Here is a 72,089-nt window from a genome sequence, read left to right as displayed (position 1 = left end):
CAGGTCTGACAAGCGTGGGTAGCTTTTCAGAAAGCGCTGAACCACCAAATTAAAGACGTGGGCCAGGCATGGCACGTGCGTGAGGCTGCCGAGCTGCAGAGCCGCCACCAGGTTACGGCCGTTGTCACACACGACCATGCCCGGTTGGAGGCTCAGCGGCGCAAGCCAGCGGTCGGTCTGCTCTGTCAGACCCTGCAGCAGTTCGTGGGCCGTGTGCCTCTTATCGCCTAAGCTGAGTAGTTTCAGCACGGCCTGCTGACGCTTGCCCACCGCTGTGCTGCCACACCGCGCGACACCGACTGCTGGCGACATGCTGCTGCTAACACATCTTGATTGCGAGACAGAGGAGGAGGAGGAGGAGGAGGAGGGTGCTTTAGTGGAGGAAGCATACACCTCCGCAGATACCACCACCGAGCTGGGGCCCGCAATTCTGGAGGTGGGTAGGACGTGAGCGGTCCCGGGCTCTGACTCTGTCCCAGCCTCCACTAAATTCACCCAATGTGCCGTCAGGGAGATGTAGTGGCCCTGCCCGCCTGTGCTTGTCCACGTGTCCGTAGTTAAGTGGACCGTGGCAGTAACCGCGTTGGTGAGGGCGCGTACAATGTTGAGGGAGACGTGGTCGTGCAGGGCTGGGACGGCACATCGGGAAAAGTAGTGGCGACTGGGAACTGAGTAGCGCGGGGCCGCCGCCTCCATGATACTTTTGAAGGACTCCGTTTCCACAACCCTATACGGCAGCATCTCAAGGCTGATGAATTTTGCTATGCGGACGGTTAACGTTTGAGCGTGCGGGTGCGTGGCGGCGTACTTGCGCTTGCGCTCCAACAGTTGCGCAAGCGACGGCTGGACGGTGCGCTGAACTACACTGCTGGATGGGGCCGAGGACAGCGGAGGTGTGTCCTCAGAGGGGGGTTGCATCTCAGTGGCAGGTTGGGGCACAGGGGGAGAGGCAGGGGTGCAAACCGGAGGCGCTGAACGGCCTTCGTCCCACCTTGTGGGGTGCTTGGCCATCATATGTCTGCGCATGGTGGTGGTGGTGAGGCTGTTGGTGTTGGCTCCCCGGCTGAGCTTTGCGCGACAAAGGTTGCACACCACTGTTCGTCGGTCGTCAGGCGTCTCTGTGAAAAACTGCCAGACCTTAGAGCACCTCGGCCTCTGCAGGGTGGCATGGCGCGAGGGGGCGCTTTGGGAAACAGTTGGTGGATTATTCGGTCTGGCCCTGCCTCTACCCCTGGCCACCGCACTGCCTCTTGCAACCTGCCCTGCTGATGCCCTTGACTCCCCCTCTGAAGACCTGTCCTCCTGAGTAAGCGTTGCACACCAGGTGGGGTCAGTCACCTCATCGTCCTGCTGCTCTTCCTCCGAATCCTCTGTGCGCTGCTCCCTCGGACTTACTGCCCTTACTACTACCTCACTGCAAGACAACTGTGTCTGATCGCCATCGTCCTCCTCACCCACAGAAAGTTGTTGAGACAGTTGGCGGAAGTCCCCAGCCTCTTCCCCCGGACCCCGGGAACTTTCGAATGGTTGGGCATCAGTGACGATAAACTCCTCTGGTGGGAGAGGAACCGCTGCTGCCCAATCTAAGCAGGGGCCCGAGAACAGTTCCTGGGAGTGTTCCCGCTCCTGAGCAGGTGTCATTGTAGTGGAGTGAGGAGGCTGGGAGGAAGGAGGAGCAGCAGACAGAGGATTCGGATTTGCAGCAGTGGACGGCGCAGAACTGCGGGTTGACGATAGGTTGCTCGAAGCACTTTCTGCCATCCAGGACAGGACCTGCTCACACTGCTCATTTTCTAATAACCGTCTCCCGCGTGGACCCATTAATTGGGCGATGAATGTGGGGACGCCAGAAACGTGCCTCTCTCCTTATCGCGCAGCAGTCGGCTGCGACACACCTGGATCAGGAGCTCGGCCTGTGCCCACACCCTGACTTGGCCCTCCGCGTCCTCGGCCGCGTCCACGTCCTCTAGGCCTACCCCTCAGCATGCTGTATTACCAGTGATTTGATTTCACAGGCAGCTAATAAATTGGCGCAAGACTGCAGGCCAAATATAATTTTTTCCCTTTTTTGAAAACGAAAGGCCCCACTGCCTCTAGTGAATGTATAATCTAAGTTTAATAACTGTGCTGTTTTCCTGCTAATGTGTCACAGAACGTGAGGGTAGCAGAGTTATTAACTCTGGCAGAGCAGGTTTTTTTTTTCCCAATTAAGGAAAGCAAATGGCGAAGCCAGCAGTAAACCGTAGCTGGGTGCGTCTGATTTTTTAACGTTGTACACGCAGCTCACACGTGTCCACCGCCCTTAGGACGGACAGAGGCAGGACAAATAGAATTATTTTCCGTTTTTTTGCACCAAAAGGCAGCACTGCGTATATTCAATGAACATGAGAAGTTTAATAACTGTGCTGTGTCCCTGCTAATGTGTCACAGAACGTGAGGGTAGCAGAGTTATTAACTGTGGCAGAGCAGGTTTTTTTTTTCCCAATTAAGGAAAGCAAATGGCGAAGCCAGCAGTAAACCGTAGCTGGGTGCGTCTGATTTTTAAAGGTTGCACACGCAGCCGACACGTGTCCACCGCCCTTAGGACGGACAGAGGCAGGACAAATAGAAATATTTTCCGTTTTTTTGCACCAAAAGGCAGCACTGCGTATATTCAATGAACATGAGAAGTTTAATAACTGTGCTGTGTCCCTGCTAATGTGTCACAGAACGTGAGGGTAGCAGAGTTATTAACTGTGGCAGAGCAGGTATTTTTTTTCCCAATTAAGGAAAGCAAATGGCGAAGCCAGGAGTAAAACGTAGCTGGGTGCGTCTGATTTTTAAAGGTTGCACACGCAGCCGACACGTGTCCACCGCCCTTAGGACGGACAGAGGCAGGACAAATAGAAATATTTTCCGTTTTTTTCCACCAAAAGGCAGCACTGCGTATATTCAATGAATAATAACTGTGTTGTGGCCCTGCCTACACAATTCTTTCCCTGCAGTATCAATGGAGGGTGCAATGCTCTGCAGAGGCGATTTTGAGAAGTAAAAAAAAATGCAGCACAGCTAACAGCAGCCTGGACAGTACTGCAGACGGTTAAATATGGCCCTAGAAAGGACCGTTGAGGTTCTTGAAGGCTACACTCACTCCTAACACTCTCCCTGCCTATGCAGCACTTCTGTCCCTAATGCCGGGTGCAACGCTCTGCAGAGGCGATTTTGAGAAAAAAAAAATTGCCACTGCTAACAGCAGCCAACACACAGCTATCAGTGGCCCTAATAAGGACCTTTGGGGGGTCTTGAAGCCTACACTAACTACCAATTCTTTCCCTACAGCAGCTCCGGTACAAACAGCACTGTCCCTCATCTAACTCACACGGCATCTGAGGCGAGCCGCGGGAGGGGCCGACTTTTATATTCGGCGGACACCTGATCTCCCCAGCCACTCACTGCAGGGGGGTGGTATAGGGCTTGAACGTCACAGGGGGAAGTTGTAATACCTTCCCTGTCTTTCAATTGGCCAGAAAAGCGCGCTAACGTCTCTGGGAAGGAAGTGAAAGTAACCCGAACACCGCATGGTGTTCGTTACGAATAACGAACATCACGAACACCCTAATATTCGCACGAATATCAAGCTCGGAAGAACACGTTCGCTCATCTCTAGTTATTACCCCATAAAGTAACAGATCTTAGATTTTAAAAATAAGGATTGGTCCTTAAGGCCACAATAGATCATGTTCTTAAGGAAATAAAGGTCCTGTAAACAGAATGAAAGGCACCAAAGGGAATACTAAAATTAAAATATAACTTTTAATAAATATATTTTAAAAATAGGGCCGTTGTTAAGTGTTTTTATTTTATTAAATGACCACACATCAGTCATCAAATATATTTCTGTGCCAATCAGATAAAAAGGCATTAAAGGGGTTCTGACATCAAAAAAAAAAAATTGTACTCACCTTGCCTGGCCTGGCCCGATCGCCAGGCATGACCCCTCCAGCCGGCATCTTCTTCTGTGCCTTTAAAGCAGTGCAGGAGCGGTCAAAAAGACCGCTTCCTGCTCTGGTCCGTCCGTCAGGCACTTCCGAGGTGAACGGACGGACCGCCCACAGCAAGCACGTCACAAGCAGTGCTTGCTGTGGGCGGCCCGTCCGTCCTGCTGAACTCTGGAGTGCTGCGCATGCGCAGTGGAGACGCAGCCCGTCCTGACTCCTGTCAGAGGGCACCTCTCCACTGCGCATGCGCGCGATCCCGGAGCGGCGCGGCTCGTGCAGACAGAAGAGGAGGAACAGCGCCTGCCGGGAGATGACCCCCCGATGTCAACAACAACAGAAGAACAGGTAAGTATTATCTTTTTATGCTTTAGCAGCCATTAAACCATGGGTTCCCTGGGTCCATTAGGCAGACCAGGGAACAATGGCTGCTAAAGCATAAAAACATTATTTGTGTCAGAACCCCTTTAAAGAGTCTCAAACTATCAATGGAATTTTTATATGTATTGGTCCCTCAATTATCATTTTCATATGTCATATATATATATATATATATATATATATATATATATATATATACACGGGTGGATAGATAATACTCCTATTGAGGGTCCGTATTTCACTGTGGCAGAGGAATTATTGGCTTAAACACTATCACTGCAGAATTCCTATAAAACTTAACTTCCTGAGAGCTTTCTGTGTTCTCTCTTTCCCACTTGGTGAGAAACTCAGGGGTACGACGTCGGGCTGGTGGGAGTAAAGAGGACCAAAGGCCCTTCGGGACAATCTTATATTTCAGGTATTTTTGAAGTCCCTGGGTCTCCCACCAGCACCGAGTGTACTCCCTCTAGATTGTAGTGAGGCATTTAAAAAAGGCTTTGATCAATATATATTGTGATTGTGAATTAAATTCTTTATCAGAAAATACCAAACCTGCCTCGGCTAGCCAGCCACAAGTTTGTGTCAATTTGTGAGGATAGAAAACCTGCCATTTATAACAACTGTATTTCACTGTGGCAGAGGAATTATTGGCCTAAACACTATCACTGCAGAATTCCTATAAAACTTAACTTTTATTTAACTCAATAAAACTCTCTAGGATAGGAGACAAGCACACATGAAAGAAATTTTCTAGCGAAATCCTAAATTGATGCACATTCATGAAGGAGTTGTATAGTTCCGTACTCCATTTAATGTTGACCTCAAATGAAAGAAATGTGTTCTTCAAATATGAGTGGGTAGAGGATATCTGGGGGTTTGAACCCACCAAAGAGGTTCAATTAAGTTTAGAGGTCTTTGATAGTGTCAAAAAAATGGTTGGCACTACATCAACTTAGGAATATAAATCACTTAAATATAGCTCATAGTTCCCTCATAGTTCAGACTCATAAATCACTTAGATATAGCTTATAATTCGCTCATAGCTCAAGCTCAACGCATTTCTGCCGTACACACACGGCTCATCAGGATCACAGATGAGCCAAAATAATAGTATGCCCTTCACAGTTTAGACTCAATAAAATATAATGCTTAATAGTAAATCCTTAAAAACATAAACCACCATAGGGCAACCTAATATACCACACATGGAACGAATAGTCGACGTATAAATAATCTAATGAAAGCTAGCCTCTGAATAGCAACCCTGTACGGTGATGTCAGTTGGAGTGCTTCTCTATCAGACAAGCCATTTAAATTATCCTGGTGACACAGTAGGAATAAACAGTAGAGATGAGCGAACGTACTCATCCGAGCTTGATACTCGTTCGAGTATTAGCGTGTTCGAGATGCTCGTTACTAAAGGCGAGCACCACACGATGTTCGAGTTACTTTCACTTTCATCTCTGAGACGTTAGCGCGCTTTTCTGGCCAATAGAAAGACAGGGAAGGCATTACAACTTCCCCCTGCGACGTTCAAGCCCTATACCACCCCCCTGCAGTGAGTGGCTGGCGAGATCCGGTGTCACCCGAGTATATAAATCGGCCCCTCCAGCGGCTCGCCACAGATGCATTCTGACATAATTCAGGGAAAGTGCTGTCTTGCTGGAGTTGCTATAGGGAGAGTGTTAGGAGTTATTTTAGGCTTCAAGAACCCCAACGGTCCTTCTTAGGGCCACATCTGACTGTGAGCAGTACTGTTGAGGCTGCTTTTTGCAGTGTTGCACATTTTTTTTTTTTTTTGTATATCGGCCGTGCAGAGCATTGCGTCCTCAGTCTGCAGTAATTCTACATAGTATAGGGCCAGTAGTGCTGAGGCAGGGATAGTGAAAAAGGTGAAAGACATACTGTCTATATAGGCAGTGGACTTTTCCAAAAAAATTTGGGAAAAAACATTCTATTTTGGCTGCCTGTGACGTTCCTGAGTGTACTGCGTCTCTGCTGGGGGTAGTAGTCCTAATTAATACGCAGCCAGCTAAGTGTTACAGCAGGCTTGCACAAAATTCTTTCCTGGCTCTGCGTTGGCCGTTACATCACCGCTGTCATCCTGTCCAGAGGGAAACAGTCTGCAGTAATTTTACATAGTATAGGGCCAGTAGTGCTGAGGCAGGGACAGTGAAAAAGGTGAAAGACTTATACTGTCTATATAGGCAGTGGGCTTTTCCAAAAGAATTTGGGAAAAACATTCTATTTGGGCGGCCTGTGACCGTCCTGAGTGTACTGTGTCTCTGCTGGGGGTAGTAGTCCTAATTAATACGCAGCCAGCTAAGTGTTACAGCAGGCTTGCGCAAAATTCTTTCCTGGCTCTGCGTTGGCTGTTACATCACCGCTGTCATCCTGTCCAGAGGGAAACAGTCTGCAGTAATTTTACATAGTCCAGGGCCAGTAATGGTGAGGCAGGGACAGTGAAAGAGATATACTGTCTATATAGGCAGTGGGCTTTTCCCAAAAAATTTGGGAAAAAAGTTTCTATTTGGGCTGCCTGTGACCGTCCTCAGTGTACTGCGTCTGTGCTGGGGGTAGTAGTCTTAATTAATACTCAGCCAGCTAAGTGTTACAGCAGGCTTGCACAAAATTCTTTCCTGTCTCTGCTGTGCGTTCCGTAAGCAAAGTCAGCCTCCAACCACAGGCCAATAAGCGGCACATTTAATTACAGCGTTCTGTTTCTGCACTACTGGTAATGCACCATGCTGAGGGGTAGGGGTAGGCCTAGAGGACGTGGACGTGGACGCGGGCGGGGATGCGGAGGCCCAAGTCAGGGTGTGGGCACAGGCCGAGCTCCTGATCCAGGTGTATTGCAGCCGACTGCTGCGGGATTAGGAGCGAGGCACGTTTCTGGCGTCCCCCATTCATCTCACAATTAATGGGTCCACGCGGTAGACCTTTATTAGAAAATGAGCAGCGTGAGCAGGTCCTGTCATGGATGGCAGAAAGTGCATCCAGCAATCTATCGACCACCCAGAGTTCTGCACCGTCCACTGCTGCAACTCTGAATCCTCTGGCTGCTGCTCCTCCTTCCTCCCAGCCTCCTCACTCCATTACAATGACACATTCTGAGGAGCAGGCAGACTCCCAGGAACTGTTCTCGGGCCCCTGCCCAGAATGGGCAGCAATGGTTCCGAATCCTCTCCCACGGGAGGAGTTTGTCGTGACCGATGCCCAACCTTTGGAAAATTCCCGGGGTCCGGGGGATGAGGCTGGGGACTTCCGGCAATTGTCTCAAGAGCTTTCAGTGGGTGAGGAGGACGATGACGATGAGAGACAGTTGTCTATCACTCAGGTAGTAGTAATTGGAGTAAGTCCGAGGGAGGAGCGCACAGAGGATTCGGAGGAAGAGCAGCAGGACGATGAGGTGACTGACCCCACCTGGTTTGCTACGCCTACTGAGGACAGGTCTTCAGAGGGAGAGGCAAGTGCAGCAGCAGGGCAGGTTGGAAGAGGCAGTGCAGTGGCCAGGGGTAGAGGCAGGGCCAGACCGAATAATCCACCAACTGTTTCCCAAAGCGCCCCCTTGCGCCATGCCACCCTGCAGAGGCCGAGGTGCTCAAAGGTCTGGCAGTTTTTCACTGAGAGTGCAGACGACCGACGAACAGTAGTGTGCAACCTTTGTCGCGCCAAGATCAGCCGGGGAGCCACCATCACCAGCATGCGCAGGCATATGATGGCCAAGCACCCCACAAGGTGGGACGAAGGCCGTTCACCGCCTCCGGTTTGCACCACTGCCTCTCCCCCTGTGCCCCAACCTGCCACGGAGATCCAACCCCCCTCTCAGGACACAGGCACTACCGTCTCCTGGCCTGCACCCACACCCTAACCTCCGCTGTGCTCGGCCCCATCCACCAATGTCTCTCAGCGCACCGTCCAGCCGTCGCTAGCGCAAGTGTTGGAGCGCAAGCGCAAATACGCCGCCACGCACCCGCACGCTCAAGCGTTAAACGAGCACATAGCCAAATTTATCAGCCTGGAGATGCTGCCGTATAGGGTTGTGGAAACGGAGGCTTTCAAAGGTATGATGGCGGCGGCGGCCCCGCGCTACTTAGTTCCCAGTCGCCACTACTTTTCCCGATGTGCCATCCCAGCCCTGCACGACCACGTCTCCCGCAACATTGTACGCACCCTCACCAACGCGGTTACTGCCAAGGTCCACTTAACAACAGACACGTGGACAAGCACAGGCGGGCAGGGCCACTATATCTCCCTGACGGCACATTGGGTGAATTTAGTGGAGGCTGGGATAGAGTCAGAGCCTGGGACCGCTCACGTCCTACCCACCCCCAGAATTGCGGGCCCCAGCTCGGTGGTGGTATCTGCGGCGGTGTATGCTTGCTCCACTAAACCACCCTCCTCCTCTTCCTCCTACGCAACCTCTGTCTCGCAATCAAGATGTGTCAGCAGCAGCACGTCATCAGCAGTCGGTGTCGCGCGGCACGTCAGCACAGCGCTGGACAAGCGTCAGCAGGCTGTGCTGAAACTACTCAGCTTAGGAGAGAAGAGGCACACGGCCCACGAACTGCTGCAGGGTCTGACAGAGCAGACCGACCGCTGGCTTGCGCCGCTGAGCCTCCAACTGGGCATGGTCGTGTGTGACAACGGCCGTAACCTGGTGGCGGCTCTGCAGCTCGGCAGCCTCACGCACGTGCCATGCCTGGCCCACGTCTTTAATTTGGTGGTTCAGCGCTTTCTGAAAAGCTACCCACGCTTGTCAGACCTGCTCGGAAAGGTGCGCCGGCTCTGCGCACATTTCCGCAAGTCCCACATGGACGCTGCCACCCTGCGCACCCTGCAACATCGGTTTCATCGACCAGTGCACTGACTGCTGTGCGACGTGCCCACACGGTGGAACTCTACGCTCCACATGTTGGCCAGACTCTATGAGCAGCGTAGAGCTATAGTGGAATACCAACTCCAACATGGGCGGCGCAGTGGGAGTCAGCCTCCTCAATTCTTTACAGAAGAGTGGGCCTGGTTGGCAGACATCTGCCAGGTCCTTGGAAACTTTGAGGAGTCTACCCAGATGGTGAGCGGCGATGCTGCAATCATTAGCGTCACCATTCCTCTGCTATGCCTGTTGAGAAGTTCCCTGCAAAGCATAAAGGCAGACGCTTTGCGCTCGGAAACGGAGGCGGGGGAAGACAGTATGTCGCTGGATAGTCAGAGCACCCTCCTGTCTATATCTCAGCGCGTTGAGGAGGAGGAAGAGGAGCATGAGGAGGATGAGGAGGAGGGGGAAGAGACAGCTTGGCCCACTGCTGAGGGTACCCATGCTGCTTGCCTGTCATCCTTTCAGCGTGTATGGCCTGAGGAGGAGGAGGAGGATCCTGAAAGTGATCTTCCTAGTGAGGACAGCCATGTGTTGCGTACAGGTACCCTGGCACACATGGCTGACTTCATGTTAGGATGCCTTTCTCGTACCCCTCGCGTTACACGCATTCTGGCCACTACGGATTACTGGGTGTACACACTGCTCGATCCACGGTATAAGGAGAACCTTTCCACTCTCATACCCGAAGAGGAAAGGGGTTCGAGAGTGATGCTATACCACCGGACCCTGGCGGACAAACTGATGGTAAACTTCCCATCCGACAGCGCTAGTGGCCGAAGGCGCAATTCCAAGGGCCAGGTAGCAGGGGAGGCGCGGAGATCAGGCAGCATGTACAGCACAGGCAGGGGAACACTCTCTAAGGCCTTTGACAGCTTTCTGGCTCCCCAGCAAGACTGTGTCACCGCTCCCCAGTCAAGGCTGAGTCGGCGGGAGCACTGTAAAAGGATGGTGAGGGAGTACGTAGCCGATCGCACGACCATCCTCCGTGACGCCTCTGCCCCCTACAACTACTGGGTGTCGAAGCTGGACACGTGGCCTGAACTCGCGCTGTATGCCCTGGAGGTGCTTGCTTGACCTGCGGCTAGCGTCTTGTCAGAGAGGGTGTTTAGTGCGGCTGGGGGAATCATCACGGATAAGCGTACCCGCCTGTCAACCGACAGTGCCGACAGGCTTACACTCATCAAGATGAACAAAGCCTGGATTTCCCCAGACTTCTCTTCTCCACCAGCGGACAGCAGCGATACCTAAACAATATGTAGGCTGCACCCACGGATGGAAGCATCGTTCTCTATCACCATAAAAAACGGGAACCTTTTAGCTTCATCAATCTGTGTATTCTATTCATCCTCCTCCTCCTGCTCCTCTTCCTGAAACCTCAGGTAATCACGCCGAACGGGCAATTTTTCTTAGGCCCACAAGGCTCAGTCATATAATTTTTGTAAACAATTTTTATACGTTTCAATGCTCATTAAAGCGTTGAAACTTGCACCTGAACCAATTTTTATTTTAACTGGGCTGCCTCCAGGCCTAGTTACAAATTAAGCCACATTAACCAAAGTAATTAATGGGTTTCACCTGCCCTCTTGGTTGGGCATGGGCAATTTTTCTGAGGTACATTAGTACTGTTGGTACACCAATTTTTTTGGGCCCTCGCCTATAGTGTAATCCAATTAATTTTTTGCCCACCTTCATTAAAGCTGATGTTACATCAGCTGTGCTGGGCACTGCAATGGGATATATTTATGTACCGCCGGTGGCTTCCTGGGACCCACCCATGCGGAGTTGTAACTGCATGTGTCCACTTCTAAAGAACCCCAGTCTGACTGGGGCATGCAGTGTGGGCCGAAGCCCACCTGCATTTAACATGACATTACCTCAGCTGTGATGGGCAATGCAATGGGATATATTTATGTACCGCCGGTGGCTTCCTGGCACCCACCCATGCTGTCGGTCCACACGGAGTTGTAACTGCATGTGTCCACTTCTAAAGAACCCCAGTCTGACTGGGGCATGCAGTGTGGACCGAAGCCCACCTGCATTTAACATGACATTACCTCAGCTGTGATGGGCACTGCAATGGGATATATTTATGTACCGCCGGTGGGTTCCAGGGAGCCACCCATGGGTGCACACGGAATTCCCATTGCGGAGTTGTACCTGCCTGTGACTATTTATAAAAAACCGCGGTCTGACTGGGGCATGCAGACACCTTGACAGAATGAATAGTGTGTGGCACATAGGTTCCCCATTGCTATGCCCACGTGTGCAGCTCCTGATGGCGGTGGTACAGGATTGGATTTCTCATTGCTTCTGTACAGCATTGTGGGCTATCGCCCCGCCCCTTCTAAAGAGGGTCGCTGCCTAGCCGTGCCAACCCTCTGCAGTGTGTGCCTGCGGTTCCTCCTCATGGCAGACGCACTTATAAATAGACATGAGGGTGGTGTGGCGTGAGGGCAGCTGAAGGCTGCGCAGGTACACTTTGGTGTGTGCTGTGGACACAGGGTCGTGCGGGGGGGGGGGGGGGGGGGGTTGGGCAGCATGTAACCCAGGAGAAGTGGCAGCAGAGTGTCATGCAGGTAGTGATTGTGCTTTGTTGGAGGTAGTGTGGTGCTTAGCTAAGGTATGCATTGCTATTGAAGGCTTTTGAGAAGTAAAAATTGTTGGGAGGGGGGGGGCCTCTCTTGCCGCTATTGTGGCTTAATAGTGGGACCTGGGAACTTGAGATGCAGCCCAACATGTAGCCCCTCGCCTGCCCTATCCGTTGCTGTGTCGTTCCCATCACTTTCTTGAATTGCCCAGATTTTCACAAATGGAAACCTTAGCGAGCATCAGCGATATACAAAAATGCTCGGGTCGCCCATTGACTTCAATGGGGTCCGTTACTCGAAACGAACCCTCGAGCATCGCGAAAATTTCATCCCGAGTAACGAGCACCCGAGCATTTTGGTGCTCGCTCATCTCTAATGAACACCCCCAATATCGGATGCCTGATCGGATTATGCGCACAGCAGAATAGTGTGCTGGCGTGAAAAAGGCGGCATAGATTATTCCTAGGTTGTGGGTGCTTAATAGCATCCAGATGGGAATCTGTGTAGGTTTATGCAGCTTGCTGAACGGTGTAGAGAGGTCTCGACTAAATCTACTGGTTGTAGAGGAAAGTCAAACCTAACTTGTAGTAACGATATTCTCTACTAATCAATAACTATGATAATGATCTTTGACGCGTTTCCCCGTAAGATCAATGGTACATCAGGAAGATTTGTATCAATTAGAGAATGAATAATAAATAAAACGTCGATGAGGCAGTGGGAGGTAAGTAATAATAATAATAATAATCTTTATTTGTATAGCGCCAACTTATTCCGCAGCGCTTTCAGGCATGGATAAATGCAAAACAATACAACAATTGCAACAATTACACTGTGAGGTACATTTGGTTAGACACAAATGGGTTGAGGGTGGTACAGGAGGTACAGGGGTTGGGGAACCCAGGCAATAGGAAATTTTATGTACAGATCATTTATTAGAAGGCAAACAGGGTGGGGCACCATAGGGAGGGGCGAGGGACTAGGTCAGGAGATGTGGTATGCTTCCCTGAAGAGGTGCGTTTTTAAGGCACATCTGAAATTTCGTGCATCTGGAATTGTCCGGATGCCTTGGGGTAGAGCATTCCAGAGGAAGGGTGCCGCTCTGGTGAAGTCCTGTAGGCGAGCATGTGAGGTTCGTATTGCACGGGTGTTTAGTCTGAGTGTGTTAGCCGATCGGAGTGAGCAAGCTGGGTGGTGTACTGACAGTAGGGAGGCGATGTATGGTGGCGCAGCGCCATGCAGAGCTTTGTGAGTGAGGTAGAGGAGTTTAAATTTAATTCTGCAGTGGGTGGGCAGCCAATGCAGCGACTGGCATAATGCAGAGGCGTCTGAATAACGACTGGATAGAAAAATGAGTCTAGCTGCTGCAATTAGTATGGATTGGAGTGGAGCGAGTCTAGTGCAGGGGAGGCCGATGAGTAGCGAGTTGCAGTAGTCAAGCCGGGAGTGGATGAGGGCAACCACGAGCATCTTTAGCGTGTTCGTGGTTAGGAACGGACATATTTTAGCAATATTTCTGAGGTGCATGTGGCATGTTTGGGCCAGAGATTGGATATGGGGGGCAAAGGAGAGGTCAGAGTCCAGTGTGTGTATTGAGGGGGATTAACCCCTTAGAGTGTGCTCTTGGATACAGGAGTAAAAGGTGTGTGGTGAGGAGTCTATTTCTCCTAGAATTTGCCCGATCAGGGTCTGTATAATGACAGGACCCTGTCATTAGCCATACTCTGAGCAGTAAAGTGCACCAAGGAGGGAGAGTCTAACTAGCCGGAGAGACTGCGCCTTGGCTCAATCACTCCATTAGGTACTAATTTGTCATTCACTCCTGATATTCTGGAGAGACAGCAAACCTCCTGGCAGCTAGTAATTAAAGCACTCAGTAGTATGTTACCACACAAAAAGTATCCAAGTGCTCTTGGATACAATACTAGAAGGTGTGTGGTGAGGAGTCTATTTCTCCTAAAATTTGCACGATCAGGGTCTGTGTGATGAGTAGCTGCCTCTTTAAGCTGATTATCTCCTTCTGTTGAGCAAGCACCAGTTCTGGAGTCCAGAAAGCTTTTCCTGATAGGCGGCACACACCTTTTGGAGCTCGATAACTTGTTTCCTCATGGTGGTTATAACTGTCTCAATTGTGGGGTTAGAGGGGACCTAGGGTGTAGGTTTCTGGCCAGCATCTGTCCGCATTTATCACCGTATTCAAAACACCCTCTTCGTGCCCTGTACTGTAGCTCCAATGCTCGTCCAAATGTCAGAGATTTCGACTTTTACTGTATCTATGGGATGTTTTTTGCTGGTGGATTTCTTAGTGTTCAATTCTGCTAGAAGGAATGTTAGTTTAAAAGAATGTCTTTTTTGAGTCTCGCCCCATGGGAGATAGAAATTCCTCTCAGGACACATTTCAAAGCCTCCTATTGGACAGGTGCCCAAGGGTGTCACACTGGTGAAAGTCTACAAAATCGACTTTAGCTTTCTTGATATTTTCCATGCAGAGGGGGTCATTAAGGAGAATGTTGTTTAGTCTCCATGAGTGGTCTGACCAAAGGAACAGTCCTAGGAGCACCTCGGATAGAGATCTAAGAGCCTATGGGACACAAAAAAGTGGTCAATGGGATTGTAAGTTTTATGGGCTAGGGAATGAAAGCTGAAGTCCCTGACACCTGGGTGGAGGTCCACAAGATATAGGCCCTTGAAATCCCTCTCCAATGAGCGCACTGCCAATTGAGAGACAAAGGATTTACCAGACGAGGCATCAACCGTCTGGTTGAAGACCATGTTGAAATCGCCTCCTAGAATGATTGAAGAACTGTCCATGAATTCTGCCAGCTCATGCAGCATCTTTTTACCAAAGCTGGACTGACCTTGATTGGGAAAATAGACGTTAGCCAGGGTAATTATTGCAGTACCTATTGAAACTTAAAGAAAATAAAAAATGACCCCCTCCACCCCTTACCCCCAACCCTACTCCTCATGTCTATTTTAGAAGCTAAAATTTGATGTCTACAAGATCTGTTGGAGGCAATTAACGATCCACATACCTTACTGGAGGGGTGGGGACTTTGAGTACAGGATAGATAAATCTTGGAAACACACCTAGGGAGATGGCCCTCCTTAAAGTGGGTCTCCTGTATCATGGTCACCATGACTCTTTTCCTATGCAAATGGTATAGGATTTGTCTTCTCTTCTTGGTGGGGGACATTGAGACCAATAGCATTGTAGGTACAAAAAGTCATATAGGCCATGATCACATACTAGATCACATGTGTCCTTGGCTGCAGCTCCAGGCTCACCCCCATCAGGGCTCTTCATGGATTCATGGGTGAAGGGCAACGCTAGTGTGCTCTGTCTTGAGTTTGAGGAAGCTCCTGGGGGTATGTTTTGTGCTTTGTGCACACTCACTGGTGGCTGCGAGGAGCTGTCAGACGAGCAAGAGGTTCAGGGAGATCCACCGCCCGCCTCCTCCTTGCCTATTGAAGTGCCGCGCTCCACCGCTGGCTCAGGCTCCAAGTTGGGACTCTCATGTTGGGAGCTCAGGTCCTGCAAGGAGCAGAGATACAGCTCCATCTGACCCCTTTCTTCACCTGCGGGCAGCCGTAGGGCACTAAGGCCCTTCTGCTTACCCATTGTCGCTGGAATGGAGCCACCAAAAGTCTACATGTAATTGGGTTATGGCAGGATTTTTGGGAATGTAGAAACCCGCCTGCTACCCGGACATCAGCAGAGCATGCCTCAGAGACATATTTTATAGCACAGAGTAATATTTCGAAAAAAGTGTTAAGGCAGCAGAAATGGAGTCTGACCTGAAGGTTGTAGGTTTAATCTCCTCATGGCTCTGGTAGCCGGCTCAAGGTTGACTCAGACGTCCATCTATCTGAGGTCGGTAAAATAGCTGGGGAAGGCAATGGCAAACCACGCTGCAAAAACAGTCTGCCAAGAAAAAAATCTGCACTTCCCAATTTACATCTACAGGTACACATTAAACCTATGGCTGCAACATAGAAGCAGAAACCAAAAAAGTGGCTACAGCACTCAAAATACACTTGTTATCAGAAATCTACCAAATTACAGTATACACACTAACCATATTAGGTGCAAGCTCCTTTAGCATCCCGTTACCAAGCTTATCTACATCATCAGTGAGTATCTCCTTCCGGATTAGGACACAAGCGCTCCACTGCATATAGGCAAACTGCTTTTGCTGTACCTGCGCCCAGACTTGGCACGTGGTATCCATCTTGGCATCTTCTGTCTACTTCAAGAAGAAGCCTGTAAGTAAACTTGCTGTAATGTAATTTTAATTTTCATAATTTCTGAGAGGGTAGATGTTTTTACGATGTATATAAGTGTAGTCTTGGCCACATTTGTTGTATGTGTCTGAAGCTTGAGGAAGTAATATGGTACTCTAAAACGCATCCTATTTAACATTATAAATTTTGGTTGCATTAATTGATTTCCACACCATTCTTGATATACCAAAACTGTTGTTTTTGGCATCCAGTTGAGAAAGTAGTATGGGATGGCTAGCCATGTAATACACAGACGGCTTGAGTCCAGCAAAGCTACTGTCCACTTTGGTTGATAGAGATAGGTACCAAGCAGGATCCTCCTCTATGATGTCCACATTCCTAATAGGACTAATGGACAAGGCTTATTGTGATGAGAAAACCCATTTAAACATGTGAAGCTAAATTTTAGAATCTTCTCACCACTCATCAATGTATGTAATTGGTTTCTAATAATATATATAATTAGTATGAATAAAGACGTGGAGTCTCTGTGGATGTTGTTTATTTACCACCGCCATGGCTACTACTCCATGAGGAGTTTTGGAGCTCATTAAATATGGGGAAGCTCTCATAAGACAAAGCCTTGGAAACAGAAAACACAATCCACTGGCATCATTTGTTTTTCAGGGAAAATTTTATAGAACCCCGGAAAATAAAAATGTCTTTTGCTCTATTTTATTTTTGCCTACTCACTCAATAGCCAGGTAAGGTGAATATGTAATGGATAAAATCCATTAACAAAAGTACATTTTTTTAATCCAAATTTTTCTCTCATTTGGTTGCAAAAATCCATCAACACATTACCTAAAATTTTCACAAACTGAAAAAAATGATTACATTAACACATTAATAAAAATCTCCAGTAAAGCTCCAGAACTTGAAATGAAATTTCAATTATTTGAAAAAAAATTGTTGCCTGATTTTATATTTTCAAAAACCAACTTAAATGCAACATTTTGAAAACAAGCTGCTTGGATCTGTTAGAATTATCATACATGCACAGGTTAGCAGCTCACCTAGCAGTTTATGGCGACTCAGGGAATTCCCCTAGCTTTATGCTAATCAAGTGGGAGGAGCCAAAGTTATAGTAGTCAGACACTCCTTAAGTTCAGTGGAGGTAAGTGGTGCACCTCATAGAAGTAGCCAGGCTAACTAAAGTAGTAAAGAACCTGCATATCTCAATGCCTGGGAATACAGTTGGCTGGGAGGTCCATTGGCAAAGGGTCTGAGGTCCTTAAGAGAAGCCAACAACTTCAGGATGTTGAAGACAGATACCAAAAAGACTGCAGTACAGAAAGTGAGACAGCTTAAAGTGAGGCAGAAAGAGATCTCCATAGGCTGTGCTAACAGGAACTATATTTACATTGTGTGCCAGCAACAGGTGATCACATAACATCAGAAAGATACAGGGAAACAGCCAGCGCCACAATAATAATGCCAGCCACCTTCAGCAACAGCTTATGTCCAATATGTAGCCATGCAACCCTCTTTGTTACCATGTGGTTATGAATAAAACTTTCTGCTTAGGCTTCGTTGCTGGATGTTGGGTTTGTGGATTGTTGAATGCTGTGTTCCACACTTTGATGACTTTAAAGCTGACTTTCTGTGGAGATTATCATATCAATCATTTCTTCTGTGATGTCCTTCCAATGTTGGAAGCAGCTTGCAGTGACATACAGAGCAGCCAAGTGTTGTTACATGTGGTTACCCTATTTCTAGGAATGTCTCCTTTTCTACTTGTGATGAATTCCTACATACATATCATTTCTACTATCCTGAAAATCCGCTCCTCAGAAGGAAGACAGAAGGTCTTCTCCACATGTTCCTCACATCTCATAGTTGTCACTGTCTTTTACATAACTGCTATGTTTAACTACAATGGACCGATTTCTGGAGATTCCTTCATCATTATCCGTGTATCATCTGTTCTGTATAGTATTGTTCCCCCACTGTTAAATCCTATCATATACAGCCTTAGAAATAAAGAAGTGAAGAGAGCCTTGAAAAAAGTACTTGAGATGCCGATAGGTTCATATGTACAGATGGCTAAGTGATCGTCAGTGAAAGTGACCTTTTACACTGGTGAACCTCTCAGGGCCAAATAGATAGGATATTAGGGAACTGTATAAGACAACATAAGAACCTAGTCATTATCCAGGAAGGCTTCTTGAAGAGGTGGTCTACTGGAGAAGTTTCAGCTTAAACCATTCATGCTTCAAAAAAAACATTCCTCCAATTCAAAAACATAAATTGTGGTGTAGCAGACATGTAGCTACCTCTCCAGTCATTGTCCTGCTGAATGACGATGGACGCCTTTGATTATGCCTCAGATATTTCAATTAAGCAAGGCAAAAGCCCCTTAACTACAATGGACAGATTTCTGGAGATTCCTTCATCATTGTCCGTGTGTCATCTTTTCTGTATAGTATTGTTCCCCCATTGTTAAATCCTATCATATACAGCCTTAGAAATAAAGATGTGAAGAGAGCCTTGAAAAAAGTACTTGAGATGCCAATAGGTTCATGTGTACAGAAGGCTAAAGAGAAAGTGCAGAACATTAGAAGCTAAAATATTTATTATCATTTACTAATATTATTTACTACTTTATTATAGATTGGAGAACTAACAACCACTAGCTATTTATGTACTGTACAATGAAACCTCTTTCAGATGACCACCTGAATCGTCAGTGAAAGTGACCTTTTAAACTGGTGAATCTCTCGGGGCCAAATACATAGGATATTAGGGAACTGTATAAGACAACATAAGAACCTGGTCATTATCCAGAGTGGCTTTCTCAAAGAGGTGGTCTACTGGAGAAGTTTCACCTTAAACCATTCATGCTTCAAAAAGCATAAATTGTGGTGTAGCAGACATGTATCTTCCTCTCCAGTCATAGTCCTGCTGAATGATGATGGACACCTTCGATTATGCCCCAGATATTTCAATTAAGCAAAGCAAAAGCCCCTTACGTCCCTCCCAACATGTGTCTAAAATAATGTAAATATTTATGTTAACCCTTTCCAATCCACTGTCTGACGTCTGAAGACATTCTGATTGAAGGCTGTACAGCTCCGACGTCGGCAGACGCCCGGCAGGTATTCTTACTGTATATTACTGGCTGCTCTGTTCTCGGGGGGCTCTCCAGCATATCCCATACCACAGTACTGGCTCTAGCCAGCAGATGGCGCCATTGTATAATGGCAGAAAGGGAAAGCCTCCTAGGAAAGCCTGAATCCCAAATTGGATTGCAAAGGGTTAACACATTATGAAAGAAAATGTGGAATTACATTTTTTTTAATTCAACCCAAACAACTAATATTTTTTGTAGTATATTATATATACCCTAGAATAAAGCCATTAAAAAATATAAGTCCATTCTGCAAAAAACAAGCCCTTATACAGCTATATCGACAAAAAAAAAAAAGTAATAGCTCTTGTAAGTGAGGATGAAAAAAAATCTATTTAAAAAAAAATAAAAACATAAAAGATAAAACTGGTTGAAGCTGCAGGGCTGTACAGGGGCTAAAAAGCAGCCCAGAGACATAAACACCATCAGCCCACATAGAGTAATAGCCCAAACTCAATATCACAGAAAATAGCAACGCAATATGTAGTATGTGGCAAATTTTGCTTTGCTTAGTTGCGCCCCTTATTGCTCTTTTACATATGTTATTCACAATATTGACTCAAGAAGGGAAATTAAAATGCAATATAGAAATACCTAATCATACAGTCATGGACAGAGCCCTTCACAGAACAGACTAGTGAAAATAAAACTCAAATTTTATTAGTATTGTTTAAAATATAGGTAATGGACTGACAAACATATACTAAGTATCACAGTTTACTTGGAAACCCTTATGAGAGCACAGAAAAGTGTGTGTACAATATCGTAGTTTTACACAAGCCAGCTCCGAGATACAGAATACGGTACCACAAAGCTAAAAAGGTTCATAGACCCCAAAGTACAGTTGGCTATGAAAATCTGTTAACAGTAGCCGTACTGTACTGATCCTAAGAGGTTACAGTAGTAAGCCTCAAACAGAACCAGTACTAATCATTCGATCTGTCGAGATAAGTGTAACAATTGCTAATGATAACCTCATCAATAGAGAGTTATCCAGTGAGGAAGTACTCAAGATGGATCTAAAGTGACTTTGATCACATATGATCTGCCAGTGGGGTTATTTCACGTGGTGTTGTCCCCATATTTATAAGAGCAACTAATTTAAAAGCGCATCTACTGGAAAAGTGTATTCCAATCGGGATTTTATTATTTGCAAGACACAGAATATCGTGTATCTCGCAACTTGCACATGTCCAAAAAATTATGTCGGGAAGACAATTCAGCAGTTCCGACGCAGAGTATTGGCACATATTGGGAATATTCGGAGACGTGAAACAACCCCACTAGCAGATCATATGTTGACAGTGCACGAAGGGAACCTGGAACGTCTCAAATTCCAAGGCATTGAGCTTCTGAAAACCAATAACCACAGGGGTAATATAGATAAAAAATTACTCCAAAAAGAGACAACACGGATTTACTGCTTAGACTCATTGAACCGCTATGGTTTAAATGAAAATCTATCATTCAACTGTTTCCTATAACTAAGTCTCTGCGTGTTCTTGTCCACTCCCTCTATAAGGTCACACCGAGTTTGCCCAGCTATTATTCTCTGTTTTCCTATCAAGAAAAATATTGTATATCTAGTACACTTGATTTCTAATAAGGTCTACAAGAGACTGTTGAACTCCCATCCATTCATCTCTATAATTCCGATCTCATACATGTATTAATATGAGAAGATAGTCCACACCCCTCATGATTTATCCTATAACTTTGCAATACTTACCTTGTATTTTCTGAGTGATATATTACTAGACACCCTTGTAAATCATTATTTATTTTGAGAACATGTTAGGTACTTAGTGTATCACGCTGAATCACCTTCTGTCCGTATGAGGACAGACCTGGATGTGTGCATCAGTGGGACATGAGGGAAGCCGCACCCCTTTTACATTTGTGACACGCCTCCTCATCTCTGATTGGATGGTTCCCCATCTGGATGAATGAGCTTTCCATTCCCCCACTGACTCACGCTACACACTTGGTCACTCCCCCGCAAAACACGTGAGTGTCTCCAGAGTGTATTCCCATTTCTCATTCTTATTGTGTGGTAGATGATGCGCTTCAAGCGCCACTCCTGACATCATCTTACCTCTCCGCGCCGACATTCACTGGCACCAGTGACGTCAAGACCACTACCCCAGAAATGCATGATCATATGTCCCAATAAATACCATCAACTGAGATGCTATTTTAGGAGATGTTGGTTCAGATCTGAAACACCTCTTTTTGTCTTCCCTTCTGGGTTAACTACTCCCCATGTATGCTATCTTTACACTTTAAAGAAGGTTCCTGATGAACTGCATAAAAAATGGCAGGGAAACACGTTGAACCGAATTAGAACCTAATCTAAGTCACTTTAGATCCATCTTGAGTACTTCCTCACTGGATAACTCTCTATTGATGAGGTTATCATTATCAATTGTTACACTTATTTCGACAGATCAAATGATTAGTATTCGTTCTGTTTGAGGCTTACTACTGTAACCTCTTAGGATCAGTACAGTACGGTTACTGTTAACAGATTCTTACAGCCAACTGTACTTTGTGGTCTATGAACTTTTTCAGCTTTGTGGTACCGTATTCTGTATCTCGGAGTTAACTTGTGTGAATCTTCGATATTGTACACACGCTTTTCTATGCTCTCATAAGGGTTTCCAAATAAACTGTGATACTTAGTGTATGTTTGTCAGCAGAGGAGTAACTTGAAGCTCCTGGGCCCCAATGCAAAACCTGTAACAGTGCCCCCAACTATAACGCTTTATTCATAGTACTGGGCTCCCTATATGGAGAAGAGGGGCTGATTAGCCCATTAGTACCTAATGCAGTTTCTGACGAATTTTGAGCAATCATCTTTGTGTGTAAATGGACCTTAACATGCTGGCAGTTTTATGTGGGGACGTTGCAGGATATAATTATGCTGCAGACTATACAACACTGATCAGACAAAGTCACAGGCAGAATACATAATTAGATCACCCGTCACTATTCCTGACATGTTTGTTTTAATAAATACTTGTATTTCTCATTGAATAACAATTTTCTACATTGTGCTATTCCTCTGTTATTCTTCCTAGAAATGTATGAATACTGTATTTCCACCGAAAATTAGACACTTTCTTATATTAATTTTTTTGTCCTTCAAGAGTCACAGTGTCTTATTTTTGGGGGTTGTCTTAAATACTCACCTAGCAGACGGCGTTCGGGTCCCTCACGCTGGGCTGCGGCGTTTCGGCAGCCTTCCATATAGTCCACAGCACTGAGAGAGCATTCTCTTTCTGGTAACAGGGTTTGAATACCCTGCTTCCAGCAAGATATAGCCGCGATTGGTTAAGGAACACCGCCTCAGCCAATCAGAGCTGGCATTCAATGAACCAATCACAATCATTCAATGATGCTATTCACTGAATGTCTGTGATTGGCTCATTGAGTGCCAGCTCTGATTGGCTGAGCCATGGCACTCCCGTGTGCGGAATCCGGCCCACCCGTGAGAATTTATTAATTTCCAGGAGAAATAGCAATGCTTCAGAACTGCTATCTGAAGGTTTCTGACAATAATAAAAAAAAATTAGCAGAGGGCAGATAGGTGGGTGAAATAAAGAAAAACTGCCTGTACTCACCTCTTAACTGTTGCCCAGCTCCAACATCTAAGATCCATCTAACAGTTGAAGCATCTGCAGTGGTTACATTGTTCAGATGACCATTGAGACCAATCATTGTCCTCTACAGTCAAATACTGCTCATGGAGACTTGTCAGCTGAGGACAATAATTGACTGAGCTGTCACAAAAACAATGCATGGCGTATGATTGCTGCAGAAGCATTGGACCACAGCAGCGGTGCTGGATCGGATGGACATTTAAGAGGTGAGTACTCAAGTTTTCTTCATTTTATCCACTTATCTGCCCATGTCAATTATATTTATGTTGGAAAACCCCTTTAAATGCTACTTTTATGCATTGTTATAGCATGTGATGAAAATACATATTGTCCAGTGAATATATTACATTTAATGAATGGAGACATACTGACATATGTGCCGCAATGTCCAAAACTGCTTATAAGCAAAGTTTTCCAAGTCTATAAGTAAAGGCAGTTAGCAGTGACTTTACTGAGGCAGTATGAAGCCGCAATAGGTATACCAGTGCTATCTTATCTGTAGCATGTGTTAAGGTGCCAGTATACCTTCAGCAACTGTCGGATAAACAATTGTTAGACTGACAGCAGTCATCACCGGCTACCCCACACACATGAACATTCATCTCAGCCAAACTTTCATTTAATTAGGGAGGCAAGCTGCAGCCACACAAGTCTGGTGCCATCTTATGTCCAGGGGAACGAAAGGATTGGGCTTTGAATGCTTAATGTATATGGGAGCCTTTAGGCTTGTAAAGAAAAGAATAGTAGAGAGGGGTTAGAGCACATAGACATGCAGAATATCGGTTTAATCATTTTACCACAGTAGGACCAAATAAATAGTCCTACTTAAAAAAATTGAAGTTCGACTATTCAATAATTCAATAAAGACCTCTTGTACCACTACTAGTGTCTCCATCAGCATATTGATACAGGTTGCGTCAGACCCTAGCCTTTCACCTCCTGTTCACAGCAAGTGTGCACAACGGGAAGCAGAGCCAACGAACGTTTTTTCTCTTACACAACATTTCATCATTGAAAACAAAATGAAAAAGATCTGATTGTAACAACCGATACTATAAAATTATTATTTGTAACTCTTGGTAAATGTATTTAAAAAAACAAACAAAATCAATTACAGAATAACTGTATTCTGTTCATGTTGCCAACAAAAAACAGAAGTAAAAATGAGCCAAAAAGTCATATGTACCACAAAATACTTTGATTTGATTTGATTTGTTCTGCAAAAATAACTATTATACAGGTAAGGTAGCTGAAAAATAAAAATGACTTGGTTGTTGAAATGTAGCAACACAACACAAGTCATTCCATTAAATAAAAGTGTTAAAATAGAAAAAAAATAACAAAAATGATATACATTTGGAATTGTGGTAATCACAAAACAACCCATAGGATAAAGTTAGGCCTCTTTCACGCAGGCATTTTGAAAATGACCGCTAAAATAGTCTGACTAAGCCTCCATTCATTTCAATGGGATCTCTCAGACAAGTGTTTTATTGCAGTGTTTTTAGTGCATAATTAATTGAATGCTGTATATTCTGTTTTAGAGCATTGCAGGGTGTTTTTGATGCTCTACATTGCCCATTGAAACGACTGAGGTGCATTAAAATTACTGTAAAATGCAGTTTACCAGCACTTTACAGTGTTAAAAATGCTGCTTACTATGCCACCAAGAGTGGAAATAAGAGTGGTGACATGATCAGCTTACTTTGGCTGCGTTTCTTACTGTTTGCTCACAAAAAGGCTGAAAAACACTGCTCTGCACACTGTAAAATGCTGCCTTAACACTTTTAACCACAAAATGAACACTTTAAAAATAAATCACAGAAAATAATGGCAAAATTGTTTTTCCTTTCCACTTGACTCAGAAAACTCATAAAAATAGTTCAATACAGTTTATTTACTCCAAAATAGTTTCTATGAAAACTACAAATCAGCCCACAAACTACAAAATGTCATACAAGTACATTACAGAAAAAAATTTAAAGGTTCTGTTAATTTTCATAAAGTGTGTTACTCAGCAGGGAGCGGCATTGAGCTCAGTAGAAAGGTGCTTCCAGGATAAAAAAAATATGAAAATATAATGTAGAACTTTTCAGATCAATAATAAACAGTTTACCAAAGCAGTTATCTTAATCAGAACTGCTCTGGGGGCTCAAGAAGTAAATTAATGTTATTTGTAAATTACCCAAGAGTCTAGCTCCCTGCTTGCAAGTCCTTGGTGAGTTAGTATTATCTCCTCTATATAGGACAAGGTTCATTATTCACCAATACTTGGAAGCTGACAATACAAGTCTACTCTCTAGATATCGGACAGTTTCTGGAAAACGAACATGCACACCAATGTGAAATATTCCATCTTAACAATTTGGAAAGCACATTATTCTCTTATGACTCAATATTAATTGTATGCAGCTCACCTGCTCTTCAGAACCCGGGGAGTATTTTTTATTTTACAGTATAAGTCAGTTTCTTCATAAAACCTCTAAGAAGAGCAGATGAGCTTAGATCATTGTATTGGGTCCTCTCTTTCCAGATACTAGTGGTTGTCCGGGATCAAAGAATTTACCCATGTAATCTTTTATCATGCGTTTATAATATAGTAAATGTTCTTTTAGACTGTACATCCTCTTTATCAAATATTTGGCCCAGGTTATGGAGATCTGGATGTGTCTCAGTGCTGGTTCTAGTGAACTTTTTAGACCAGAGTTGGTAAGGTAGAAGATAGAAGGTGACCTTAATGTCTCCGTTTTGCAGCAAAGATATCTTGGACATTATGTAGGTTTCATACTGAGTATTTGGAAGTTGCAGTGGGTGATCTGTCATAGATTTTCATAAGCCTCCATTCCTCTTCAGTCAATGAGAAATGCAGAGAAAAAAATCTCTGGTTACCTATTACATGTTCAAGAGAACATTCTTAAGAGCTTGTATTGGGCACCATATGATAAAATTGTTCATCCCTTGTGTTTCCTAAGCAGTGGTCTGCCTGCACAGTCCTTGTGTGGATCTGGATGTACTGTATCTCTCACATTATGTACAAATTCTAGATTTCCGAAAGAACCTTAGCTCTAGATATGAAGAAAGAAAAGAAGATGGAAGAAAGCGAATGCCACTGTTCTGCTCATGTAGTATTCAGCTATAACATTTCTTTTACATTATTTTTTTTATTTTCCTTTTAATGTAATTAATTTTATCACAATTGTCAAGCTAGCAATGACATATGCATTATAATTTTTTACATATTTTTTTATAAATTTTCTTACACTATCAAAATTTAGCAGTTGACTATTGTACCAATACAAAAAGATTGAAGAGGATTGTAAGCTGCAGCAATGGAGAGGTGAATTTTTGCAGAGCCTGGTCTGAGCTGTGTATTAATTTAGGGATCTTGTCTGGGGTACCATATGTATTTAGGAGGGTTGAACCTGTTTGTCTAAGAGTATAATCTAGGGCATGTATTTATTAAGTGTACTGGTTTATATTAGTTTAAGGGGTCTGGTGTGGATATGTACTAATTTAGGGTGGGTTGGATTGGAGTTTATATTTATTTAGGTTGGTGTTTTTGCATGGGATCTGGTGTGAGCTCTATATTTATTTAGAGAGTCTGGCCTGAACCTGTATTTATTGAAGAGAATTGGTCTCGGGTCTATACTCATTTAGAATGTCTGGTTTGAGCTATGTATGTGTTTATTTGGTCTAGCAACAAGATTTGAAAAGTATAAAAATCAATATACTGTATGCAGTAAAATAAGAAAACACAGTAACACTCCAACTGTTTCATATGGGCTACCAGCTACTGCTGCAGCAATCTGTCCCTGACAGCCAGGGACACTGAGAAGAAGACATCGGTGATTTATAATGTTTTTTTCCTTATCGTTTGCAGCCTAAATATTGCTTAGTGATCACTATGTGGTGTACATATGCAGAGGCAATAACGCTGATTCTTTATAACAAAGGAATCACGGCATCACTGGATATCCCTTTGCTGCTAAGTTTTAGCAGACCCATATCAGCTCTGCCACAGAAGATGTTACTTCCTTAGAACTAGGGCTGGGATGCCCCAGCTACAATGGAAAACTTCAAAATAAAAAAATAAAAATTATAAAGAATGAATGTCCCACAGAGATGTTAAATAACCTCATGGATAACATAGATTAAAAAGTACATATTAAGGCTGGACCAACCAACCAAGGCTAGACCTGTCCTGCTGTGGTTGGTAGCTGACTCCTATGGTAAGAAAGGGAAAAGAGAGACTGACCCTTGGTTGCAAAGGGAATGGGAAGAACCTTACCTTCAAGCAAGGTGATCACCCCGATTAGGGAGGCCCTGCGATGGAACCTCAGGTCTGACTATCCCTGATTTGGTAGCAAATGTGGGAACCGGTAGCAGACAGAGGAGCACGCAGATGCAGGAAAGGGCAAGGGCAAACCATAGACAGGAATGGGAACTGACAGCAAACAAAATGCACACAAAGAAAGAAATACAAAAAGCCTATACAAGGAGGCTGAAGGAGACTTAGAAGGCACAGATAAGACTGACCACAAAGAAGTAAGAGACCTGAGTGTCAGAACCTAAGGCACAGCAATTCTGAGGCAAAGGGAAAGTGCCACAATCCACCTTAAATTAAGGAGTAACGCCTATTACTTCTACAGGTGAGCTGAGAGCCAGAGACCTGGTTAACCCTCTCAGTGCTGGACGAAAGCAGACATGTAGGATCCATACACACAGAGAGAGGGGAGTGACGCTTGCAGCTGCCCGGCATCGCATGAGGGTGGCAGATACGAGCAGTGGACCTTACACATATTATGTATCAAAATCACTAAAACAAAATTCCCATTCTAATACTTCACTTTAGTGTGAATTAAAACATTTAAAAAGTAAAGAACTATAAATTTTAAAGATTATTTTTATTTTAGCTTTGCACAAATTTTGTCTAATAAAACCTAAATAGGAAAAAACAGTTCTATAAAAATATATTAAAACATGATTTTGGTAGGACAACAAATAAAATTAGTCATTAAACCACCATATACACTCTAGTCATTAATGGGTTAATACATTTGGAACGTCTTAGACTGCTGTACTACAATTTAACCCTTTTCTGTTTTTAATAATGATAAATATGCTGCTTCTCACGCAGAAATGACACGCAGATTTCAGTGGAAATATGATGTGCGCCAAACTTTGTGACTTTTTTCTAAACCAAAATACTGATGCAAAGCCGTAGATAAATTTCTGCGCGTATATATTTTTGAACTCTCAGAATTTCTGCTTTCTGAATGCCCAAGAATCTGGAGGAAAACACTAGTCTAGCCATAGAGAATATTGCCACTAAATTGTCCAAATCAATAGCAAGAAGTCAGTTTAGCAGCTCCTCAACAAGGAACCTTCAGAGATAATCAATTTCATTTCTCTTCTTTCCTCAGGTTAGGGAAGTAAATTGGATGGAAGCAGAAAATAAAACATGGAATGATTTTGTCCTACTAGGATTTTTGGAAGGACGAGTTGTTTGCTCAATTTTAATGGCCTCCATTTACATAATGATCATCATCAGTAATTTTGCAGTGTTCAGCATCATTAAGATGGACAGCCATCTCCAGACCCCCATGTATTTCTTGTTGAGTTGTCTATCCTTACTAGATATCTGTTATTCTTCTGTCACCCTTCCAGCTATGCTGGTCAATGCTATCACAGGGAACAGGAGGATATCCTACCATAGATGTATCACACAGCTCTATTTCTTTGTCTGTTTCGGGGGATCTGAATGTCTTCTCTTAGCCGCCATGGCTTATGACCGATACGTGGCCATATGTAGCCCTCTCCATTACCACATCATTATGAATAAGACTTTCTGCTTAGGATTTGCTTCTGGGTGCTGTTTTTGTGGGGTGTTGGATGCCGTATTCCATACTTCCATGACCCTAAAGCTAACTTTCTGTGGAGATCATCATATCAACCATTTCTTCTGTGACATTTTTCCAATGTTAGAAGCAGCATGCAGTGATATTCACAGCAGCCAAATGTTGATAAACATGGCTACCGTATTTTTCGGAATGTCGCCTTTTCTACTTGTGATGAATTCCTACATACATATCATTTCTACTATCTTGAAAATCCGCTCTACGGAAGGAAGACAGAAGGTCTTCTCTACATGTTCCTCACATCTCACAGTTGTCACTATCTTCTATATTGCTGGCATTTTCAACTACAATCATCCTCGTTCTGGAGGCTCCTTCATCATTGTCCAAGGTTCATCTATTCTCTATGGTGTTCTGTCCCCTTTGTTAAACCCTGTCATCTACTGTTTGAGAAATCAAGAGGTAAAAAAAGCCTTGAAGAAAGCAATCACTAGAATATGAACTGTGATGATGAAAGCCATGAGGGTATTTAAACTTGACCTTAAAGTCTGATGGATCATGTTATGACAAATGCAGGGCCTAAGGGGGCAGAGCATGTCACAAACACTTAAAGAACAATAGAATGAGAATCAGTGTCACTGGCTTCAATATTATGACATGTCAGAACTTTTCCAAATTAGAGCCCACCCGTCTTCTAATAAATGTATGGTTTCCATTTTTTTTAAATAAATGTAGAGTTTCTTTCTTGGTGTTTCTTTCTATGGTGCATTTAGTGTGAACATATTTTACATACACAGATATTGACAAAAAGGTGGGGGCAATTACTAAAAATGGGAGTCTGCAGGGTCAATATATAGTTACACTTCAGAATATGCTGCTAGGGAAATTCAATAGATTGCTTATATGCTGCTGGGCTCTAAGTTAATGTGATATGACCCATCATAAGAACACAGAGACACACAGAGATGGTGGTATCTGTGTAGCATTCTGGTTTATTGTCTCATATACTCAATTTTTATGAGATTTTACAAAGCGAGTGGCTTTATTCCAAATACAATTAAAATTAATATGCACATATAGTGATTTAAAACATATCAGCTTCTTATCAATATGTCCTCCTCTGCAGGTATTAATCTGAAGATACATTCCTGTAAGCTCGTTAGCAAGTAATATCTAAAGATAAGAACAGGACAGAAACCTTGTGGTATTCCAATTAATATTTCCAGGTGGATTATTCAACTAAAATCTAACATATTTCTAAGTGAAAGTTGAAAACCATACAAATATATATATGTGTATTATAGCAGACAAGCAAATGCAAAAAGAAACAACATGGAGTCTTTGTAGTCCATCTTTAAGGGCTTTAAGGGCAGCCCTTACAACATCCCCCATATGAAACAGTTCATCATGAGAAAGAGTCCATATTTGTGGTATGTTCTACGGTACTACTTCACCCAAGCCAGACTTTGTATGCCGGATTCCCACCGTCATGGCTCTTTACAAGTGACTATTTCAACAATATCGCAGCAGGAGAGACTTCAGATAGTTTGCTTGTTTTCGTATTCTACAAAATATCCAAAGATTGTAGATACTCAAAAAAAAAAAGAAAATTACCACAAAGTAAAATAACAGATTACATTATTATTACTTCTGCCTATGGTGTAGTTAAGCTAAGAATTTCATCAAGACTCTTTCTGGCGTGCCCAAAACATCCCATACATAGAGACATTAATGAAGGTCTACATTGGCACCAACAATATACAAATGATATGTAATATTCCCGCAAGAAAAGGCTTAACCTGTAGGTAACTTAACATGTCTAAAGTGACTAGGACTTTTTACAGTGCTGTTACATTTCATACAGTTGGTCATACTTTGGTATTTTGTTCAGTTATACTATATCATTGAATCAGATGTTGCTGACACCTGGTTGAGTGATATTTGTGCACATTTCCCTATAACAGACTTGTTGCAGGTGAAAGTTATAACAGACTTCTGCTCCCGCCACCTGTCTGATTTGAAACATAGTAATATTTGCCCTCTGGGTGTGTTCTACTTGTGGGCACCCTGGACAGTAGTCATAGATATTTACAAAATTTTGAATATCATTTTCCTCTACCTCTGTGTCATTATGAATCACTGAAAATACACTTTTTAGTTCTGAAATTGAGGTAGGTACTGCCACAGAGCAGGTATGCAGTATGTTTTCACTGCTCTTAAGATTTACCATACACATATTAGTAATATTCAATACATTCTAGGCCAAGTATTATCACATATTGGGATGCCCTTCTGCCCATTGCATTAATTCCCTTCTATGCCTTAGCTGCTCTGGTTCCCTAGCTGGTGGGAAGCCAAAGAGGAAGAATGCAAAAACCATGACAGTTATACCGCAGGCCGTGAGGGATACAGGCCTCATTGCCCCTGGGGTTTGGTTGTCTTTTTGCAGTGTGAGGCGTGAATCCAATTTGGTTTTCCCTCCACTTTGACTGAAATGCTGGTAGTGAACAGAACCTGGTAGGGACCAGCAAGTCTGGGTTCCAGCATTCTCCTCACATGTCTCCGGATGACATCCCAATCTCCAGGCTGCAGGTCATGTGTACCTTCAAAAGAATTAGGATCTGGAATAGAAGAGAACACTTGGTTATGTGTTACTTTCAGACGTTTACTTTACTGATTGACTATGTACAGAGACTGTACATAGTCAATCAGTGTCCCAAACTGTGCCCACAGTTGTTGAGGAAAGTACAGGTCCAGTCTTGGCACAATGCCGAACAAAATTTCATAGAGAGACAATCCTATCTTCCTATTAGGTATGTATGTAACTGAAAAAAGGGCTAATGGTAGTTACTCAGTCCAAGGTTTGCCCGTTTCCTCCATTGCCTTTTGTATTTTTAATTTCAGGGTACCGTTCATCCTTTCTACTTTCCCACTACTTCATAGATGGTAGGGTGTGTGAAAGGCCTGGGATATACCCAGAGCAGACATGATGTGTTGCATTATGTCACCTGTGAAGTGTGTACCTTTGTTTGACTCAATCCCTTCGGTACCCCGTATCTGCAGATTTCCTCATTCATGAGCTTCTTTGCAGTTACCTGCTCATTTACCTTGGTAACAGGGTAGGCCTCTAACCTGAAAAGACATAAACAACAACAAGCACATATTCATACTTCTCAACAGGTGAGAGCTGAATGTAGTCAATTTGCAATCTCTGAAATGAGTAGAGTGGCCTAGGCAAGTCTTTTTGTGGCAACCTTACCTTCTGTCCTGAGTTGCTTATGGCACAGATCATGCAAGACTGGAAAAATGATGCAGCAGCTACAGAGAACCTAGGAGCCATCCGTCATCATTCAAGCATCGGCATCATTGCTGCTTTTGATAAGTGTATCTTTCCATGGATCAGCTGGGCCATCATGGGGTACAGAGACCATGGTAGGCAGGTTCTGTTGACTGTTCGCCATATGCCATCCTGTCCTGCTGCTCCCATTTTTAGTCCAATTGTCCTTTTCTTCCTTGCTGGCTTGTAACTGTGAAGTCCTTAGCATGTCAATGTCCAAATTTTTATCAATGTCTTAAGTTTAGTCAATGTCCAAAGTTTTTGTCTCAGACTTATGCTGTCAGTATCTTCTTTTCTTCTTTCTTCCACGGCTTGAGGGCTGATGCCTTTGCTGTGCTTTCTGCGAGGGCGTTGCCTCTTGCTTCTCCAGTGTAAGAATTGGTGTGAGCTTTCCACTTTGTCAGGTAGAAATAGGGCCTCCATGAGACTCCGCACAGCTGCACCATTCTTAATTGGCTGTCCTGCTGAGGTAAGAAACTGTCTGGCCTTCCATATTGGGCCATAATTATGAGCTATGCTAAATGCATACCTGGGAAGCAGTGTAAATGTTTGCCGTCTTACCTTCACAATAGGGGTCACTATTACTACTGGGGCCACCAATATAGGGGACACTATTACTACTGAGCCCACCAATATAGAGGGTCACTATTACTACTGCTGCCAGAATAGGGGACACTATCACTACTGCGGCCAATATAGGGGATGTTATTACTATTGGGGCCAATATAGGGGGTGCTAGTACTATTGGGTCCGCAATGAGGAAGCCAATTACTACTGGGGCTGCAATAGAGGACATTATTACTACTTGGGCTGCAATAGGGGTCACTATTACTTCTAGTGCACTCTAGGGAGCACTATTATTACTCGGGCCAATATAGGTGACGCAATTACTATTGGGACCACCAATATAGGGGATCACTATTACTAAATAGGGCGGATTTGCTACAGAGCTTACAGTAGCTGTAGCAGCAAACTGGATGAGATTTTGAAAATCTCATCCACACACTGTGGAAAAAAACCTGCACAAAACCTGTGCAGATATTGACATATGGAGCGGGGTTTAATTCAGCAACATGTTAATTTTTAAATATAATGTATATCAATAGCCCATCCAGTGCTCCAGTGTTCCTATCTGTTTTTATTTTAAATGGCCCTGTCTTTTTTATAATTACAGAGATAAAAATCATGTTGTGATAAGCCACGCCCCTAACCCCTCCTCCGACCACACCTTGGGGCTTCACAAGAAACTTTTGCTTCAAAAACGGCTCCATGGCTGCTTTAGAGCATTCATGGGCTAGATGTATTATATTTTTAAGCTTTAAAGTGGTTTTCCAAGTTAATTTTTTTACAACAGCTGACCATGCCCAAAAATAATAAGCAAGACCATATTAACCTGTAATGCATCTCCACAGCTCTAGTGCCGCACCTCCGTTTACACTGCCAGAACTCTATTTTCAGGCAGCAGTCAGCCTATCACAAACCTCAACAGTTGCTCATCTGATGTGTATGGCAGCCACTCAGCTCTCTCCTACAGCAGATGTTGGGGGAGATAAGGATTGGACAGTTGGATTTCAACTACTCTATTTTTTTGTTTTCAGGAGATAAGCTGCCGAAAGAGAAATCTGACAGCAACTTACTCCCCATCACCACCTATAAAACACATGCAAGATCTGCCAAGCATGTATGTGTGTGGAGGACTGGCAAGATAGCTATTGGCTGAAGAGGCGTTGGGCCAACAGACAACTTATTGTATAGGTAGCTTAAGCCACCTCCTTTCCTTAGAGACACCTTATCCAGTCAGAACTTATGAGTGTTTCTTGCACTTTCCCTGTTTCCTGTTCTCTGGGCCTAGACTAAGTACTTTATTGTGAGTCTCTACTGCCCTACCTTCACTTCCCTCGCTCTGCATTGAAAGCTACAGCATATCTACCTGATCACTTTCCTGGGAAGGTAACTACATTTCTTCCAAAGCATGAAAAGCTCTCTGGGAAGCCTGCATCACCATTGATTTGCATTTCCTTTCCCAGCAGTGCTATGAAAATGATTCTTAGGATAACACCTTAAGTTACAACAGCTAGAGGGTTAGCAGCTCACCTGGCAGTTTGTGGCCGCTCAGGGAATCCCCCTAGTTTCATGCTAATCTAGTGGGAGGAGCCAACTTCATAACAGTCAGCCTCTGCTTCAGATCAGTGGAGATAAGTGATGTAGCTCATAAAATTGCGAGTCCAGGCTTGTGGGATGGTAAGGGGTTAAAACACATGTTTACCATTGTAAGCAGTTTTTTTTGGTACTTGTGGGTTATCTGTCACCCCTTTCTTCATATATACCATTCACATCTATCTTGCAGCCTGTGGTCACATTTATACCACCTGAATAATATTATAAATATTTATGTGTGGATGAAATAAAAAGTTTAAGTAATAATAAATAGGGTTTTTAACACATAAGTATGGCCTGATATCACAACTGAAAGTGGTGACAGATAACCCACAAGTACCCTTTTTTATTGCCCAAATGCAGCTACAATAGCAATGAAGTTAATAATCTTGACTGTTTATTTTCCTTTTGTACATGCAGCTCCAATGCAGATCTGTCTCCATAGTTACAAACTACAAACAAACCCTATCTTGTCTGATCGGTAGTGATATCTTAATCCCTTTCATCTGCCTGTTCTTGTACTGTCTGTAAATTGGCAGGTAGGGGGGGGGCAGAGGGAGGAGCTAATGACCATGATCATTAACCCCTTAACTCCACAAAACATACATTTACGTCATGGGTTTATGGTACATAGCGCATGGTGTAAACATTTATGTCCTGTGTTTAAAGTGTTGTTGCCATGGCAATCGCGGCAACACTGCCTATCAGTACTTGCTGCTGCAGGACCAATGACAGTGGTCCTGCCCCAGCAATTGTATGATTGGTCAGTCAGCACTAACTAACCAATTAGAACGCAGCAGCCCTAGTTCATACTATTTACAATGCAAGCTCTCTCTCCAACCACCACAGCGTGTTATTGGCAGTTGGAGAGAAAGGGCTGTGTCCAGAAAAGAAAAAATATAGCCATCAGCCATCAGTATTAATATAGGTAGTAAAGGTGTAGTGTTAGTATAGGTAGTGTGGTGTCATCAGGATATTACTGTAGTTAGTAAAGTGTGATCAGTGTGTCAGTGTAGTGTTAGTTTAGTCAGTGTCAATTATAATCGTTTACATAAAATCAGGTAATAGAGCTTATTAATGCTAAGGTTGCCCAGGCATACATCTCTGAGAAAAACATTTCTGTAGATGAGTACCTGGTACATTTCAAAGGGAGGCTTCAATTCTACCAGTAACAGCCCAGTAAAACTGCGGGAAAATGTACAAGCTGTGCAAGAGTACATCAGGGTACACCCACAAGCCCAGGATTTATCAAGGGAAGGACACTAAAATTTAATGTCCCTCCTTCCTGTGAATTAGAGCAAAAATTGTATGGGAATTTGTACACCCACTTGTGGACTAGGTTTACCACCTCTACCTGGATCATTTTTACATCAGTGTTCCCCCATTCAAGAGCTTCGCCCCTAGAAAAACAGTGGCACTTGTCACTGCTAGAAGAAAATCAGAAGCCTCTCTAAGACGCTGCTTGGGCAAACTCTTGTAAAATCAAGGCACTATGCAGCGACAAAGTATTGTATGTCAAGTATAAAGACAAAAGGGATGTCCTTAAATTGAACACAATACCCAGCCATAGCACTATCTCGAAAATCTACAGAGCATGGTAAGATTGCTTTATGTTAATCTACCTGTGTGAACTGACTTCGAACTGTTAATCTGCCTATCCCTAGGCCAGACTGCTGGCAATCACCAAGACAGGTAATTTAGTTTTGCCTACTTCAAATTTCCACCGTGTAACCTGTCTAGGGGTATTCTGTATGCTGTGAATGTTGTGTTTGAGAAGGTTAAAGACGGTGTACACAAGACCGAGAGACAGACTTTGTGAGGGTTAATTTTTAGTAGGGGGGACTTGGGCTGTATAGCAGGACACAGTGTGTTCCTATATGCTTTGAGGGAACACGCCCGGGGCATACTCTCCTACGTAAAAGTGCATGGTTTGCCTTAATACACTTGGAGAGCAGGGCCAGGAAAATTTTAAATAGGCGCATTTACTTGAATGATTGAGCGTGTTATGTTTTCATATATGAAGGGATATGTGGGGATTATAGCCGTCGTGTTTGACAGCTGGATACTCCAAATATTGTTGAGGTCTTGGTCACTGCATATTATTGTCAGTCTTTGTGTAAAGTCAAATAACTTGTCCAAAGTGTGTGCAGGGTTTGTTACTGGGGATTACTGATAGAGGGTGGGCTGTTGCACAGATAGATGAGATTTATACTTTAAGCCACTGAGAGTATTCCCCAGTAAACCTGTCTGTTCCTTTTGTTTTGTGTTATAGACTAAATGTGCATTGTGATTTGCAGGGAAAGAAGAGATTCTACTGGGAGGATTTGAGGAAGGTGGAATCTAGTAAAGGAGTACTACTTTGCCCAGCAATTCAGGACAGCGTATGGCGAACAGTCCACAGTACTTGCCTACCACAGTTCCTGTATCCCATGATGGCCCAGCTGACGCACAGAAAGACACATCTAGTAAAAGCAGCAATGACATCGATGCTTGAACAAGGACGTGTGACTCCTAGGTTCTCTGTAGCTGCTGCATCATTTGTCCAAACTTGCATGATCTGTGCCATAGGCGAGTCAGGACAGAAGGTAAAAGTGCCCCAAAGACACTTGCCTAGACCACTCTACCCATTTCAGGGATTGCAAATTGACAACATTCAGCTCCCACCTGTTGGGAAGTATGAATATGTGCTTGTTGTTGTTGATGTCTTTTCAGGTTGGAGGCTTACCCTGTTACCAAGGTAAACAAGTAGGTAACCACAAAGAAGGTCATGAATTAGGTAATCTGCAAATATGGGGTACCAGAAGTGATTGAGTCAGAGGTACAAACTTTGCAGGTGAAATAATGCAACACGTCATGTCTGCTCTGGGTGTATCCCAGGCCTTTTACACACCCTACCACCCATAGAGTAGTGGAAAGGTGGTGAGACTTAATGGCACGCTAAAGAGAAAGATGCTTAAAATGACACAGAAAATAGGGCTACCCTGGACAGACTGTATCCCAATAGTCCTATTCAGTGTTAGATATACACCCAGAGGATTATGCCCTCCCTACGAGATCTCATTTGGGTCAGCCCCAAGGCTAGGTTGCTACTATCCCCAGTATAATACAATTACAATCTGATGTGTCGACTAAGTATGTCATTTACCTTGCCAAAGCACTAACCAAAGTCTATGCACAGGTGTTCTCTTCCAGACCCAGAGGCGGACACCGGGACACACATCTTGCAGCCTGGGGATTGGGTGTATGTTAAGAAGTTCCTCAGGAAGCACCCTCTTGAGCCTCGATTTGATGGTCCCTACCAGGTGCTTCTGACTACTGCCACAGCTATGAAACTAGCTGGAAGACCCACTTGGATCCACGCGTCACACTGTAAGAAAGCCTCAGATCTGGGAGAACAGGCTTAGTCATGCTGTGGACATTGCTCTCGTTGGGGCTAGTGAGAGAGGAGGGTGGCAACTGGAATCCTTGGTCGGAAGATGAGGGTACGGTTACCTTCTGGTGTAACTCATCTAACACTCAAGTAGCCACATATTCCTTCGACTATTGTACTGTGGTCCCATGTCTAGGAGCAAAATCCCACCGCGGGCCCGATTCAGCCCGGTACAGCTGGTTATATGTCTTATATACCCGGGGAATACAATATGTTTACATCACTGATAACGTCTGGGAAGAAGACTGCCGCTATAAGAGATATGCCAGATGCTCCCGAATGGAAGCCTTCACCTAGCCCCGTGCCCATAATTAAGTCCTGTGCCCATAACTAACCCCCTACGCCCTAAAGTAAAGACTTTGGAGGACATGATGACCATAGCAGGCCCTATCTTTGAGGACACCATGACAGTAGAGACTGGCTACTCTGACCCGAATCTCTGGTTGGAGTGGATGAGGTACAATGCTAACAAGAGCGACAGGTCTAACTGTTTTATGTGCGGTAGTGCCAGACCACACTTGGGGACGGTCCCCCTAAATCTCCCTGCAGATGCTAAAGAGTGTTTCCTTAGTCTCTTCACTAACACCTCCACTAATTACACTACTTGTGAGAAGTGGAAAAAGGAATGCTCTATAACCACTTAAGTGCCTTGCCCCAGGAAGCGCGTTACTGTCTACCCTGGAAACTACACCTGCTATGCAAACAGGCAGGGTGAAGGGAGATTTGGGGGAACTCACCAATGGGTATTGCTCCTCCTACAGTACACTAGCAGGAGAATGGACGCAGAACCAGGTCCAGTCCTTAGGAGATGTTTACTGGCTTTGTGGGGACATGAGGTTGAGGACCTGCCTGGAAGGTAATTGGACAGGGAAGTGTGCCTTAGCAAAAGCCCGTATGCCTCTCCACATCCTGTCAGACAGCATTGAGGATAATGAGGTTACCCCCAATAATTACCATAGAGCGAAAAGAGAGGCTCCTGGTGGTAGTTTTGATCTATCCGTGTACATTGACGCCATAGGACAGCCAAGGGGGGTACCTGACGAGTTTAAAGCTAGAGACCAAGTTAAAGCTGGATTAGGGTCCATTTTTCCAATCATTACGGTAAATAAAAATGTTGACTGGATTAATTATATTTATTATAATCAGCAGTGGTTTATAAATTATACCAGAGATGCCTTACAGGGACTAGCTGACCAATTAGGACCTACCGCAACTATGACTTTTCAAAATAGAATGGCCTTAGATATGATTTTAGTTTTAAAGGGGTGTGTCTGTAAGATAATAGGGGAAATTTGTTGTACCTACATCCCATACAACACGGGAAACTCAGAGATAACTGACCCTTGGGACCAGTACCTTTCATGGATGAGCGGGGGGCAAAGGATCCTGGCCCAGATAGGCATCGCTGTTGTATGTGTACTGACTATCTTTTCCATTTTAGCCTGCTGTTTTATCCTCTGTGTCAGAAAGACCTGTGAAACTGCTGCTGAAAAAGCCGCTCTCTCAATGAGTTTGCTGGATGCATCCCCAGACAGAGTGGACAAGTCCACCACCCCCTTGAACACGCTAATCCCAACCTACAACATGCTCCAGTTATAGGGCCAGATCACCCCCCTTGGGATTATAAATCGGTCACCACAGGGGACCCAGGCTAGCTGTGATCCAGTTGCAAGAGCTGTGAAGACCCCGTGGTTGGCTCAGAGAGCTTGCCTTGGTTTGCTTGAAGGGCCTGCCTAGATTTGGGTTATCGAGGTGGGTCAATCGGAGAGGACTGTGAAAATTACCAGGGAAGGTTAGAGAATAGACATTTCAAGGGGGAGATTGTAGTAGAAATGATGATTAATTAGCGTAAAATATCTATTGATTTGTAAAAACTAGATGTATTACACAGCTGTAGTGATTTGACTTGATTTGTAGTGTGCTATAACAGTAGTCCAATGTAAAGTTCCAATGCAGCCACTCTAGGATTAAATTACATAGGTATGCAGTGAAACTGAAAGCATATTTTGGGAGGTTACCTGTCCCTACCCCCCTCTCCTCAACACTTCTGAGACAAAGAAACTGGTCTTTGCCTGACCACATGTTGAGGGAACAAAGGCTAGTCTGTACATGGGGCCTGAGGAGGCGGGGGAAGAGAGGAGATTCTTTATAGCTTAACCAATAAAAATAAATATACATTACGTATGTAATATGTTATATGCCCATAAAGGGCAGTTATTATGTATTTTGATAAAAGAAACTCTGGGATTGTTTTTCCCCAGAACTTTCTGTAAGCTTCACATTGGACACGTGTCTCAGTCTGAATTCTTATACACGCGTATATCAGAGTTTTGCAATTAGGAAGCTACAGAATACTCCAGAATCTGCTGCAGAAATCCATATCCAGACCAACACCTTCCTGGAATTCTAATCTTATTATTGCGTTGAACCACAATTTTATAATTTACCCTGCTGTACTCTGCACAACTAATAGATAAAGCCACATGACAATCCTTCACTTCTAAGCCCTGCCATGTGCCAAAACAGATGGTTATGTCCTCATATGGGGTATTTCCATGCTCGGGAGAAATTTGGTATAACATCATGCAGTTCTTTTTCTCCTTTTGCCTCTGGCAAAACTTTAAAATCTAAACATATATAGTACGGGAAAAAATTTTAATTTTTGGCTTTCAAATCAAAATATAAAAAAAAATAAATCACAATGTTCCTGTAGGGTCAAAAAGCTTACTAACCCCCTTGATGAATTCCCTGAGGGGTCTAGTTTCCAAAATAGGGTAAGTTCTTAAGGTTTAAAATGTATTGGTACCTCCAGGGCTGCAAATACAACATGGTGTCTGAAAATTCTTCCAGCAAAATCTTTCCAAAAGCCATACAGCACTCCTTTCCTTCTGAGCCCTGCCATGTGCCTAAAAAGCAACCTATGTCCACATATGGGGCATTCCTAAAAACTGCAGAATTCGGGTAATAAAAGCTCAGTTTTCTTTCTCTACTAACTTCTGCTGCGTTAAATAAAAAATGGTATAAATTGAAAATTTGCAAAAAAATGGAACTGTTCTCAATTCTGATGCACTGTCCTTTATTCCTGTAAAACATTTAAAGGGTTAATAAACTTTCTAAATGCCATTTTGAATACTTTAAGGGGTGCAGTTTTTAAAATAGAGTGATGCATTTGGGGTTTTCTCATAATATAAGCTCTTAAAATCCATGTCAGAACTGAACTGGTCCTTTAAAAAAATCAGCTTCTGAAATTTGGTAGTAAATGTGAAAAATTACAGCTAAACACATATACTTTGTCCTAAGACAACAAATAACGGTTAGAAATGATTGCAATATAAAGTAGGCCTATGGTAAATGTTAATAATTAGAGATGAGCGAACGTACTCGTCCGAGCTTGATACTCGTTCGAGTATTAGCGTGTTCGAGATGCTCGTTACTCGAGGCGAGTACCACGCGATGTTCGAGTTACTTCCACTTTCATCTCTGAGACGTTAGCGCGCTTTTCTGGCCAATAGAAAGACAGGGAAGGCATTACAACTTCCCCCTGCGACGTTCAAGCCCTATACCACCCCCCTGCAGTGAGTGGCTGGCGAGATCAGGTGTCACCCAAGTATATAAATCGGCCCCTCCCGCGGCTCGCCACAGATGCATTCTGACAGAGATCAGGGACAGTGCTGCTGGTGCCGGAGCTGCTATAGGGAGAGCGTTAGGAGTTATTTTAGGCTTCAAGAACCCCAACGGTCCTTCTTAGGGCCACATCTGATCGTGTGCAGTAGTGTGGAGGCTGCTTTTTGCAGTGTTGCACTTTTTTTTTTTTTTTTGTATATTGGCCGTGCAGAGCATTGCGTCCTGCAGTAATTTTACATTGTCCAGGGCCAGTAGTGGTGAGGCAGGGACAGAAGACATATTTAGTGTATATAGGCAGTGGGCCTTTCCAAAAACATTTGGGAAAAAAATCTATTTGGGCTGCCTGTGACCGTCCTCAGTGTACTGGGTCTCTGCTGGAGGTAGTTGTCCTAATTCATACGCAGCCAGCTAAGTGTTACAGCAGGCTTGTGCAAAATTCTTTCCTGCCTCTGTGTTGCCTCTTACATCACCGCTGTATTCCTGTCCACAAGTGTACTGGGTCTCTGCTGGGGGTAGTTGTCCTAATTCATACGCAGCCAGCTAAGTGTTACAGCAGGCTTACGCAAAATTCTTTCCTGCCTCTGTGTTGCCTCTTACATCACCGCTGTATTCCTGTCCACAAGTGTACTGGGTCTCTGCTGGGGGTAGTTGTCCTAATTCATACGCAGCCAGCTAAGTGTTACAGCAGGCTTGCGCAAAATTCTTTCCTGGCTCTGCTGTGCGTTCCGTAAGCGAAGTCAGCCTCCAACCACAGGCCAATAAGCGGCACATTTAATTACAGCGTTCTGTTTCTGCACTACTGGTAATACACCATGCTGAGGGGTAGGGGTAGGCCTAGAGGACGTGGACGCGGGCGAGGACGCGGAGGCCCAAGTCAGGGTGTGGGCACAGGCCGAGCCAGTGCGGTGGCCAGGGGTAGAGGCAGGGCCAGACTGAATAATCCACCAACTGTTTCCCAAAGCGCCCCCTCGCGCCATGCCACCCTGCAGAGGCCAAGGTGCTCTAAGGTGTGGCAGTTTTTCACAGAGACGCCTGACGACCGACGAACAGTGGTGTGCAATCTTTGTCGCTCCAAGATCAGCTGGGGAGCCACCACCACCAGCATGCGCAGGCATATGATGGCCAAGCACCCCACAAGGTGGGACGAAGGCCGTTCACCGCCTCCAGTTTGCAGCACTGCCTCTCCCCCTGTGCCCCAACCTGCCACTGAGATCCAACCCCCCTCTGAGGACACAGGCACGAGTGCCTACAGGCCTGCACCCACACCCTCACCTCCGCTGTCCTCGGCCCCATCCAGCAATGTCTCTCAGCGCAGCGTCCAGACGTCGCTAGCGCAAGTGTTTGAGCGCAAGCGCAAGTACGCCGCCACGCACCTGCACGCTCAAGCGTTAAACGTACACATAGCCAAATTGATCAGCCTGGAGATGCTGTCGTATAGGCTTGTGAAAACGGAGGCTTTCAAAAGCATGATGGCGGTGGCGGCCCCACGCTCCTCGGTTCCCAGTCGCCACTACTTTTCCCGATGTGCCGTCCCAGCCCTGCACGACCACGTCTCCCGCAACATTGTATGCGCCCTCACCAACGCGGTTACTGCCAAGGTCCACTTAACAACGGACACGTGGACAAGCACAGGCGGGCAGGGCCACTATATCTCCCTGACGGCACATTGGGTGAATTTAGTGGAGGCTGGGACAGAGTCAGAGCCTGGGACCGCTCACGTCCTACCCACCCCCAGAATTGCGGGCCCAGCTCGGTGCTGGTATCTGCGGCGGTGTATGCTTCCTCCACTAAACCACCCTCCTCCTCTTCCTCCTCCTCCAACGCAACCTCTGTCTCGCAATCAAGATGTGTCAGCAGCAGCAGCACGTCGCCAGCAGTCGGTGTTGCGCGGCGTGGCAGCACAGCGGTGGGCAAGCGTCAGCAGGCCGTGCTGAAACTACTCAGCTTAGGAGAGAAGAGGCACACGGCCCACAAACTGCTGCAGGGTCTGACAGAGCAGACCGACCACTGGCTTTCGCCGCTGAGCCTCCAACCGGGCATGGTCGTGTGTGACAACGGCCGTAACCTGGTGGCGGCTCTTCAGCTCGGCAGCCTCACGCACGTGCCATGTCTGGCCCATGTCTTTAATTTGGTGGTTCAGCGCTTTCTGAAAAGCTACCCACACTTGTCATACCTGCTCGGAAAGGTGCGCTGGGTCAGCGCACATTTCCGCAAGTCCAAGACGGACGCTGCCACCCTGCGGACCCTGCAACATCAGTTTAATCTGCCAGTGCACCGACTGCTGTGCGACGTGCCCACACGGTGGAACTCTACGCTCCACATGTTGGCCAGACTCTATGAGCAGCGTAGAGCTATAGTGGAATACCAACTCCAACATGGGCGGCGTAGTGGGAGTCAGCCTCCTCAATTCTTTACAGAAGAGTCGGCCTGGTTGGCAGACATCTGCCAGGTTCTTGGAAACTTTGAGAAGTCTACCCAGATGGTGAGCGGGGATGCTGCAATCATTAGCGTCACCATTCCTCTGCTATGCCTCTTGAGAAGTTCCCTGCAAAGCATAAAGGCAGACGCTTTGTGCTTGGAAACGGAGGCGGGGGAAGACAGTATGTCGCTGGATAGTCAGAGCACCCTCATGTCTATATCTCAGCGCGTTGAGGAGGAGAGGGAGGAGCATGAGGAGGAGGGGGAAGAGACAGCTTGGCCCACTGCTGAGGGTACCCATGCCGCTTGCCTGTCATCCTTTCAGCGTGTATGGCCGGAGGAGGAGGATCCTGAAAGTGATCTTCCTAGTGAGGACAGCCATGTGTTGCGTACAGGTACCCTGGCACACATAGCTGACTTCATGTTAGGATGCCTTTCTCGAGACCCTCGCGTTACACGCATTCTGGCCACTACGGATTACTGGGTGTACACACTGCTCGACCCACGGTATAAGGAGAACCTTTCCACTGTCATATCCGAAGAGGAAAGGGGTTCGAGAGTGATGCTATACCACAGGACCCTGGCGGACAAACTGATGGTAACATTCCCATCCGACAGCGCTAGTGGCAGAAGGCGCAGTTCCGAGGGCCAGGTAGCAGGGGAGGCGCAGAGATCAGGCAGCATGTACAGCGCAGGCAGGGGAACATTCTCCAAGGCCTTTGCCAGCTTTCTGGCTCCCCAGCAAGACTGTGTCACCGCTCCCCAGTCAAGGCTGAGTTGGCGGGAGCACTGTAAAAGGATGGTGAGGGAGTACGTAGCCGATCGCACGACCGTCCTCGGTGACGCCTCTGCCCCCTACAACTACTGGGTGTCGAAGCTGGACACGTGGCCTGAACTCGCGCTGTATGCCCTGGAGGTGCTTGCTTGTCCTGCGGCTAGCGTCTTGTCAGAGAGGGTGTTTAGTGCGGCTGGGGGAATCATCACGGATAAGCGTACCCGCCTGTCAACCGACAGTGCCGACAGGCTTACACTCATCAAGATGAACAAAGCCTGGATTTCCCCAGACTTCTCTTCTCCACCAGCGGACAGCAGCGATACCTAAGCAATACGTAGGCTGCACCCGCGGATGGAAGCATCGTTCTCTATCACCATCAAAAACGGGGACCTTTTTGCTTCATCAATCTGTGTATTCTATTCATCCTCCTCCTCCTGCTCCTCCTCCTGAAACCTCACGTAATCACGCCGAACGGGCAATTTTTCTTAGGCCCACAAGGCTCAGTCATATAATATTTGTAAACAATTTTTATACGTTTCAATGCTCATTAATAGAAGTGGAAAAAGTAGAGAGCGCCACAGGTGGATCCAATCCACACTAGCTCAGCTGTGTGGATGCGGTCACAAGGTGTCTTTTCCTCAGTGCTCCAATCCTTCAATATAAAGGAGAGCTGCAGATGCAAGCTGGGGGGTCTAGATGAAGAACTCCCCCAGATATAATAAAGAAAGAGAAAAAAAAACGTCAGAAAAAAGGATCTGCGCTCACAGGTGAAGTGCACTGAGGACAAATTCACGTGTAGACAGTGGTGAAATAAAACACTTACTTGGAAGGAGGGGGGTATGATGTACAGATGCCCCCTCCCCAGAGTGTCCACCACAGGGTATAGAGCTGTGCTCCAAGTAGCAAGATAATTCTCCAGTTGTTGAAATCAAACAGAATTTTTAATACGGCAACGCGTTTCGGTGCAAAATAAGGCACCTTTCTCAAGCTATTAACATGTAAAACAAATACACAGTACACATATTTATACATAATTAAGAACAGACATACCCTTCCCATGTTCATCTGTGCTGTGTATCCAGCGTTCCCAAAGATGGGCGTGCACTGATGACGTCAGCGGCACCATGTGATCTGGTGGCCGTACTATATATGTAATGATGGAGTATTTAGGATGAAACTTCATTCGAGCTAAATTACACTGATCCTAAGAGGTAAAGTAAAGTGTATAGTGGTGTTTAAGAACAATAACCTTATATTGGCCTCGGCATTATCTAGTTGCCGAACTTGGGGGAGGAGCCTAATGATGCGTTCTGCATCATAGAGTTGCGCGCTGTTGTTAATATGATAACGCCGGTGTGGCTTAATTGCCGAACGGTGGGGAGGAGCCCAATAACGCGCTCAGCTACCCTGAATAGTGCGCTGTTCTTAATCTACTGCCGCTGGCATGGTCCGGTTGCCGAGCGGTGAAGGAGGGGCCTGATGACGCAATCTGCGTCATTGGGTCACATGATGTAATGCCGCCGGCATGGAAAGGCTGCCGGGTAGTGAGGGGAAAGCCTCATGACGCGTAACGCGTCATGGTATCAGCTGGTGTATCCCTTATATTGCCGGTGATGTATTACAACTGTCTGGCAGTGGGGGGGGGGAACATTCTCCAAGGCCTTTGCCAGCTTTCTGGCTCCCCAGCAAGACTGTGTCACCGCTCCCCAGTCAAGGCTGAGTTGGCGGGAGCACTGTAAAAGGATGGTGAGGGAGTACGTAGCCGATCGCACGACCGTCCTCGGTGACGCCTCTGCCCCCTACAACTACTGGGTGTCGAAGCTGGACACGTGGCCTGAACTCGCGCTGTATGCCCTGGAGGTGCTTGCTTGTCCTGCGGCTAGCGTCTTGTCAGAGAGGGTGTTTAGTGCGGCTGGGGGAATCATCACGGATAAGCGTACCTGCCTGTCAACCGACAGTGCCGACAGGCTTACACTCATCAAGATGAACAAAGCCTGGATTTCCCCAGACTTCTCTTCTCCACCAGCGGACAGCAGCGATACCTAAGCAATACGTAGGCTGCACCCGCGGATGGAAGCATCGTTCTCTATCACCATCAAAAACGGGGACCTTTTTGCTTCATCAATCTGTGTATTCTATTCATCCTCCTCCTCCTGCTCCTCCTCCTGAAACCTCACGTAATCACGCCGAACGGGCAATTTTTCTTAGGCCCACAAGGCTCAGTCATATAATATTTGTAAACAATTTTTATACGTTTCAATGCTCATTAAAGTGTTGAAACTTTCACCTGAACCAATTTTTATTTTAACTGGGCTGCCTCCAGGCCTAGTTACAAATTAAGCCACATTAACCAAAGTGATTAATGGGTTTCACCTGCCCTCTTGGTTGGGCATAGGCAATTTTTCTGAGGTACATTAGTACTGTTGGTACACCAATTTTTTGGGGCCCTCGCCTACAGTGTAATCCAATTAATTTTTTGCCCACCTGCATTAAAGCTGACGTTACATCAGCTGTGATGGGCACTGCAATGGGATATATTTATGTACCGCCGGTGGGTTCCAGGGAGCCACCCATGCTGTGGATCCACAGGGAGTTGTAACTGCATGTGTCTACTTCTAAAGAACCCCAGTCTGACTGGGGCATGCAGTGTGGGCCGAAGCCCACCTGCATTTAATCGGACGTTACCTCAGCTGTGATGGGCACTGCAATGGGATATATTTATGTACCGCCGGTGGCTTCCTGGCACCCACCCATGCTGTGGGTCCACACAGAGTTGTAACTGCATGTGTCCACTTCTAAAGAACCCCAGTCTGACTGGGGCATGCAGTGTGGGCCGAAGCCCACCTGCATTTAACATGACATTACCTCAGCTGTGATGGGCAATGCAATGGGATACATTTATGTACAGCCGGTGGGTTCCAGGGAGCCACCCATGCTGTGGGTGCACACGGAATTCCCATTGCGGAGTTGTACCTGCCTGTGACTATTTATAAAAAAACGCGGTCTGACTGGGGCATGCAGACACCTTGACAGAATGAATAGTGTGTGGCACATAGGTTCCCCATTGCTATGCCCACGTGTGCAGCTCCTGATGGCGGTGGCACAGGATTATATTTTTCATTGCTTCTGTACAGCATCGTGGGCTATCGCCCCGCCCCTTTTAAAGAGGGCCGCTGCCTAGCCGTGCCAACCCTCTGCAGTGTGTGCCTGCGGTTCCTCCTCATGGCAGACGCACTTATAAATAGACATGAGGGTGGTGTGGCATGAGTGCAGCTGAAGGCTGCGCAGGGGCACTTTGGTGTGCGCTGTGGACACTGCGTCGTACGCGCGCGGGGGGGGGGTTGGGCAGCATGTAACCTAGGAGAAGTGGCAGCGGAGTGTCATGCAGGCAGTGATTGTGCTTTGTTGAAGGTAGTGTGGTGCTTAGCTAAGGTATGCATTGCTAATGAGGGCTTTTCAGAAGTAAAAGTTGTTGGGAGGGGGGGGGCCACTCTTGCCACTATTGTGGCTTAATAGTGGGACCTGGGAACTTGAGATGCAGCCCAACATGTAGCCCCTCGCCTGCCCTATCCGTTGCTGTGTCGTTCCCATCACTTTCTTGAATTGCCCCGATTTTCACAAATGGAAACCTTAGCGAGCATCGGCGATATACAAAAATGCTCGAGTCGCCCATTGACTTCAATGGGGTTCGTTACTCGAAACGAACCCTCGAGCATCGCGAAAATTTCATCCCGAGTAACGAGCACCCGAGCATTTTGGTGCTCGCTCATCTCTATTAATAATGAACTATTTTGTGGCGTTTGACTATCTATCTTGCAAGGAAAAAAACTCCAAGTTAGAAAACTGCAAATTTTTCCAAATCTTCAGGAAATTTAGGTAAAGACAAAATTTATTGATGAAAAGTTTTTTACCAACAAACTTTAATATGTCACGAAAAAACTAACTCAGAATCACATTGATAAGTAAAAGCATTCAAAGCTATTACCACATAAAGTAACAGAAGTCAGATTTGAAAAATAAGGCTTGGTCCTTAAGGCCACAATAGATCATGTTTTTAAGGGATTAAAGGTCCTGTAATCAGAATATATTGTTTAGAGTTGGCCAAGTATTATAAAATATTATTATTCACTCTGTCAATCATCTTTCTCTTGGATTTCTTATGATCTGAAATCCTTATTAAATTTTAGAATTAATGTGCCCTCTACAGTCATTCTGCAATTACTCTAAGAATCATTTATAAGCGGTAGAACAGACAAGTACAGTGTTGTCCGTGGCAACCATTCCAACTTCAACTCTTAGGGCTCATGTCCACGGGCAAAATATGATTTAGGATCCGCAGCGGATCTCCCGCGTGCGGATCCGCATCCCATAGGGATGCATTGACCACCCGCGGGTAGATAAATACCCGCGGATCGTCAATAAAAGGGATTTTAAAAAAAATGGAGCATGGAAAAATCTGGACCATGCTCCATTTTCATGCGGGTCTCCCGCGGGGACGGCTCCCGCGGGCTTCTATTGAAGCCTATGGAAGCCGTCCGGATCCGCGGGAGACCTAAAATAGGAATTTAAAGTATTTACCTATCCGGCGCGGGCGGGGAATGTCAGCTGTTCCTCACGGCCGCATCTCCCTTGCTTCGGCTCGGCGGATGTGCCCGGCGCATGCGCGCGGCACGTCGACGACGTGCCGGCGATGTGCCGCCGGCGTCAGGAATTCATCCGCCGGCCGAAAATGAAGATCCGGCCGTGAGGAACAGCTGACATTCCCCGCCCGCGCCGGATAGGTAAATACTTTTAAATTGCTATTTTCGGCGCTCATGTCCGCGGGGCAGGAGGGACCCGCTGCAGATTCTCCATGGAGAATCTGCAGCGGATCTGATTTTCCCCGTGGACATGAGGCCTTAATGCGCAATAAAAGTTCCGCAAATGTTATCAAATAACTTGCTAGTTTATCTAAATTTTATATTTTAATTATCTACTTCCAAAATTCTTCCCTTCATACCCCCATAGAGCTAAATGATAAAACCATGGATGCCTACGGGAGGACTTTTCTGAAGTTAGTATTGCATAGCTGCCCTCAAATAATTGACTATTTAACTTTATATTTATGAAAGTGATTTGGTGCTCTTTATGCAAAAAACAAAAGCAGAGCCCTGAGCATTGTAAAGATATATAATACAATTATTTATAGCAATGAATTTATAAAAGTGAAAAAAAGTTTGGCAAGTTTATCTACTGAGTGAGTAAAAAATGAGAGTGTTCCACAAAGGAGTAGGCTGAGAGTGATCAAAGTCACCTGACATTAAAGGAGTAGAAACCAGAAGACTCCTGTTGTAGCATTTCTGGCGCTGGGTTTAGAGCCATGGGTGTAGTAGCCGTGCAGGTCCAAAGAGTTGTCAGAGGAGAGCCAGAGGTCAGTATCGGTAGGTCTTAGTTTGCGGTACAAAGAAGGAGGTGCGTATCGTAGTCAGGAAGAAATCTAGAAGTCAATATTGGTAGGTTTCAGTTTGGATTTCCAGAGGAGCAGGCAGGACAGGAGCTTGACTAAGGCTGTGCAGCACAATAATATCGCACTAGTGCAGTGGCAGAGTCAGACGTTTAAATTGAGCCTGATTAGGAACAGAGATGGGGTCAGGACAGGGACTGGGTTTTAAGGATCTAGGAACAAGGCAGAGACTCATACAGGGTAAATGTCCAAGGGCTGGATAGCTCAGTAGGGACCTCCTGTGTTAGGAGGTCCCAGGTTCAATCCCTGACAATAGGCCACTCCTTCAAGGAGAGCCTCTTGACATCCCAGGGCCTGGTTTATTGGGGTACCTCTTGTGGAACTCCTCTGTGAGCCTTGGAGCATGTACATTTTCATCTGGCTCCCAAGAGTTCTTCTCCAGCCTGTATCCCTGCCACTGCAACAGGTACTGAAGTCTTTCTCAGTGCCATTGGAAGTCGAAGATTTCCCCCATGATGAACTCCTCTTGCCCCTGAACCTTCATGGGAGGGGGAGGTGGTTTTTGTCTTCCCATGAAGGTATTTTTCCGGAATGTTTTTAGCAGAGACACATGAAAGACTGGGTGGATATTCAGGCTGCCCGGAAGATTTAAGTGGAAACCTGCCTTCATACCGCCAGACAAAGGTGTCTGACCCTTGCTGAAATTGGAAAGGGTTCCTATAAACCTTTGCCCAAGTTTAGGAGAGGGTATGTGGGTTTTCAGATTTCTAGTGAAAACCCACATACCCTCATACCACATACCACACCTTCTATCGAACCCAGAAAGGAGGAGCCACTTAGCGGTGCGGTCTGCTGTTTTTCTATATGCATGCTGGGCTTCCCATTAAGCCTCCTACAATTCCTTCTGAGTATCAGCCAATGTCACCAGTTTGTGATTGACCGTCGGGACAGGAGTATTAATAGGGAGGGCAGGAATGAAGACAAGGTGTGCCCAGTAGTTGGCATAGAACAGTTTAAGTGTGTTAGGCATTGTTGTCTGTGAACACTGCTGTTGATAAATAATCCACCCAGTCGTCCTGAAGATGGGAAATAAAGCAGCGGAGATATTGTTCCAGAGTTTGGTTTGTTCTATTAGTCTGCCCATTAGACTGAGGATGAAAGGCAGAGGAGAGATTCACAGTAGTCCCTAGGGCTGTTTCCAGAATTTTGACATGAACTAAACCCACATAATCAGGAATTCCATGTAGTTGGAAAATTTCCCAGATCATCAACTCTGCGGTGTGCTCAGCGGTGGGAATTGTTTTGATGGGTATGAAGTAAGCCATCTTCATAAATGGGTCCACAACAACAAAAATGGTAGTCATTCTTTTGAAAGTGGGCAGATCCACTATAAAGTCCATAGATATAGATCCCCATGGCCTGGATTGGACTGGAAGAGGTATTAGGAAACCCAGAGGGTGAGTTTATGGCATCTCGTTCTAAGCACATACTTTACAAAAGGTGACATACCTCTTAACATCCCTCCTGTAGTCAGGCCACCAAAAGAAACAAAGATTTCCAAAGTCTTTGTGACCGCAAGGTGACTGGCAAGCTTTGAATCATGGACTAATTTTAGAACTTCGGGTCGACCAGCCTTGGGAACACATAGTTGGTTCTCATCTTCAAAGTCCATTTTTGAAAGAAAGCTTCACATCCTTAGAAGAATGACTCAGGAAAGGGTCATTTTCGTATCCTCCCTTAAACTTTGTTAGAAGGTATTCAGAGTGCAGGATACCCAAAAAATTTGGAAAGGGGACAGAATTGTGTAGTCTGTGTTTGACCCCTATTCAGGAATTGGGGCAGTAGGATACAATAAAATTGAACCTCGAGAAAAAAGGGCCCATCATGCTTTTCTCGCAGATAACCTCTTGGCTCTATGTTCTTATGGTCAGTAAGAACTGTTACTGGATGATGGGCTCCTTCCAAGAGGTGCCTCCATTCGATAAACGCCTCCTTGATGGCTAGAAGCTCCTTGTACCAGACGGGTGATAAAATGTAAGACAGAAATGCACAAGGATATAGTTGCTTCTTATCTTCAACTCGTTGTGAATGGATAGCTCCAACTGTAGAGTTGGAGGCATCCACCTCAACAACAAACAGCAATTCTGGTCTTAGGTGGATCAGTACTGATGCTGAAGTAAACAGAGTCTTTAGTTTCTCCAAAGCAACTTGTGCCTCCGGGGACCAGGGAAACATGTGTGCTTTCTTTGTGAGGGAGGTGATAGAAGAGATGAAGTAGAAGTCTCCTTCAAATTTCTTGGAATGGCCCGAACCAGGATGGGGTACATATGTAGGCTGTCTGGGGAGATAATGTATCCTAAGAATTGCATTTGGGTCTGTTCAAACTCCCACTTCTCTAATTTGATGTAGAGCTTAATCTTTTGGACTTGAACGCATGAACCTGCCTGTGATGCTTCTACAAGCTATTTCCAACAGATCTTGAAATATGTTGTTGATAAAGTGCTGCAAGATAGTGGTAGCATTGCAAAGGTTGAATGGCATCACTAGGTATTAGAGATGAGCGAACGTACTCATCCGAGCTTGATACTCGTTCGAGTATTAGCGTGTTCGAGATGCTCGTTACTCGAGACGAGTACCACGCGATGTTCGAGTTACTTTCACTTTCATCTCTGAGACGTTAGCGCGCTTTTCTGGCCAATAGAAAGACAGGGAAGGCATTACAACTTCCCCCTGCGACGTTCAAGCCCTATACCACCCCCCTGCAGTGAGTGGCTGGCGAGATCAGGTGTCACCCGAGTATATAAATCGGCCCCTCCCACGGCTCGCCACAGATGCATTCTGACAGAGATCAGGGAAAGTGCTGCTGGTGCCGGAGCTGCTATAGGGAGAGCGTTAGGAGTTATTTTAGGCTTCAAAAACCCCAACGTCCTTCTTAGGGCCACATCTGATCGTGTGCAGTACTGTTGAGGCTGCTTTTAGCAGTGTTGCACAATTTTTTTTTTGTATATCGGGCGTGCAGAGCATTGCGTCCGCAGTCTGCAGTCATTGTACAGAGTATAGGGCCAGTACTGGTGAGGCAGGGAAAGAGATATTCAGGCTATATAGGCAGTGGGCTTTTTCCAAAAAATTGGGGGAAAATACTATATTTGGGCTGCCTGTGACCGTCTTCAGTTTACTGCGTGTCTGCTGGGGGTAGTAGTCCTAATTAATACGCAGCTAAGCGTTACAGCAGGCTTGCGCGAAAATTGTTTCCTGGATCTGCTGTCTCTGTTACATGATCGCCGTCATCCCGCCAGAGGGAAAGAGTATACATAATATTATACGCTGCCTACAGTATCTATCTGCTGGGGGTAGTAGTCCTAATTAATACGCAGCTAAGCGTTACAGCAGGCTTGCGCAAAATTGTTTCCTGGATCTGCGGTCTCTGGTACTTCAGCGCTGTCATCCCGCCAGAGGGAAAGAGTATACATAATATTATACGCTGCCTACAGTATCTATCTGCTGGAGGTAGTAGTCCTAATTAATACGCAGCTAAGCGTTACAGCAGGCTTGCGCAAAATTGTTTCCTGGATCTGCTGTCTCTGTTACATGATCGCCGTCATCCCGCCAGAGGGAAAGAGTATACATAATATTATACGCTGCCTACAGTATCTGTCTGCTGTATCAGCTCAGCATTTTAAAAAAATAGAAGCAAAATACTTAAGGCCTACTACTCGCCTTTGGCCACTTGACTACTTCTGCGCTGTGAATTCCACTAGCTCAGTCATACGCGGAGGCCCAAGTCAGGGTGTGGGCACAGGCCGAGCTCCTGATCCAGGTGTATCGCAGCCGACTGCTGCGGGATTAGGAGAGGCACGTTTCTGGCGTCCCCACATTAATCTCACAATTAATGGGTCCACGCGGTAGACCTTTATTAGAAAATGAGCAGTGTGAGCAGGTCCTGTTGTGGATGGCAGAAAGTGCATCCAGCAATCTATCGACCACCCAGAATTCTGCGCCGTCCACTGCTGCAACTCTGAATCCTCTGGCTGCTGCTCCTCCTTCCTCCCAGCCTCCTCACTCCATTACAATGACACATTCTGAGGAGCAGGCAGACTCCCAGGAACTGTTCTCGGGCCCTTGCCCAGAATGGGCAGCAATGGTTCCGAATACTCTCCCACTGGAGGAGTTTGTCGTGACCGATGCCCAACCTTTGGAAAGTTCCCGGGGTCCGGGGGATGAGGCTGGGGACTTCCAGCAACTGTCTCAAGAGCTTTCAGTGGGTGAGGAGGACAATGACGATGAGACACAGTTGTCTATCACTCAGGTAGTAGTAATTGGAGTAAGTCTGAGGGAGGAGCGCACAGAGGATTCGGAGGAAGAGCAGCAGGACGATGAGGTGACTGACCCCACCTGGTTTACTACGCCTACTGAGGACAGGTCTTCAGAGGGGGAGGCAAGTGCAGCAGCAGGGCAGGTTGGAAGAGGCAGTGCGGTGGCCAGGGGTAGAGGCAGGGCCAGACCGAATAATCCACCAACTGTTTCCCAAAGCGCCCCCTCGCGCCATGCTACCCTGCAGAGGCCGAGGTGCTCAAAGGTCTGGCAGTTTTTCACTGAGAGTGCAGACGACCGACGAACAGTGGTGTGCAACCTTTGTCGCGCGAAGATCAGCCAGGGAGCCACCACCACCAGCCTCACCACCACCAGCATGCGCAGACATATGATGGCCAAGCACCCCACGAGGTGGGACAAAGGCCGTTCACCGTCTCCGGTTTGCACCGCTGCCTCTCCCTCTGTGCCCCAACCTGCCACTGAGATCCAACCCCCCTCTCAGGACACAGGCACTACCGTCTCCTGGCCTGCACCCACACCCTCACCTCCGCTGTGCTCGGCCCCATCCACCAATGTCTCTCAGCGCACCGTCCAGCCGTTGCTAGCGCAAGTGTTGGAGCGCAAGTACGCCGCCACGCACCTGCACGCTCAAGCGTTAAACGTGCACATAGTAAAAATTGATCAGCCTGGAGATGCTGTCGTATAGGGTTGTGGAAACGGAGGCTTTAAAAGGTATGATGGCGGCGGCGGCCCCGCGCTACTCAGTTCCCAGTCGCCACTACTTTTCCCGATGTGCCGTCCCAGCCCTGCACGACCACGTCTCCCGCAACATTGTATGCGCCCTCACCAACGCGGTTACTGCCAAGGTCCACTTAACAACGGACACGTGGACAAGCACAGGCGGGCAGGGCCACTATATCTCCCTGACGGCACATTGGGTAAATTTAGTGGAGGCTGGGACAGAGTCAGAGCCTGGGACCGCTCACGTCCTACCCACCCCCAGAATTGCGGGCCACAGTTCGGTGGTGGTATCTGCGGCGGTGTATGCTTCCTCCACTCAACCACCCTCCTCCTCCTCCTCCTCCTCCGCCTACGCAACCTCTGTCTCGCAATCAAGATGTGTCAGCAGCAGCAGCACGTCGCCAGCAGTCGGTGTCGCGCGTCGTGGCAGCACAGCGGTGGGCAAGCGTCAGCAGGCCGTGCTGAAACTACTCAGCTTAGGAGAGAAGAGGCACACGGCCCACGAACTGCTGCAGTGTCTGACAAAGCAGACCGACCGCTGGCTTGCGCCGCTGAGCCTCCAACCAGGCATGGTCGTGTGTGACAACGGCCGTAACCTGGTGGCGGCTCTGCAGCTCGGCAGCCTCACGCACGTGCCATGCCTGGCCCACGTCTTTAATTTGGTGGTTCAGCGCTTTCTGAAAAGCTACCCACGCTTGTCAGACCTGCTCGGAAAGGTGCGCCGGCTCTGCGCACATTTCCACAATTCCCACACGGACGCTGCCACCCTGCACACCCTGCAACATCGGTTTCATCTGCCAGTGCACCGACTGCCGTGCGACGTGCCCACACGGTGGAACTCTACGCTCCACATGTTGGCCAGGCTCTATGAGCAGTGTAGAGCTATAGTGGAATACCAACTCCAACATGGGCGGCGTAGTGGGAGTCAGCCTCCTCAATTCTTTACAGAAGAGTGGGCCTGGTTGGCAGACATCTGCCAGGTCCTTGGAAACTTTGAGGAGTCTACCCAGATGGTGAGCGGCGATGCTGCAATCATTAGCGTCACTATTCCTCTGCTATGCCTCTTGAGAAGTTCCCTGCAAAGCATAGATGCTTTGAGCTCGGAAACAGAGGCGGGGGAAGACAGTATGTCGCTGGATAGTCAGAGCACCCTCATGTCTATATCTCAGCGCGTTGAGGAGGAGGAGGAGGAGCATGAGGAGGATGAGGAGGAGGGGGAAGAGACAGCTTGGCCCACTGCTGAGGGTACCCATGCTGCTTGCCTGTCATCCTTTCAGCGTGTATGGCCTGAGGAGGAGGAGGATCCTGAAAGTGATCTTCCTAGGGAGGACAGCCATGTGTTGCATACAGGTACCGTGGCACACATGGCTGACTTCATGTTAGGATGCCTTTCTCGTGACCCTCGCGTTACACGCATTCTGGCCACTACGGATTACTGTGTGTACACACTGCTCGACCCACGGTATAAGGAGAACCTTTCCACTCTCATACCCGAAGAGGAAAAGGGTTCGAGAGTGATGCTATACCACAGGACCCTGGCGGACAAACTGATGGTAAAATTCCCATCCGACAGCGCTAGTGGCAGAAGGCGCAGTTCCGAGGGCCAGGTAGCAGGGGAGGCGCAGAGATCAGGCAGCATGTACAGCGCAGGCAGGGGAACATTCTCCAAGGCCTTTGCCAGCTTTCTGGCTCCCCAGCAAGACTGTGTCACCGCTCCCCAGTCAAGGCTGAGTCGGCGGGAGCACTGTAAAAGGATGGTGAGGGAGTACGTAGCCGATCGCACGACCGTCCTCCGTGACGCCTCTACAACTACTGGGTGTCGAAGCTGGACACGTGGCCTGAACTCACGCTGTATGCCCTGGAGGTGCTTGCTTGTCCTGCGGCTAGCGTCTTGTCAGAGAGGGTGTTTAGTGCGGCTGGGGGAATCATCACGGATAAGCGTACCCGCCTGTCAACCGACAGTGCCGACAGGCTTACACTCATCAAGATGAACAAAGCCTGGATTTCCCCAGACTTCTCTTCTCCACCAGCGGACAGCAGCGATACCTAAGCAATACGTAGGCTGCACCCGCGGATGGAAGCATCGTTCTCTATCACCATCAAAAACGGGGACCTTTTTGCTTCATCAATCTGTGTATTCTATTCATCCTCCTCCTCCTGCTCCTCCTCCTGAAACCTCACGTAATCACGCCGAACGGGCAATTTTTCTTAGGCCCACAAGGCTCAGTCATATAATATTTGTAAACAATTTTTATACGTTTCAATGCTCATTAAAGTGTTGAAACTTTCACCTGAACCAATTTTTATTTTAACTGGGCTGCCTCCAGGCCTAGTTACCAATTAAGCCACATTAACCAAAGTGATTAATGGGTTTCACCTGCCCTCTTGGTTGGGCATAGGCAATTTTTCTGAGGTACATTAGTACTGTTGGTACACCAATTTTTTGGGGCCCTCGCCTACAGTGTAATCCAATTAATTTTTTGCCCACCTGCATTAAAGCTGACGTTACATCAGCTGTGATGGGCACTGCAATGGGATATATTTATGTACCGCCGGTGGGTTCCAGGGAGCCACCCATGCTGTGGATCCACAGGGAGTTGTAACTGCATGTGTCTACTTCTAAAGAACCCCAGTCTGACTGGGGCATGCAGTGTGGGCCGAAGCCCACCTGCATTTAATCGGACGTTACCTCAGCTGTGATGGGCACTGCAATGGGATATATTTATGTACCGCCGGTGGCTTCCTGGCACCCACCCATGCTGTGGGTCCACACAGAGTTGTAACTGCATGTGTCCACTTCTAAAGAACCCCAGTCTGACTGGGGCATGCAGTGTGGACACGAATCGGACGTTACCTCAGCTGTGATGGGCACTGCAATGGGATACATTTATGTACCGCCGGTGGGTTCCAGGGAGCCACCCATGCTGTGCGTGCACACGGAATTCCCATTGCGGAGTTGTACCTGCCTGTGACTATTTATAAAAAAACGCGGTCTGACTGGGGCATGCAGACACCTTGACAGAATGAATAGTGTGTGGCACATAGGTTCCCCATTGCTATGCCCACGTGTGCAGCTCCTGATGGCGGTGGCACAGGATTATATTTCTCATTGCTTCTGTACAGCATTGTGGGCTATCGCCCCGCCCCTTTTAAAGAGGGTCGCTGCCTAGCCGTGCCAACCCTCTGCAGTGTGTGCCTGCGGTTCCTCCTCATGGCAGACGCACTTATAAATAGACATGAGGGTGGTGTGGCATGAGTGCAGCTGAAGGCTGCGCAGGGACACTTTGGTGTGCGCTGTGGACACTGCGTCGTGCTGGGGGGGGGGGGTTGGGCAGCATGTAACCCAGGAGAAGTGGCAGCGGAGTGTCATGCAGGCGGTGATTGTGCTTTGTTGGAGGTAGTGTGGTGCTTAGCTAAGGTATGCATTGCTAATGAGGGCTTTTCAGAAGTAAAAGTTGTTGGGAGGGGGGGGGCCCACTCTTGCCGCTATTGTGGCTTAATAGTGGGACCTGGGAACTTGAGATGCAGCCCAACATGTAGCCCCTCGCCTGCCCTATCCGTTGCTGTGTCATTCCCATCACTTTCTTGAATTGCCCAGATTTTCACAAATGGAAACCTTAGCGAGCATCGGCGATATACAAAAATGCTCGAGTCGCCCATTGACTTCAATGGGGTTCGTTACTCGAAACGAACCCTCGAGCATCGCGAAAATTTCGTCCCGAGTAACGAGCACCCGAGCATTTTGGTGCTCGCTCATCTCTACTAGGTATTTGAAATGACCATACCTTGACCTAAAAGCAGTCTTCCATTTGTCCCCGTGGTGAATCCATACAAGGTTATAGGCCCCTCTTAGTTCTAGTTTAGTGAAGATGTTGGCAGAGCGGAGTCTCTCTTATAACTCTGGAATTAAGGGAAGGGAGTAGCGATTCTTGATCATAATTTTATTTAACTCCCTGTAATCAATACATAGTCGCAGGGTTGAGTCACTCTTTTCCACGAAGAATATGAGCGCCCTAGCCAGGGAAGTAGAATGTCGAACACACCCCTTTTTCAAATTTTCATCCAGGTATTCTTGGAGTACCTTCAACTCTGGTTCCGAAAGATTGTAGATTCACCCGAATGGAATAGTCCCAAATCCTGCAGTCTCTCCTCTCTCGTAAAGTGTATGGTCAATTCGGATGCACAGCTGAATGAAATCTTCCAGGTTATCAGGGGTCTCCACTCTAGCAAGTTCATGCTTTACCCATTATGGTAATCCCTGACGGATTTGGATCTGTTGTACAGCTGGGTTCCACATGGTATCATTCACCCAGTGACAAAATTCCGCCATATACTCTGAAACAGAACGTTGCCATTGTCGTAGGTTGAGTAACCTCCCTTCGGCTGTAGTATAGCGATTGGGATCATCAAAGATTTAGTCCATATCAGTCTGAAGGCAGCGAGGCTATCAAGGAGATTATTGTTGATTTCTATAAACGGTGAGGCCCATGCGAGCGCCTCATCAGTGAGGAGGTTAACCCCTTAGTGACGAAGCCTGTTTGCGCCTTGGTGACGAAGTCAAATTTTGGAAATCTGACATGTGTCATTTTGACATAGAATAATGCCGTAAAGGTTTTGCATATCCAAGTGATTCTGACATTGTTTTTTCCGCCACATATTGTTGTTCATTTAGGTGGTAAAAATAGACTGATAGAATTTATGCATTATCATTTTTTCACATTTTCAATTGCAATATCTCAAATATGTGCATACATATTGTACAAATTTTTGATAAGATATATATTTTCATCTGTTTACTTTTTTCTGGATGCACATTTTGGTTTTTTTTTTACCCTTTAGGAAACGTACAAACTTACCATTATCAACATTTTGAATAACACTTTGATTTCCTGCACCAAGATTGCAAAGGCTCATAGGTGTCAGAATGATAGATATCCCCCACAAATGACCCAATTTTAAAAACCACACCCCTTAATTGGGGTGTAGTTTGAATTGGGGTGTAGTTTTATCTTTTTTCGGGGCCCAAACCGAGCCAGTGATTTTCAGAACCAAAATTTTGCGTGAAAGTGATTTAGGCCCCATTGCCCACTTGTAGAGTCCTTGAGTGGCCAAAACGAAGGAGAACCAAACCTAAACAATATCATCTAGGAGTGTACTGCGTATTTTGACCCCACAGTTTTTGAATGAATCTAAGCAAAGCAGTTGGAAAAAATAATGATTTTCAATTTTTTGGCAATTGTGTCAATTTAAAAACTGTTTTTTTGTACAACACACACATGAATGAAGACTTGCACCCCAAAATGCATCCCCCTGTTTGTCTGGTGTTCAAAATCATACCCATTATGACCCTAATCTACTTACAGGACACATGGTTAGGCCTGGATTTTAGGGCACAACTAAATAAATTCCAGGCCCCATTGTTTACTTGTGCAGGAAAAAAATTGACTCCCTAAAAATAATTCCCCCTTCGCGTCCTTTTTGGCATTCCCTAAACCTTTAATTAAAGGAATAATGTAAACTGTGTGATGTGCTCGAAAACAGGTGTAATTACTGGGGCTGGTTGGGATGGGCACCTGGGGCAATAAAACTGGGTATCCCTCCTGCTCCCATGCTTTTTTGGGTGGTACTCCTTGATTTCAGTGGCAGGGATTGGGTGTAAAAAGTGGCACTCTGTGAGGCTTCGCACGCTCGCTGAGGTGCAGCGGTCTCACACAGAAGGTGCTCAACAAGCTGCTTCTGGAACTGCAGGAAGACAAACATTCTCGGAGCTTCTTGTAAATAACATATTACAGTTAGCGATCTGAATAATGTTGGACTCACACGGCCGGATGTGGTATCAGCTTATGGAGGCCCGCAGCGGATCCCAGCTGTGAGTCTGGCCATGGCCCTGCGTATGGCGGCTTGATGTACTGCGCATAACTGCGTACTCACGCAGGCGGTTATGTGCTGTACACCTTTATTTGTTTATGCAGTGTACAGCAGTACACAGTTTTTTGTTTATATTTCCCATGCTGTCGCTTATTGCTGATGCGGGTAACCGCAGCCCGTTCACAATATAGTTGCATATGGGCTACGGGTATATCCATCACCATAGAGCACAATGGGCTCTATGTCATGAATATCCACCGTAAAGTAGAAACTGCTGCATTCTGTTTTCTGTGAGTGGATGACGTAATTCCAACCCGCTAATGTGAGTGGAGTTGTGTAATCCAATGCATTTGATTGATCTGCGTATTACCGTGGATCTAACGCATATGGAATCTGTAAATCTTATCCAGTTGTATGAGACTGTAAGGTAGATCACTACCTTTTTATCACTTGTCTATTGACCTCTCAGCGAGGCAACCGGTCACTGCTCCAGGCTCTCGGCAACTGTTCGAAGCCGGGAGCAAGGAGATTTTAAATTTTCCGGGCTTCCAGGCTCCTGCGAATATGTCCAGCATGTTGCTGACTGGCGCATGCGCAGAATCCAGGTAAGGTCCAAGGAGGAGGATCGCGTCGGGGTTCAAATACGGAGGCCTCCGGTAAAAAGTTCCATCTCCTCTCATCAATCGCATCAGTGAGGGGAGATGAAACTTCAACTTTTTTTTACTTTTAAGTGATCGTCATTATCCATTGGATAACGGCATTCACGTGACCAGGAACTGCTCACCGTAGCCCCCGTGACATCTCCAGGCTCTCGGCTAGCCATGGTAAGGTCCGCGGATAAAGATCCCATTGTGGGACAAATCTGGGGACCTTAGTTATGTAATTTCATCTCCCCTCACGGATACGATCCGTAAGGGTAGATGAAACTTATATTTTTTAAACTTTCTTTTTTGACTTTTCTTAACTTTATATGATCACTGTTATCTGGTGGATAACAGTGATCCTGTGACCGGGAACCGCATACAGCGATCCTCGGTGACATCTTCCTGCACTTGGCTATCTCTGACAGCTGGGTGCAGGCAGATTTTAAATTTGCCTGGCTCTCCGGCCTTCTGCGTATGTGGGCCACATCGGCGCATGTACATCCGATCCATGAGGGCAGCTGAAACTCTAACTTTTTAAAACTTTTTTTTTAAACTTTTCCGTGATCACCGGTACGCTTCAGGAGCAAGGAGCTTGGAGAGTTCAAATTTGCCGGGGCTCCCAGCCTTCTGCACATCACAACATACATTTGGTGCGCATGCGCAGAAGAGTGGCGTCAGGTCCTGGAGGACCAGATCACCGCCGGACATCATGGAGGACCGGTGTGAGTATGCTCAGCTGCCCTGATGGATCCGATCCATCAAGGCAGCTGAATCTTTAACTTTTTTTTTAACTTTTTCTTTACTTTATTGTGATCGTCGCTATCCATTGGATAGCGCTGATCGCATTACCAGGGGAAAGCTCCCCGCGGCTCCTGATGACAGCTCCATGGTGTTCCAAATAGAAAAAGGATCAGGCAGCAAGCTTCTGGTGCTTAAAGACTTTTATGCATAAGCATATCTTTACATACAAGCTTGACAAAGACCCGGTTACTTTGGGGTCGAAACGTCGCCAACTTTTTGTGATAATGAGGTGTATGTAGAGATGAGCGAGCGTACTCGGAAAAGCACTACTCGCTCGACTAATTTGCTTTATCCGAGTATCGCTGTGCTCATCCCTGAAGATTCGGGTGCGGCTGCGGCTGACAGGTGAGTCGCAGCGGGGAGCAGGGGAGAGCGGGTGGGAGAGAGGGAGAGAAAGATCTCCCCTCCGTTCCTCCCCGCTCTCCCCTGCAGCTCCCCGCTCTGTGCCGGCACCCGAATCTTCAGGGACGAGCACAGCGATACTCGGATAAAGCAAATTACTCGAGTGAGTAGTGCTTTTTCGAGTACGCTCGCTCATCTCTAGGTGTATGTAAAGATATGCTTATGCATAAAAGTCTTTAAGCACCAGAAGCTTGCTGCCTGATCCATTTTCTATTTGGAATTACTTTTTGGGATGTGGATTCAGTCCCTTTTTCAGGCGTGCATCATTTGATGTGAAGTTACCCCCCTGAATGGTGTGTGGTGAGTGCTGTTGGCTCCATTATCTACTTGGCAGCTCCAAGGTGCTGGCTACCCCGGTAACTGACAGCATGTAGCTGTCACGTCCACAGCCTACGTGGCTTTAGTCCTTAGAGTATGCATGTTTTTACGTCCTCTAGGTTTAAAGCCAACTTAGGCAGGATGTAAAAAGGCAAAGCGGCCATCACTAAGGGGTTAATGATGAAAAACACCTTATTTCTGTCGCTGGTTAAAAAAAAAGAAGGTAGGCTGCATCTGGAAATAAATCCGGCATTGATTAGGAAAGACTCTATACTGACGACGATCCCCACTGAATTTTGCGGGCAGTGGATGCACTGTGTGTGTAGTACAAGGTTTATTATGTTGTTTTTCACTGTATAAGTTTTTACTGAATGTACATCCTCCAGGGTGTAGTTCGTCTTCCCAAAGGCTTTCATCAGCGCTTGAGTGCAGATATAAGACAGGAGTCACTGTGCTGATCCGTGGGTGACTTTTAGTTTCCCCATTTCTGCTAACAAGTAACTTGATATAACATGTAAGAGATGAAGAATAGATCCATGTACGAGGTGAGCATCCAGATATAACATGAGTCAATATGAGTTGTATGTTCAGGCTGATCTATATCATGTAATAGAAATGTGTTATTATTAGTTATTATTTATTATTGTTTTTATTAGACGCCTAATTGGAAATTTCCCATTGACGGGTCTGTAATAAACACCTGTATAAAACATCAGTATGTAAAAACACTAGAACCAGCTCACCTAGCAGTAAGGAGGCATGGACGTGCTGGGAACAGCAGATGATGAGGAAAACATTCTTGTATAAAGGTGTCCTTACACGTAGCGGAAATGCTGCGGAATTCGTGCCGCAGAAAATTCTGCTACATTTCTGCATCCAAAACTGAGCCAAAATGCAAGAGTGGTGCGGGTTTTGGCTGTGTATTTTGCAGAAATGGAGCAGATTTTGCAGCAGAATATTCTGCTGCGCATTTCCACTGTGTGTAATCATACTCTAAAACATGAACCAGAGCACAGAACCCGCTGCTTAGACAGAGATGAGCAGCACTAATTAGACTCTGCTTATCTATTCTCACAATTGAGGTCTGTTGCTTGTGAGTTTTGCCTGTTCTTTTCCCCAATGCCAGCCACAGACTGACATGTACAGTCTCCTCTCTCTATATGAATGACATTTCTCAGCAGCTGCTGCACACTACTATACCCCACTACTGCTGCAGAACATTACAGGAGTCTTCTGCTGCATCTAAGGTCTGTAATATCAGGTTCTGCAGCAGCTGAGGTCTGTTTTATCAGGTTCTGCAGATGTTGAGTTGTGTATAATGATGTTTTATAGCAGCTAAGGTGTATATTATGAGTTTGTGCAGTAGATGAGGTGTGTATTGTGATGTTCTGCAGATTCTGAAGGTTTGCTCATGAGGTTCTGCAACAGCTGAGACGTGTATTATAAGGTACTGGGAGAGCAGGAACATAGTAATGTATTATACACAATACAGCTATTTTATGAAGAGAGGTGGAGAACAACATGGTCAGTGGATGGCACAGGATTATAGGAACCTTCGAGAACTACTTCTTCTAGAAGAGATAAGCAGCACCAATGTGGTGCCCTCATCCCTGTATAATCATCAGGTTCTGCCATCAGAATGTGATGATTGCACAATTATTATTTACAACTATGTTAACTGAAAATTCATGCCATTGCTTTCAATGGCCAGCAGCAAATGGGCGCAATGGGAGAAGATCGCAATCCCCTGCTGCAGCTTTGACAGCTGCAGCTGGGGAGTCCTTCATCTGATCATTTTCTCGCCAGTGTGAAGGCACCCTTAACATGACCCTCCAGTCCTGGACAAAGATGGCCAAACTACTTCTCTGACTACCTGATGCAAACTGTATTGGTAGTCTAAGACACTCTATGCTGATCTGACTGGCCAGCACTGCTCATGTGGACAACACTGGCCAATCACAGGAGGTTTACTTTGAACAGGCGTGATACTGTTTTTGGAAGAAAATAGCCAGGTTTTTCTAGTCTTGTAAAATGACCTTTAATTATATGAACAATGTACAAAAAGAATCTGCACTCCAATATATCTACAAAGTTTCTTCATTCTTGTAGTATGCAAATATATAATCAGGGTCTCATGTTGGGTTTGTCAGTCCAGCATTTTGTGCTATGATGGAACCTGCAGATGGCAGAGCTATGTGCATGAAGCCTGTACAATAGCACATGGAGTCCCCATGGTTCTGTCTCACAGGGATGTTAGCACCCCATGTGCTGCCATTATAATGTCACTGTATGGCACCATATTTCAGAGGTATTCTTTCTTATACTCAATACCTGTATATTCTTGGAAGTACAGCATAGGCCTAAAGAATTCTATGGGAGTCAAATTGCAACCACAATTGATGTGAATTTTCTGTTACCATGTAGTTTAGGCCTAAAATGAAGGAATATGATGGTGGTTTTGTTTGGTTCTCTGCAAAAAGTGTGTAAAAAACAATAATAAAACAATTACCCCAATTGCAATAATTCTGTTTTTTCCTAGAATTTGAATTTGGTTCAGCATTGGGTGGCACTGATAAACCAGACTTATTTTTGTGATTTTATCCTATTAGGATTTTCAAGTGGACAGGTTTTACTGTCTCTTTTTATACTCACCATCTACACAATGATCATCCTTGGAAACCTGACCATATTTGGTGTTATACAGATCGACAACCATCTCCAGACTCCCATGTACTTTTTCTTGAGTTGTTTATCTATATTAGATGTCTGTTACTCTACTGTCACCCTCCCAGCTATGCTGGTCAATGCCATCACTGGAAATAGGAAGATATCCTTCAGTAGATGCTTCACCCAACTCTACTTCTTTGTCTCTCTTGGAGGATCTGAATGTCTTCTTCTGGCAGCCATGGCTTATGACCGATATGTGGCCATATGTAACCCCCTCAAATACCCCATCATTATGAATAAGAGGCTCTGCTCATACTTAGTAGGAGGGTCCTGGTTTAGTGGCTTCTTGAACTCTGTCCTTCATACCGTAATGACCTCTAAACTGACCTATTGTGAACCTTGGCATGTCAATAATTTCTTCTGCGATGTCCCACCCATGTTAATTGCTGCCTGCACGGACACACACACTAGCCAGTTGTTATTATACATAGTCAGTGTTTTTCTGGGGATGTCGCCATTTATTTTCGTCATTGTTTCCTACGTACACATAATCTCTACTATTTTAAAAATACGTTCTTCAATTGGAAGACAGAAGGCGTTCTCCACCTGCTCATCCCACCTCATTGTTGTTACAGTGTTCTATGTGACTGCTAACTTTAACTATATCGGTCCTGCCCCTGGAGATTCATTTGACCTTGTGAAGCTTTCAACTGTGCTGTACAGTGTTTTAACCCCTTTGTTTAATCCCGTTATTTACTGCCTGAGGAACCAAGATGTCAGGACTGCGCTAATAAAGGCTTTCACTGGGAAATATTATCATTTGAATTAAAATTAAAGAGTTATTCTCACCTTAGACATTTATGACACACCCACAAGATATGCTATCAATGTCTGGAACCTGGAGGCCTATTTACACGTAATGATTATCACTCAAAATTCACTCAAACAACTGAAAATGAGCGATAATCGTTACACATAAACGCGGGCATCGTGCACTTTTTGTCTGAACAATGATTTTAAGGTGAACTTAAAATCCATTGTTCAGCCTCAGAGAGATAAAGTGTCTCTCAACAGACTGCATGCTATGTTGTCCATGGCATTCGAGAGATTACATTGTAACCTGCTGGTAACCCTAATGAGAACAATGCAGCTGTGCGCAGCTGGACGTGTTATTAATCACATGCTGGGCTCTGCAAACAGCTTCTGGAGGCCTCTTTTACATACAAATGAAGATGAGAAAGTGTTAATGGACATTAGTGTCCATTAACACTTTATGCAAAAAGATCGCTAAATTTTTCAATTGTTTGAAAGTTTATCTTTGCGTGTAGATGGGCCTTTACTCTATCACTAAACAAGCGGGATGGAGTCAGGGGACCTCCGTTCTTGACATTGGTGTCAGTCCCAAAGGTGGGATCTATATCTATCAGACATTTATAGCATAACCTGTGGATATACCACATATTTCTAAAGTGGAAATACCCCTTGAAGATAATATTCAGCAAAAGTAAAGCATTTCTATGCCTTGGTGTACAGAGAAGAGTAAGGTACACAGCTACTGGATACCACAATATGATGGTGTGTTTTGTCTCTCAGGACAGAATGATCTTCTGTTCGCTGTCCCCTCAATGTTCTTTCCATGATCGCTGGACCAATTCCTCTATTTACAGTCTCCTTTGTCTTGACCATTTACCTACCAAAGCAGTATGCTTTCTTGTGCAATCCTCTAATGTGGGAAGGACTTAAAACTAGTCTGTGTAGCATAAGAGGGGCAGCAGTTGTATAGTAGATAAAACTTACTGCAGCTACGTGTACTGGAAAGGTCACCCAGACAGGAAGACAGGTGGTGACTATAGTAAAATGTTATTTTTCATAGCAAATAATGTAATCTTGTAGATATGATAGCTTTTAATGGCTAATAAAAAGGAATAATGTTACGGCAAGCTTTTATATCTGCTTAGGGTTCTTCATCAGGCTTCTAACAAAATAGATATGAAAAAGCAGATAAATCTATCTAGATGTATATACTGTTGAAGTGTAGATAGATATATACATAATCACACTATGTTGCTGTCCTCTCTCTCTCTATATATATATATATACAAAAACTGACGCAGACATAGTGTGATTAATTTGTATTTAAAATAATAACAGAACACAATAAGGGGAGAAATCCTTTATTAGTTCACAAATGAGGCTGTGCTCAGACCTGTGTTCAGAGTATCAAACATGGTCAGAAATTTGCATTCCCACACCCTTCTGTCTTTCTGGGATCTAAAGTTGCCTTTTAATATACCCTTATGTGTTCTATTCTGTGTCTTTGTCTGCAAAAATGCTCAGCTACTGGTAATTCATTCTTCCTTTAATTGCGTGTGATGAGATTTCATCCTTGCTTTATGTTTTTGACCTGCTTCTCCAACCTAAAGCCCCCCAACAGGATACTGAGTGCACAGAGCCAGGTATACAACATTGGCTGTGGAACATGTGACTGTCCAGGGAATCTTGTAGTCCCGCTGTGTTGGGGATCCCAGGCTCTGATGATTGTTATTATCATAGACAATCACTCATTGCATTATACTTGCCAATATTTACAGTAATCCCAGTTCAGAGGTCAGCTCCCAAATGGTGCCGACAAGCTAGGACTTTAATGGGATATTTTGACAAATTTCCTCAGCAGTTTTAGTAACTCCACATAAACTGCCCTAAAGCATCACAGAGAAGATGGACGTTCTCCTGATAAGTGGATGGTCCCCATCATTTTGACATTCATGGCATATACAGGGTTATTCAAAAAGAAAGAGCAGTTTTGGAGATTTAACTCCTTAAGGACACGGACAGTTTTTTTTTCTTCCATTTTTGGGTTTTCATCCTCACTTTTAAACAATCATAACTCTTATATATTTATCCATCAACATAGCTGGAATGAGATGGGAAAAAAATGAAGTTCCACCATCATGAGGACGGGAGTTTGTTTCTAGGGGTACACACTGCAGCAAACATGACATGATAACTTTATTCTGTGGGTCAGTACAATTACTACGGTACCAAATTTATATAGATTTTTTTGCTGCACTACTTTTATTGTTTCCCCCCAAAAAAAATATATATATATATATATTTTTTTTTTTTTTTATTATTATTATTTTCTGCCGCCATCTTCTGACAGCCATAACTTTTTTTATTTTTCTGTTGACATAGTTGTGCGAGAGCTCTTTCTTTGCAAGATGTCTCGTATTTTCTATTGGTACCATGTTGGAGTACATATGACTTTTTGTCGCTTTTTATTACATTTTTTTTTAGAGATGTGGTGACAAACAAAGCACAATTCTTGCATTTATTTTTTTCTGACGATGTTCACCGTGCGGGGTAAATAATGCGTTACTTTGATAGATTGGACTTTTATGGATGCAGCGATACCAAATATATTTTAAAAATCTAAATAAAAAAACAAAAACATAAGTATTGAAAAAAAGTTTTATTTTACTTTTATTTTTTTTAAATAATTAATAAACTTTTTAAAACTGATTTTTACATGTTTAGTCCCCATAGTGAACATAGTGATCTCTCCCGTGGTATAATGCCTTAGCATTACATTTTACTACGATCTGACAATCTATCAAGCCACACCAAAAGAAACAGCCGGCGCCTGCCTGGTTTGGACCCGGATCGACCCTCGATCCCCCTCCATACAAACCCAATACCTCCAGGTGGTAAATGTAGGTTCTGTAGTGTTAATGGGTTAATTACAAACAAGCTATGAAAAACACACACATTATCCGAGCATCACTGAAAAGAGGAAGGTTCAAAGTTTTTTGGACAAACCATTTTCTGTCGCAGCACAGCAATGCTTCTAGTTGTTTACAAATTATAGGAAAATGGTGAAACCGGAGAAGAAATCGTTTTGTGTGCTTTAGTGTGTGAATCCATTGTTTAAGTGTAACGTGAATTCTGACATTGATTCCAAAAACAGCCACCTCGTCACAAGCAAATTGGCACGAGTGGCACTGAAAATTTGTTGAACTTGGTTGTGTATGCAGACACAAATGCACTGGTCACCCGCGCACATCTCAAGAAAATGCGCTACGATATGGCACAAAATGGAGCTTACTGGTATGTCATAAAAAGCTTTAAACCTTCTTCTTCTCAGTAATGTGAGGATTGTGTACCTGTCTATTGTAGTTTGTTAGTAATTAAATCCTCAAATCTGCTCCTTTTTTTTAAATAGGGGTGACTGCACACGGACGGATTTGAATTTCAGAATCCGGAGTGGGTGACAGCCTCCAGCTTCTGCAGCAAATACCGCCCATTGCATGCAATGCAAAAGTGATTCTTCATGCACACGAGTGGAAAACAATTGCAGTTTCTGCTCGCGGATTAAAATCACAGCATGCGCCTTTTTCCTGTGGATTCCTCATGGATGGCTTCCATTGAAGTTAATGGAAGCCAAATGACCCACAGCCCATGGATTCCGCAGAAAAGCAGGAGTTTTGAGAAAAAAAAAGAACTGTGCATGTCCAATGGTGAGCCGTGCGGACCATTTGTACTATAGAAATGCAGAACAACATACAAGTACACACAGATGTCAGCTGAGCACAGGGTCAGATTCCGCTATGGGCTCCCGCATGTGGAATCTGACCCGTCTGTGTACATGCAGCCTCACCCCGTATTATGGATATGCCATAAATGTCTTTTCTCAAAATAACCCTCAAAGGTTTGGCAGGGTTTTCATTGTTAGCTTCATTTTACATACAGTGTCGCAGAACAGAAATAGTTGGTTCTAAATAATCTGTACTAGAACATTCTTATATATAGAGAGCGCCATATTAAACTTTAGCTAAAGAAGATACAGTATTTATGGGCCTCTGAATCACCTTCTCATCCAACCACGTAGATTACCAGACGTTTACTGTACATATGTCAAATCCACGGCAGTTTTGGAAACACAATGACCGATAGGAGGATGACTTAGGGCTTAGTCACACAGGCGCATCCGCCGGGCCGAAGAAAGAAGATCCGTCCGTGATGGAGGGCAGATCCGCAGGGTCTGGACAGCGTCTTATTTTTAGGCCTCATGTCCGCTGGAAAGGAGAGACCCGCTGCGGGATACTGCATGAAGATTCCACAGCGGGCCTGATTTTCCCCGTGGCCATGAGGCCTAAGAGTCACATTATACAACATTATATGGGGTCATCAAACACAAAAGAAAGTCAATGATTCACAATAATGTCATTGGACAGGATGAATCTCAGTGGGAGATTGTCCTTGTTGTGGCAGGATTCGTGCAAGTCTTGCATAACTTTGATCGCACGCTCACAGCACTGGTTGCTTCTGGGAATGTTGATTAGAGATTCATCTGTTTTGCAGTGGGCTTTCAAGCATTTGAGACCTCTTGGGTTTTCATTCAAAGCTACATGTTGGTAACTCATGCAATAGCCTACTTAACATTTCTACATGGTTTGTGTGCTACCTTTTTTAATATTTCAATGGAATAAATGGCATTTTAGTCATTAAGAGGCAAAAGTTCATTCACTTGTCCTACAGGAAATAATTTTTGAGAAAAAAAGTAAAAAAGTCATCACCCTAAGGGCGAGCACCCACCGGCGTTTGCGTTCTCCGCGGGAAAAAAACGCAACGTTTTCGCCGCGTTTCGCGCGTTTTTCGCGGCGTTTTGCGTTAATTTCCATTGACATTCATGGGTGCATTAGGAGAAAAATAGGGACACATATGCAACTGACAGTTCCTATGTTAAAAACGCAAACGCAACGCAAAAAAAACGCCAGTGGACAGGAACACATGTTATCTCTATGCCTGTGCAGGAAAAACGCAAAACGCAAAATGCAGGTAAAAAAACGCCAGTGGGTGCTCGCCCTAATGAGGATATTGTTGATCTGACATGGATTGTACCACACAGACTCTTCACAGCTGGGGACATAATCTCCTATTTCAGTTACTGCTGATCACACGGCTCATGGCACACAGTTATAAAAAAGGAGATTACAGCTCATTCTCCTGACTATATAACTATGGTCTGTAGTTTATCTAGCTGAATACATCATTAGAATACAGACTATGATGGTACTGTCCTCCTAGCAGGCAGAGATGGTACTTGGCTCTAGCTAGTCACGTGATGCTGAGCTGATCCATCACATGACTAGCAGAGCATGGAGAAAATGAACAGGAAAAAATCACATTTTTACAGTGTCCCACTGACATCTGAGGATGTCCTAATATGGACACTATAGTGCATCAAGTTGGTGCCTGATAAGTATCAGGTATAAAGCTGCACTGCATCGAAGTGACTGTAACATACAAAGGATGCATCCAGAGTGTGACAGACAATTAGGTGAGGGGAAGGAGGGAGGGAAGAAATGGAAAATGTGTTTTCTCTGGATTGGCCTTTTAA

At 45.3% G+C, this 72,089-nt stretch overlaps 2 protein-coding genes across 2 annotated transcripts; both read left to right on the top strand.

The window, feature by feature from the left end:
• Positions 1-28,339: 28,339 nt before the first annotated feature.
• On the top strand, positions 28,340-29,254 carry LOC136571739 (olfactory receptor 8U3-like). The gene has a single exon (XM_066572373.1). The coding sequence runs from the start codon at positions 28,340-28,342 to the stop codon at positions 29,252-29,254; it is 915 nt and encodes a 304-aa protein (XP_066428470.1).
• A 2,789-nt stretch (positions 29,255-32,043) lies between these two features.
• Positions 32,044-66,518, top strand: LOC136571738 (olfactory receptor 5V1-like). The gene is made up of 7 exons (XM_066572371.1): positions 32,044-32,185; positions 33,689-33,771; positions 36,545-36,832; positions 36,960-36,992; positions 59,379-59,467; positions 61,327-61,462; positions 65,562-66,518. Exons 1-7 carry the CDS (start codon positions 32,044-32,046, stop codon positions 66,516-66,518), a joined length of 1,728 nt encoding a protein of 575 aa, XP_066428468.1.
• The last annotated feature ends 5,571 nt before the right edge of the window (positions 66,519-72,089 follow it).

Source organism: Eleutherodactylus coqui, chromosome 6 (genome assembly GCF_035609145.1).
Source record: "Eleutherodactylus coqui strain aEleCoq1 chromosome 6, aEleCoq1.hap1, whole genome shotgun sequence".
Lineage (NCBI taxonomy): Eukaryota > Metazoa > Chordata > Amphibia > Anura > Eleutherodactylidae > Eleutherodactylus > Eleutherodactylus coqui.
This window is presented reverse-complemented; position numbering and strand designations above follow the sequence as displayed.

Coding starts and splice junctions, on each gene's coding strand:
- LOC136571739 (XM_066572373.1), top strand. CDS start 28,340: ATGGAAGCAGAAAATAAAACATGGAATGATTTTGTCCTACTAGGATTT.
- LOC136571738 (XM_066572371.1), top strand. CDS start 32,044: ATGCAAGACTGGAAAAATGATGCAGCAGCTACAGAGAACCTAGGAGCC. Junction 33,772..36,544: donor ATGCAAGATCTGCCAAGCAT/GTATGTGTGTGG, acceptor TGTGATTTGCAG/GGAAAGAAGAGATTCTACTG. Junction 59,468..61,326: donor ATTGTTGATTTCTATAAACG/GTGAGGCCCATG, acceptor TTGACCTCTCAG/CGAGGCAACCGGTCACTGCT.